This window comes from Ceratotherium simum, chromosome 31, assembly GCF_057802395.1.
Source record: "Ceratotherium simum simum isolate JZ-2026a chromosome 31, ASM5780239v1, whole genome shotgun sequence".
Lineage (NCBI taxonomy): Eukaryota > Metazoa > Chordata > Mammalia > Perissodactyla > Rhinocerotidae > Ceratotherium > Ceratotherium simum.
Window position 1 is genome coordinate 11701461 of NC_141930.1, and position 72089 is coordinate 11773549.

Genomic DNA, 72089 nt, shown 5'->3' on the forward strand with positions numbered 1-72089 from the left:
GATTAATCTGTAATTCTTTTTGCCCAACACACGGCTACAGAGCTCAGAATCAGCTGCTCTGAATTTGAATGGGTTTACTTTCATTTAATTTCATAGATTCAACATTAAGAACAACAAGAGCTCCTTTTCATTATTCAGTCCCCGCTGCAATTTGTGACATTAATGTTTTAATACTGTCCCCTCCCAGAGAGCTAGATTTTACATCTGGTATACTAGTAATATTTATCCTGTGGTAGCAGGTTATTGCTAGGGTAATAGTATTAATATTATCACATAAGTAAAGTTCAAGCCATAATAAATCTGTGAAAGATAAGGATGACTGACAATGTGTCACTTATTTCAAAGTCTAGACTTGAGAGAGAATGATTTCTTAATTTCTTTCAATAACGTGCGAATCTCAATACTGTTTCATAATATTATAGTGTAATGGACTACCAAAAAAATTCGGTATTCTCATAAGAGCCATAGAAAGAACCTGATGCCAGTGAGGCTAACATTAAAATTTCAGAATAACCTAACCAGCTAACTTTTTCAAATCTCCATAAAAAAATACTTTGAAGCCTATAGTTTAGTAAAATATTTGTAGAAACTGAGGGAAGATATCTGGGGCACACTCACTTAGAAATATTTTTGAGTCTCATACTATTGATTTCTCTTGCCTTGTTTTATGGAATTAAAAACAAAACAAAAACAAAACATGAACCAGGACAGTTTCTGCCCTCTTTTGAGGGGCTGAGACAGTTGAATATAACTTAAAATTATAACACATTAACTGAAAAATTACTCTGATAATAACGATAATAATAAGAAAAACATATTTACCGTGAGCTACCTGCATTAAATATCTTAAGCACTGTGGAGGAAGAGGGATAATCCCCCTCTGCCCCTTTCCTTAAAGTTCTTACGGCTGGCCAAATAATTAACAAGACAGGTTAGCAGGAGAAAATAATACCAAGTTTAATAACATGTATACATGGGAGAAACCAGGGACACTGCGTTTCTCAACACAATAGCAGAAATTCTCGTCTTAATACCATGTTCAGCTAAAGACAAAGGAGGATGTTGGGGGTGGGGGGAGTCAGTTACAGGAGATTACCACTAAAGCACAGTAAACAAGAGTAAGGTTATTATGCAGATTTAAGGCCTCACTTTCCACAATGATAAGTTTCTAGAAATGAGGTCATCCCCCCTCTTCCCAATACAGAGAGGGAGATACTTTTACAAATGGAGGTTTCCCTTATAAATGTAAATATTTGTCTGGCAACTCCTCCTAGGGCCGCGCAGAGAATGTGGCCAGAGAGACAGAACTTCCCAGGAGATGGGCTTGTTGGTGCCTTTCCTATTGTAACATCTATTTTACATTATATTACAGCCATCAGATAGAAGATCTGTTCCAGGAAGGAGTTACTATGTCAAATTCTTTAGGCAGTTGGTGGGGAGGTCAGATGTCCGTCAGAGAAAACAATTGAGGTAAAGAGATATATTTCAGGGTGGCCAAATCTTGATCTCCCACAGCACCTTTCTAAATGTTTTACACCCCTTCCTTCATTGCTACCAGAATAGCAATAATAAGATGATGTTGTTACTGCCATCATTTTACAGACAAAAAAACTGTGCCATGGAAAACTTAATAAAATATCCAGCATCATTATTTAAGTGGTGAACTAGGATTTGAACCCTGGTTGTCCAACTCCAAAGTTTTTACTCTTAATTATCCTTGAGAAATTAATAAGTATTTAACATACATAATATAGTATAATTGTAGGATATTAAGTTCAGATACACAAATGCACATCATTTGTTGAAAAAAACTACTGAGTTAAATTTTCAGTTTTAATTCAGAGAACCTACTGGGAAAAAATGTCATCCTTATATTTTCCCTAACATCTCTCCAGATTTGTTTTTCAAAATCAGATTTCCAAAAACTAGAAGTTCTTCAAAAATTGTATCTTGGCAAAAGAAATTCCTAAGAAAAAATATCTGTATAAACGCTTATTCTCAGCATACTTTTGAATCTTTCTGACCACCGTCTTTTAGACATCCATTGTCAGCAATTTTCCTCAAACTGTTGCAAATTTTCACACCTCCCTACAAATTGTCTACTGTAGCAATTGTATAGAAAAAAATGATAAGAATAGGAACACTGTTTTCCATTTACTTGAATCACTAAGTAATTATTTCATTCTGTTATACCAAATCTACTCAGTAAGTTACAATAGGCTCAACTTGATGAAGTATGTAATTTGAAATTCTTAAGTTTGTAATTTGAATGATTACTTTCTCTCATAAGCTGCTTAAGGATTTTTTTCATTTGTAAAGCTCAAACATTTGACTACTCAAACACAGCATCAACAGAACTTGTTATGCAATCCATTGTTTATTAATCATCTTCTACTGATAATCTAAATGATGCTTAGTCTTGTCTCGCTGAATTCTTTACTCTTATAATAACATTTAGTATAATCCCTGTTACATATTCTGGTTTGTCATAATTTGAGAAGTGGAATTGAGGAACAGTGATTTCAAAACCTTAAGTTAGGCAAAAGAAAATATTTTAAATGTAAGAGAAATTGCAAAACTAATATTTTTAGCAAGGCCGGATGTCATACATAATAGAGAAAATGCCTGTGTATTTTACAGTCTGTAATCCAAAAAAAAACCCCATAATTTGAAAGTATAATTCAAGTGGAAGATATTCTTTTAATTTTGATATACAACTTGTTCATGTTCTTACTAAGTATGAAACATTTATAAATTATAGTAAATAGTAAAAAATTACCTAATTTGTAGTGGAAGCTATTTTTCAGGCAAATGAAATTTTAGAAAAGATTAAACAAAATGTCCTAGAAATATATTTTATTAAATGCTTTTCAAAAAGTCACGATTGTTGTTTGTTAAAAGGGCATAATAGGCAGAGCTGGACAACCCTCAGACAGATACAAATTCAGTTTGGCAAACCATCGTTTTCGTTTTGGAGTAAACCAGCCTTGTATGTATCGCTAAATCAGTTCTCAGCTTCTTAGCTCTCAATACTCCTTTTATCTATGTGGACTCATTTGTTATATGTTTCACCTCTCAAGCCCAACTTTGTATTGCTTTCTATTTTTCTAGTCATGCTGGTAACAATTCATCTTCCTCTCTTCTACATCTGGTCTATTTTTACATTCACATGAAAAAAAGTTCCTTCACAAAATCAAATTTTCTATGACTCTTGTCAGAGGCAAGGCCTAACCTTTTTTTTTTGATTCTGAAAAGACTGAAATATGAGAAACAAAAGTATAGAATGACAAAAAATAGACAAATTTTTAAAAAATGTTTACAAAAATACTTTATTTTAGAGTTAACTGCCTGCTTGGCTAATATAATTGTCCTTGCTTGTTTAGTTTAATCTATGAGCCTCTGGGACAAGGACCAAATCCTTCAATGTGGTTTATAAAGTATTGGGCTCACCGGGCACTCAACAAACAGGCATAATGAAGACCTCGACCTTTTGAAGTCTTTTCATCTCTAACCTTTACCAGAATTCACTCCATTGCTATTATTTGTTTGAACGATTTCACTGAGTTTGGAAAGAATGTATAGAAAGCATTATGTTTTCCATACTCTGACTGCCATCTCCTACCATGTATTAATATGCTCTAGAGAGTAAATAGCCATGTGTGGTGGTCTAGTGGTTAAGATTCAGTACTTTCACCACTGCGGATCGAGTTTGCTTCCAGGTCAGTGAACCACAGCACCGTGTGTTGGTTGTTGCTTCTACTTAGCTTTAGCCAAGTACCGCCATTTAGTCATGAACAACCTACAAACTAATCTGATTTCTAAGATATTCTGGAAATCCAGAGTTTTATATGAAATCTCAGAATATTAAAGTTTGGAAACAGCTAAAAATATTTGAAAGTCTCTATCAGGGCCGAATAAAGCACATCTTCTGGTTGGAGCTAGCCCCCAAGCCATAACTTTATGATCTTTTGTGAACTGCAAAGAAAATAGAGTAAGAGTTATGAAGATCTGAGTCTTAAATATAACCTGAATACCTCATGTTTCAATTTTCTGATGTAAAATAAAGATTGAATTACATTATTTGTAAGGTTTCTTTCTTCTGTAACAACTTGTCTCTTTATTACATGCAGAAAGATGTATGAGATATAGAGCTAGGCCCCAAAATATGGATATTTATCTATATAGCCTTTGGAATATTCCAGAAATACACTGTGTAGCCTATTATAGAAAGAGGCAGGAGGAAGTTATGGAGGAAAAAGGAAAGAAGAGTAAATTGGACACCATTCTACAAAGAGGTTCTGTGGCATTTACAAAACGTGACTGAAGTCAGTGGAAGGAGTAAATTTATACAGTCAGTGACAGAAAAGATAAGATTATGTGGAGGGCTGGTGAGGAGTCTGTTTTGGTCATTAGACTTGAGAAAAAGAAGGTCAGAGGATTTATTCTGAAGAAGAGGTTTACGGAATTGGCAATGAGGCTCAATAGCAAGAGATATATTGTCAACAAAAGAAGTAGGAGAGAGAAGTTAAGAACAGGATTGTTGGAAATGCTAGAGCCAAAGGAGGTGTTTTAGTTATGGGATAAGAAAAGTCATACTTCGAAGCAATTTCTACAGATAAATCAGAGGTAGAGCAATAACAAGAGGAGCTAGCTAAGTGATTTTCACAGACTCACTCAAAACTGGCAGGCCTTTAAAAATAGTCTATTTTGGCAGTTCCTTAACTTAAACATTTTTTTGACAAATCTACGATATTATTTATTTCCAAACATGATCATTCCTTACGTAGACTTGAAATAGGTTGGATTTTTCTTATAAATTAAGAATAATATTAAGAACAATTAAGAATTAACGAAGAATAGCTGAAAACAAACAACAGATTCCCTTCCTACTCACCAGCTTTTATTCTATATCGTTCTGTCTACTTTTGAATTACAAATGTGAAAAAAGAGTTAATTGCAAAGATAAACACACAAAAACATGCTGGGTTAGTGAGCAGCACACTTCCACACTGCAGAGGAAGAGAGGAAAGAGAAGAGGCTAAGGTAAGCTTCATTTATTAACTGCCTACCTATATGCTTGGCACTCTGCTAAAAGTTTTATCACTATTATATCTTCTGCCGCTGACAAAAATTCTCTGATATATATATTACTACATTTTTGAGACGAGAAGGTTGAGGGTCAGAGTATTTAAATAATCTGCCTAAAGTCCTGTGAGGGGCTGACCAGAATTTGAATTTAGATTAGATGGACACCAGATTCTATACTCATAATCGCTCCACCGTGTTATCTGCCTCCAAGTGGAGAAGAGAAGTCATTATTGCAATTCTCAAAATGTTTCGTGGTAAAATGCCTTCAGGCTTTTGTGCCTGCTATTCTCTCTTCCTAAAATGCCAGCCCTCGAAATCTTTACTTAGCTGATTTCTTTTCATCATCCAAGTGACAGTTCATTTGTCCTCTTCTCTAGGGACCTTCTCTATCTGAGCTATGCAAAGTGGCTCCCCACCCCAGTCTCGCTCTATCCCATAGCACTGCTTTTTCCCCCACAACACTTTCACTATCTTACATTAACTTAACCATTTTTTCTTCTCTGTAGTCTATCTCCTTCTTCTAGAACGTAAGCTGCATGAGAGCAGTCTTCTCTTCTATATTGTTGATCCCTATAAATCCAGCACTTAAAGCCATGCCTCGCATATAGTAGGCATTTAATAAATTTATGCTGAATTCATGAATAAAGAATATGTAATTGTCTAACCTTGATCTTTTTTTTTTTTTTACCATTTTTGGGTAATAGCTAAACTGGTAGTTTTGCGATGTTTTTTTTAAAAAAAGAACTACATTCCATCATGTCAGATCCTCAGTTACCACAGAACTAAGTAAAAATGATTAAACACGGTGCACCAAATCTTTGATGAGCTTCATTTCATCCATTGTCATGACCCCTCCCACCAAATATAACATCACAGTTATGAACTGTGAACTCCAATCCCCCTGGGTCTACTCGTTTCCTCAATTACCCTCATGGCCTTTCATTCTTAGTGCCTTGCATGTCACTCTTCCCAAAAATACCCTACCCTCCTTTGGCAAGAAAACAGCCACCAGTTTACACCATCAGGCTCAGGTTTTCCTCTCCCCTTCCCCAGCACTTTGCTTTCATTTCAAGTACAGAACCTACTTTATAACTGTAACGGTTATTTTCATCTCTCTCTCCCACCAGATTTTGAGATCTCAAAGGCTGGGACCATAAAATAATTAACTTGAAGTGACTGATTTTGCTGTGTCATGCCATTCTTAGTGACTGGTTCATTTCTTTTACATTTTAGACTGAACTGATCACCAAAAATGGCACACCAATGTTGATATTCATAATAAAATTTCAATTTTTATGTCTAACATGAATTTAAACATTTTTCTGACTACTATTTGCCCATAATAAACAAAAAGCATGAAGATGGCTACAATTAAGGTGAAATAAAAAGAATCAATAGCAATGTGCAAATAACGCTCATCAAGCGGGTTAGTCGTAGAATTTCTTGAAGCCCTCGATATGTGGCAAATCACAACTCAGGAATTAAAACCACTGTAGCCCTAAAATATTAACAAAGCCTAATGCAGGGCAATGATAATCTTCATTTTAAATTCTGTTTAACTGTATATGTAGGCGCGTGCATGTGTGTGTGTGTGTGTGCCTATGTGTAGTATGGATATAAAATTTGTAGCTGCAATAATTGGTCTTTCTATTTAGAAAGGACTTTCTCTGCTCCCCTAACAGAGCTTTAAGAACAGTCTTGTCTGTGGCTAATAATCTTCCTATCACTTTAGCAGTAAAGAATTAGAGCGACCCCTACCGTCCAAGTTAAATAGATATATCCTTTGTTTTCCCTAAGGAATTATCAAATACAAATTTTAACTTATTGCTTACAATTTCGAATCAAAGTCAGAATCCCTTGCTTCACCTTAAACCCATTATTAAAACAAGATGAAAAGAGACACTTGAGGAAAGTTTTCCTCCAATAAAATGTGTGCACCTACTTTAGCCTCACTGCGTATTCTGCTATTACCCGTGTGGCAAGCATTTTTTTTTTGTAAATTATAATAAGCAAAGAAAAGAGGAGCTGAGGTGAAATGTCAGCTTAGCAGTAAAATAGGCATTTGAACAATTGCAATTGATTTTGAATGTAAAAGACATGTAGAAAGATCTGAATACAGCATTGTCTAAAATCAAGATTTCAGTAATTCTCTATTTTTAAAAGCTAAATTAGAAGTACGGGCTTTCTTTCACAATTTTTTGGTTTTAATGGACGTTAAAAGTTAATAGATGGCTTGGCTGTAGATAATAAAGATTTCTGTCATTTGTTGAAGTAGTACAAATCAATATAAAAGCTAGAGACTGCAGTCACAACAAAGACCTCAGTATGGGGCTACCAAGAAAGATGACATCTCAAATTTTCACAGAAAAAAGAATTATAAAAGAAGCTGTTCTTTGAATTGCTAGAAATCCCTTCTACCTTTTTAGATAATGTGCCTTAATTGAATTTTTTTTTTAAAAGCCACCTTTGGAGACCTTAAGAATTTTTTGGAACTCACTTAGGTTTTAGTATTGAATATATCTTTTTACAAAAGGTAATGTAGCCCATTGACTTGCATTAAAAATGAAAATATGTTGAAAACTTTTTTTAACCATTTCAGCCAAAATGCGTTTCAAACGAAAACAGAGAAGCTACAAAATATTGCTCTAGAAATCACGTCTGCATCCATGGGATCAATAAAGGGTTGATTAATCTTCAAATAAAGTTAATTTTGCCAGATCAAAAATGATTTCCTCAATTATAGATGTAACTGTAGCTTGGATATGATTTTTTTAATAGTGATTTGCATCAGAAGATAGCTGCACCCCAAACTTGGTGATTGGTATAGGCAAATCCTCAACACACGATATAACATCTCAAGCTAACTTTGTAATGAGTAGTGTTGGTTTCTGCATAGGTCCTCCCTAAATAAGCAATTGATTTGATCCATTCTGTCCATTAATTTCTTACCTTGATGTTTAGAGGTCAGTGTTGCTTCAGAGGACAGTTCTGAAAAATTTATGCCACAATGAATGGGTCTAAAATAGGATTTGGAGTATTGGGAATACATAGCTTTAAGGGAAAAAAGGGTGACAGAGGTAGTGAGATGCTGAAGGATAGCGATATTAATGTATTCTACACTACTGTTACTAAATGCATTTGTTCAGCGTGGTTTATTTGGTTTCTGCTAAATTATATTGATTGTTATAAAAATGATATTGTACAATTCTTTTTCTTCTTACCATCACTAAATAATTTAAGAGGTGCCATAAAGAAAAATGCCAACTCTTCAAATTTAAGACAGTTTTGATTTTATACCAACACATAAAATTAAAATAATTTTCCTGTTTAACAATATATATGTTAGGTAGAAGAATACTATCAGCAAATATTACATTATTTCATAAAAGTTATCAAATTGTTACATAAAATTTCATATGTATAAAAGGAGGCTCAAGAACAGAAAATTCACACACTTGCTCTCAGCATAAACTTGAGCAAAAAAAAAAAAAAAAAATCCATAGACAATATACCATCTGTCTCCTAAGCCATGTGAAAAGAAAAGCTTTGAAAATCCAGCCGCTGCTAATGTGACATGTTGAAACATTAATCACCCCCTTAGGCCAATATAATTGTAGCTCCATGTTAATTACCTAACAATTAACAGCAGTAATTTCCAAGGGGCAATCAATGAATTAGCTTGTGATTTTCCCACAGATTTCAGTCCCACACTGCCAATCTGAATGCATTTCAAATTCCTCACCGTGGTTCGTCAATGACACTTCTGGTGTATGAAATAAAAATTCATTTGCACCCTTACTAATTAGGCTCGAATATATCCCTATGTGTATTGCAAACTCTATTCACTAGCTCAAAATCTCTGCCACAGGCATTTTTCCCCATTTAAAAATTCATTTTCTATTAAATTAGAAGGTCACCTAGCAGGAAAATGTACTAATCAAGATTTTATCACTAACGAATTAAAGGTTTTTAATAAGCAAGTTTAATTAAGTTATCCTAACAAGTGATAACAGCTATTTACAACTTAGGGGGATGTGTGCCTGTGCACTAGAGCGTGGAGAGTTTGAAATGATATTCCTTAAATTCAGTAGATGCTACATATTCCGTAAACAGATGGAAGTTGACTAGGTGCATATGCGTAGGATTGCTATAGTTTCAAACATAACAATTGCTTTTGGGGGAGGAGAGGCGTGTACTTGAAAAAAAAGTTAATTAGTTGTCTATATTTTATATGATAAAAGACATATAATATTCAATTTAATAGATTATCTTCTTCCCTTGACCCTGTACTTGTCCTGGTGTCAATTACATCAATGTGGTGATAATTACCTTATATCCTAAATACAGAAATATTATAGTTAATTATTATCTCTTGAGATAATGATAAAAATTGTGCTTCCTGGAAGTCATATATAATTTCACCAGACAAAAATATTATCTTAAGGGAAATAGATTTTTTCTGAAAAGTTTGCTACTTTCCAAAAAGTAAAAATGAAACATGTATATGGTATGTAACCATCTATTGGTTTAGAATTCTTATTGAATTTACTATCACTTTGTTTTTGCCTTTATTATTGCTAGGTACATAGAGCACAAAGATTTTGCTCCTTGAAGAATATCACCTTTTAAAAGTAGCAATGAAAAAAGAGAACAGACAAATGATTAACAGTATAACAACAGTGAAGTTCCAACAAGACACCCACAGGCAGTTCTGCAATTCCACAATTGGATTTTTCTTCCCTTAAAAGAGTGATCTGTGAGATTTATCAATCTATAACTCATTTCATTCATTCATGAAGCACACACCAGACTAAACATTATATCTAATATAAATCAGAAATAAATATTTCATGTTATTTACTGGTGTCTTAAAATCTGCGTAAGGCATACACAAAAGTGTAATGTTAACTGTTTTAGAGGTGGCAGAGAAAAGGAAATAAAGTCATAGAATTATCAGGAGAAAGAGCACATCCACTTTCCTGTACCCTATTCTCAATGATTGCTAATGAGCAAACACATTAGGGTATAGATAGTTTAGAAAGACTCAGGCAACGCATTCCTGGATATTGTGAAATGCAAACCCTTTGACTCTCAAGTTCTCTTTCTTTGAGCAAGGTTTAACACAGAAGATGACTAAATCTTGTTACAAGGTACCCATTATAAAAATCATAGAATTTTTTGACTCAGAAGGACCTTAAATGGTTAATTTAAAAATGAAAGAACTGAAGCTAAGTGATGTAAAGTGACCTACTTATGGTCACACAACCAGTTAATGGCAGACATAGATTTACTGACCTGTTAGGCCTATGCCCTTTATACCACATTATGCTGCTACACTGTTAGTAATGTCATTATTTTTGTCGTTAATGTCATATTTAGCAATAATTAATACATTTTCTAAAGAATTTTGGGAGTTAGCCTCCTGCCTTTCTGACCCATTCATTATTTTCCACCATTAACTGTTAAGTGGTTATATAAAGAACACAATAATCCCTCTTTAGTCCTACATAATAATAAATGTCCAAGAAAGCCTCATTTACTGGCTTTGAAGGCACCCATTAAACTGGCTCCAGTTCCCTATTATCCATCTCTATTTCCCACCACTCCCTAAAAACCTTATATATAGACAAGGATTAGACCTTTCAAGTGAAAAAAAAAAAAAAAGCACTATATCCCTTTGTTACGTTTTACTTTCTGCAAAACAAACACACAAAATAACAGTTCTGGGGATTGTAAAATCTACAGTGACAATTCTTCTATTTAGCTTTTTCTTTGTTTTTTTGCCAAAGTAGTCATGATGTAATATTCATAGACATGGCATAGATGTCATTCCTACATCTATGCTTTAACTCCATTATCTCAAACACTTTGCTTTCTTGCTATTCAAATACAACACATTCTCAAGACTCACATGTCCCATGAGGTCTAGCTTCACTATCTAGTCTTCTTGTACCTTCTTTTCTAAAATACTTACATTTTTAATGAATGTATGTCACAGGTTAGCTTTAACGACTATCTTTCAGTGGTTTCTCTTTTACATTAGTCATGCAACGCTTAATGTTGAGGATATATTCCGAGAAATACATTGTTAGGATATTTTGTCATTGTGCAAATATCATAGAGTGTACTTACACAAATCTAGATGGTACAGCCTACTATACACCTAGGTTATATGCTAGTAATCTTATGGGACCACTGTCATGTATGCAGCTTGTCATTGACCAAAACATTCTTATGTGGTCAATGACAGTAATGTATGGTGATTGATTTACACATCTCAGCTCAAATATCACTTCCTCAAAGAGATCTTATCTGATCTGATCAAAGAGTCTAAAATAATACCCCCAGCCAAAATCCCTATTACTGCCGTGATACTTTTTATTATTTTAACTGCATTTAAAACTCTCTGAAATCATCTCAATTATTTGCTTGTTTATTTAGTGCCTTCCCCTTGTATAATGTAAATTTCATGAAAAAAATGATTTTGTCAGTCTTTTTTACTACTATTCCCCTGGATGTAGAACAGAGTCAGCTTCAAATCCTGATTCTGCCATACAGTCACACTCAACAGTGAAAAGCTAGAATTTTTTTCTTTAAGGTGGGAGGAAAAAAACATGGATACTACTTTTTTCACTTCTATGAAACATAGTGCTGGAAGTCGTAGCCAGAGCAATTAGTCAAGAAAAAGAAATAAAAGGCATCCAAATCAGAAAAGAAGTAAAATTGTCTGTGTTTGGAAATGACACAATCTTAACCATAGAAAACCCTAAAGCATTAAAAAAACTGCTAGAATTAATAAATGAATTCAGTAAAGTTTCAGGATACAAAATCAATACAAAAATCATTTACATTTCTATATAATAAAAAGAAGCTACAACCATACCTCGTTTTATTGTGCTCCACAGATATTGTGGTTTTTACAAAACCCTCCACCAGCAAAAAATGATTACCACTTGCTGAAGGCTCAGATGATGGTTAGCATCTTTTAGCAATAAAGTATTTTTTAATTAATCTGTACATTGTTTTTTTACACATGATGCTATTGTACACTTAATAGAGTACAGTATAGTGTAAACGTAAATTTATATGCACTAGGAAACCAAAACATTAACGTGACTTGCTTTATTGTGATATTTGCTTTATTGCAGTGGTCTGGAACCAAACTTGCAATATCTCCAAGGTATGCATCTGTATCTGAAAAGGAACTTAAGAACATAATACCATTTATAATTGCATCAAAAAGAATAAATTATCTAGGAATAAATTTAACCAAGAAGGTGAAAGAGCTGTACTTTGAAAACTGTAGGACATTGATGAAAGAAATTAGGAAGACAGTGGGCAAGGAGACTGTCTAGTTACCTAGCCTCCTGGTCATTCAGTTCACTCCCCAAAGGCTGAATTTCAACCTTGCCTCATACTGAGTGTTGAAAGACCAGTAGAACCCAGGCACCTGGGACAACTAGGAACAAAAGAGAAGGAGTGAGCATCCTCCTACAGCTGTCACTGTTCTGTGAGATTAGAAAAAGGCACAGAACCAAGGTTATTTCCCCAGGAGAGAATTAAGTCTTGTTTCCAGCCTTTCTGTGTGATTCCTAAGAGGCCGTTTCGCATTTTGTATCATACCAAGTATGAAAGACGTGCAGAACCCAGATACTTGGGACGGCTAGGAACAAAGGAAAAGGAGAGGGCATCCCTCTATAGCCAACACTGCTCAGCAAGATTGGGAAAAGGAGCTGTTTCATAAAATGCAGAGACACCAATGCAAACATACAAGCAACATGAAGAATAAAGAAAACATGACACATTCAAAGTAAAAAAAGAAATTTCCAGCAACCGACCCAAAAGAAATGGAGATTTATGAATTAGCTGACAAAGAACTCAAATTAATCATCTTAAAGAAGATCAGTAAGTTATAAGAGAACACTGACGGACTACTAAGTGAAATCAGAAAAATGATAAGGACAAAGTGAAACTATCAACAAGAATATAAAAACAATAAAGCATACAATACTTGAACTGAATAATTCACTAGAGGGGTTCAACATCAGACTTGAAAAAGAAGAAGACAGATTTGGTGAAATTAAAGACAGGTCATTTGAAATTATCTAGTTAGGGGAGCATAAAGAAAACAGAATGAAAAGCAGTGAAGAAAGCATAAGAATTATGGGATTCATCAAGGAAATCCAAATGCACACTACGGGAATCTCAGAAGGAGAAGAGAGAGAAAGGGGCAGAAAGTCTAAGTAAAGAAATAACGGCTGAAAACTTCCCAAATCTGGAGATAGATATGGACAACCAGATTCATGAAGCCTAAAGAATACCATTAAAATAAATCCAAGGAGATCTAAATTGACATACATTATAATCAAAACATCAAAAGTCAAAGACAGGGGTTGGCCCTGTGGCCTAGTAGTTAAGTTTGGTGCGCTCTGTTTCAGTGGCTCAGGATCGATTCTTGGGCACAGGCCTATACCACTCGTCAGTGGCCACGCTATGGTGGCAACCCACATACAAAATGGAAGACTGGCACAGATGTTAACTCAGGGCAATTCTTCCTCAAGCAGAAAGAGGAAGATTGGCAATGGATGTTAGCTCGGGGTGAATTTTCCTCACCAAAAAAAAAAAAAAAAAAAAAAAATCAAAGACAAAGAGAGAATTTGAAATCAGCAAGAAAAAAGTCACTTTTCATATACAAAGGAGTCCTCATGAAACTATCAGAAGATTTCTCAGCAGAAACTTTGCAGGCCAAAAGAGTGGGTTAATATATTCAAAGCTCTGAAAGTAAAACTTTCAACCAAGAATACTATACATAGCAAAGCTGTCCTTCAGAATTGGAGAGAAAAACAAAAAAAAATAAAAACAAAAGCTGAGGGAGATCATCACCACTAGACCTGCCTTAAAAGACTTATTGGACACCCAGAAGAAGAGAGAGAGAAGATGGCAGAAAGCTCATTTAAAGAAATAATGGCTGAGAACTTCCCAAATCTGAGGCGAGATTTGGATATCCAAGTTCGTGAGGCTCATAGGTCGCTAAACAAATTCAACCTAAAGAGATCCTCTCAAAGATGCATTACATAAAACTGTCAAAAATCAAATACAAAGAGAGCATCTTAAAAATGGAAAGAGAAAAGATGTGTGTAACTTACAAGGGAACCTCCATAAGACTAACAGCAGATTTCTCAGCAAACAGCTTATAGGCCAGGAGAAAGTGGGATGATAAATTCAAAGTGCTGAGGGAAGAGAACTGCCAACCAAGAATGCTCTAACTGGCAAAACTGTCCTTCAGAAATGAGGGAGAGATAAAGATTTTCCCAGACAAACAAAAGCTGAGGGAGTTAATCACTACTAGAACTGCCTTACAAGAAATGTGGAAAGGAGTTCTTCAAGCTGAAATGAAAAGACACTAATTCTTAACATGAAAACATGTGAAAATACACAACACACTGATAAAGGTGAGTATATTGTCAAATTCGGAATATTCTAATACTGCAATATGGTAGTATGTTAACCTCTTAACTCTAGTATAAATATTAAGAACAAAATTATTAAAATGAACTATAGCAACAGTAATTTGTTAATGAATACACAATATAAAAAGATGTAAATTGTGACATCAATAACATAAACTGGAGGGAGAGAGTAAATGTGTACTTTTTGTATGTGAGTGAGGTTAAGTTGTCATCATGTTAAAATAGACTATTATAAGTATAAGATGATTTACATAAGCCCTAAGGTAATCACAAACAAAAAACTTACAGTTGATACACAAAAGCCTGAACAGGCCAATAACAAGTAAGGAGATTAAATCAGTAATCAAAAACCTCCCAGGGACTGGCCCCAGGGTGTAGTGGTTAAGTGCACACGCTCCACTGCTGGTGGCCTCCGTTCAGATCCCAGGTGCGCACTGACGCACTGCTTGTCAGGCCATGCTATGGCGCCATCCCGCATAAAGTGGAGGAAGTTGGGCACAGATGTTAGCTCAGGGCCAGTCTTCCTCAGCAAAAAGAGGAGGATTGGCATGGATGTTAGCTCAGGGCTGATCTTCCTCACACACACACAAAAAACCTCCCAAAATGAAAAGCCCAGGACCAGATGGCTTCACTGATGAATTCTACCAAACACTTAAAGAAGAATTAATGTCAATCCTTCTCAAACTCATTAAAAAAGTAAAAATGGAAAGAACACTCCCAAATTTATTTTATAATGCCAGCATTACCCTGAAACTAAAGCCACACAGGGACACTACAAGAAAAGGAAACTATAGGTTAATATCCCTGATGAACATAAAGGCAAAAATCCTCAAAAAATTTCTAGCAAACCATATTCAATAGCACACTAAAAGGATCACGCTTCATGATAAAGTGAGATTCAAGTATGATTCAACATATGCAAGTAATAAATAGAATATAACATATTAACAAAATGAAGGATAAAAATCATATGATTATCTCAATGGACGCAGAAAAGGCATTTGAAAAGGTTCAACATCTTTTCATGATAAAAATATTCGACAAATTAAATATAGAAGGAATGTACCTCAATATAATAAAGACTATATTGAGAAGCCAACAGTAAATTTCATATTCAATAGTGAAAAACTGAAAACTTTTGCTTTAAGATCAGGAATAAGACAAGGATGCCCACTCTCGCCACTTCTATTGAACAAAGTACTGGAAGTCCTAGCCAGAGCAATCAGGCAAGAAAAGGAAATATAAGGCATCCAGATCAGAAAAGAAGACGTAAAATTGCTCTGTTTGCATATGACATGATTTTATACATAGAAAACCTTAAAGATTCCACAAAAAAACTGTTATAACTGATAAATAAATTCATCAAAATTTCAGGATGCAAAATCAACGTGTAAAAATCAGTTGTGTTTCTACACACTAACAGCAAAGTATCTGAAAAAGGTATCAAGTAAACAATCCCATTTATAGTAGCACCAAAGAGAATAAAACACTTAGGAATAAACCTAACCAAGGATGTGAAACACTTGTATACTGAAAAACTATAAAACATTAATATAAAAAATTAAAGCAGTTACAAATAAATGGAAAGATATTCAGTGTTCATGGATTAGAAGATTAATATTGTTAAAATGCCCAGACTACCCAAAGAGATCTACAGATTTAATGCAATCCCTATCAAAATTCCAGTCATAATTTTTACAGAAATAGAAAAAAATTCCTAAAATTCATCTGGATCCAGAAAAGACCCCAAATAGCCAAAGAAATCTTGAAAAAGAACAAAGCTGGAAGCATCGCACTTCCTAATTTCAAAAATCACTAAACTCACAATAATGAAAACAGTATGATACTGGCATAACGACAGAAATATACACCAATGGAACAGAACACAGAGTATAGAAATAAATCCATGTATATATGGTCAGCTAATATTTGACAAGGGTGCCGAGAATAAACAATGGGGAAAGAATAGTCTCTTCAACAAATGGTGCTGGAAAAACTGTATATTCACATGCAAAAGAATGAAATTGGACTCAAATCTTGCATCATATGTGAAAATTAACTTGAAATGGATTAAAGACTTAAATACAACATCTAAAACTGTAAAACTCCTTGAGAAAACATAGGAGAAAAACTTCTTGACGGTGGTCTTAGCAATGATTTCTTGGATTTGACACCAAAAGCACAGGCAACAAAGTAAAAATTAGATAATTGGGAATACATCACACTAAAAGGCTGCACAGCAAAAGAAATAATCAAGAGAGTGAAAAGGCAACATACAGACTGGGAGAAAATATTTGTAAGCCATTTATTCTGATAATGGATTAATACCCAAAATATATAAGAATCTCCTACAACTTAATAGCAAAGGAAATAACCCAATTTAAAAATGGACAAAGGACTCAAGTAGACATTTCACCAAAGAAGACATACAATTGGCCACCAGACATATAAAAAGGTGCTCAAAATGCCTAATTACTAGGGAAATTCAGATCAAAACCAAAATCAGATGTCACCTCACATCCATTAGGATAGCTATTATGAAAAAAACAAAAGAGCACAAGTGTTGGCGAGGAGGTGGAGAAGAGACTTGGTATTGGTGGGAATGTAGAATGGTGCAGCCTCTATTAAAAACAGTGTGAAGATTCCTCAAAAAGTTAAAAATAGAATTACCATATGATCCAGAAATCCCACTCTGGATGTATATACAAAAGATAGTTGAGGAGAGGCTCAGACCAAGATGGCAGAGTAGGAAGGTCCTTAGCTCACCTCATCTCACAGACATGACAAAAGTACAGCTACATATAGGACAACTACCACTGAGAAAAACCTAAAGACTAATAGAACAGATTTTCCACAACTAAGGATATAAAGAAAAAGCCACATTAAGACCAGTAGGAGGAGTGAGACGTGGTCTAGCCAGAATCCACACCCCACCATAGTGAACCATAAGTGGGAGGGGTATCACAACTGTGGAGGACCTCTGGGATGAATGAGGGGTCCATGCCCCACATTGGACTCTCCAGCCTGGGGGACCTGCTTCTGGAAAATGAGCCCCCATAATATCTGGCTTTGAAAACCAGTGGCACTTACATCCAGGAGAGCTGAAGGGCTACAGGAAATTGAAACTGCACTTTTAAGGGCACATGCACAAACTCACCTGCTCCAAGTCCCAGCACAGAGAGAGTAGTTTGAATAGTGCCTGGGTTATATATGAAGGAGATTCATTGACTAATTTTAAGGAATGTTCTAGAGAGGCAGGGATCTGTTGGAACTTTCTCTAGGGACTAAAGTGCTGGCAGGGACTACTGTTTTTTTTAATCTCCTTCTACCTAGCTGGCCCAGCCCTGGGAGGTGCCATTTCTAACACTCTCCATCTACCTTGCTAGCACCAGTTGCCCTACCCAGGCACTTGCCTGTGGACCAGCCCTGGTAGATGCCCCTCCAAAGCAGCTCCTGCCCTGCCCCACATGGTGGGTGGTTGTGGATGGCATCAGAGCCCCTCCAAAGCAGCTACACCCCATGGAGCCAGCCCCACTCACCAGTATGCCTACAGCAATTATGGCCTAGGCACAACAGAAGGGTGCATACAGCCTACACAGGGGACACACCTGGAGAACCTGGCTCTGGTGACCAGGGGGGATTGTGCTACTAAGTCCCACAGGACTCCTTCTACATAAGACCACCCCTTCAAGAATGGGAAACATAGCTGATCTACCTTATACATAGAAACAAACACAGATAATTAGGCAAAATGAGGACACAAAGGAATATGTTCCAAAAAAGAAAAAAAAAAGCCAAGTAAAAACCTCAGAAAAAGAACTAAACGAAACAGAAACAATCAATCTGCCAAATAAAGAGTTCAAAGTAATGGTCATAAAGAAGATCACTGAAATGAGAAGAATGGATGAACACAGTGAGAGCTTTGACAAAGAGACAGAAAATATATAAAAAGAACCAATCAGAGCTGAAGAATACAATAACTGAAATGAAAATACGCTAGAGGGAATCAATAGCAGATTAGATTATGCAGAACAACAAGTCAGAAATCTGGAAGACAGGGTAGCGGAAATCACCCAATTAGAACAGCAAAAAGAAAAAAGAACTTAAAAAATAAAGAGAGCTTAAGAGACCTCTAGGATAAGATCAAGTATACATTCACATTATAGGGATCCTAGAGGGAGAAGAGAGAGAGAAAGAGACAGAAAACCTATTTGAAGAAATAATGTGTGAAAACTTCCTCAATCTGGCAAAGGAAACAGAGCTTCAAGTCCAGGAAGCACAGAAAGTCCCAAATAAGAAAACTTGGAGAGACCCACATCAAGACACGTTATAATTAAAATATCAAAAGTCAAAGATAAAGAGCAAATCTTAAAAGCAGCAAAAGAAAAACAACTAGTTATGTACAAGGGAACTCCCATAAGATTATCAGCTGATTTTTCAGTAAAAGCTTAACAGACCAAAGGCAGTGACACAGTATATTCAAAGTACTGAAAGAAAAAAACTTACAACCAAAAATACCCAGCAAGATTATCATTCAGAATTGAAGAAGAGATAAAGAGTTTCCCAGACAAGCAAAAGTTAAAGGAGTTCCTCACCACTAAACCAGCATTACAAGAAATATTAAAAGGACTTCTTTAAATGGAAAAGAAAAAGCCATAACTAGAAATAAGAAAATTATGAAAGAAAAAATCTCACTGGTAATGACAAGCATATAGTAAATGTAGCAGATCATCCTTCTATATAGCTAGTTTGAAGGTTAAAAGACAAAAGTAGTGAGAGCATCTATAGCTACAATAACTAGTTAAGGGAAACACAAAATAAAAAGATGTAAAATATGACATCAAAAATGTAAATGTGTGGGGGGGAATAAAAATGTAGTTCTTTTAGAATGTGCTCAAACTTAATTGACTATCAACTTAAAATAGACTGCTACATACATAAACTGCTGTATATGAACCCCATGGTAACCACAAACAGAAAACCTGTAACAGATGCCCAAAATATAAAGAGAAAGTAATACAAACAAAACACTAAAGAAAGTCATCAAATCACAAGGGAAAAAAGCAAGAAAAGAAGAAAGGAAAAGAGAAGAACTACAAAAACAACCAGAAAACAATCAACAAAATAATAATAAGTACATACCTATCAATAATTATTTTAAATGTAAATAGACTAACTGCTCTGAACAAAAGACATGGGGTGGCTGAATGGACGGATAAACAAAACCCATATATATGCTGCCTACAAGAGACTCATTTGAGATTTAAAGACACACACAGGCTGAAAGTGAAGCAATGGAAAAAGCTGTTCCATGCAAATAGAGATAAAAATAAAGCTGGAGTAGCAATCTTATGTATCTGACAAAATAGACTTAAAACAAAGACCATTACAAGAGACAAAGAAGGGCATTACATAATAACAGAGGGATCAATCCAACAAGAGGTTGTAACACTTGTAAAGATCTATGCACCCAATATAGGAACACCTGAATATATAAAGAAAATATTAGCAGATATAAAAGGAAAAATTGACAGTAATACAATAATAGTGGGGAACTTTAAGACCCCACTAACGTCAATGTATAGATCATCAGATAGAAAATCAAAAAGGAAGCATTGGCCTTAAATAACATATTAGAACAAATAGACTTAATAGATATATACAGAACATTCCATTTGAAAACAACAGAATACACATTCTTTTCAAGTGCCCATGTAACCTTCTCCAGGATAGATCATATACTAGGCCACAAAACAAGTCTCAATAAATTTAAGATAATTGAAATCAAATCAAGCATCTTTTCTGACCACAATGATGTGAAACTAGAAATCAATTACAAGACAAAAACTGGAAAAAACACAAACATGTGGAGGCTAAACAGCAAACTACTAAACAACCAATGGGTCAAAGAGGAAATCAAAAAATACCTTGAGACAAATGAAAATGGAAACGCAATGTTCCAAAATCTATGGGACACAACAAAAGTAGCTTTAAAAGAGTTTATAGCAATACAGGCCTATCTCAGCAAACAAGAAAAATCTCAAATACATGATTTAACCTTACACCTAAATGTACTAGAAAAAGAAGAACAAACAAAGGTAAAAGTTAGTTGAAGGAAGAAAATAACAAAGATCAGAGTGGAAATAAATGAAAGAGAGGCTAAAAACAAAAATAGAAAAAATCAATGAAACTCAGAGCTGGTTCTTTGAAAAAATAAAATTAATAAACTTTTAGCCAGACTCATCAAGAAAAAAAGAGAGAGGGCACAAATAAATAAAATCAGAAATGAAAGAGAGGATGTTACAACTGACACCACTGAAATACAGACAATCATAACAGATTACTATGAACAATTATACACAAACAAATTGGATAATCTGGAAGAAATGGATAAATTCTTAGAATCATACAACCTTCCAAAATTGAATCAAGAAGAAATAGAGAATCTGAATAGACTGATCACTGGTAAGGAGATAAAAGCAGTAATCAAAACCTCCCCAAAAGCAAAAGTCCAGCACCAGATGGCTCCACAGGTGAATTCTACCAAACATTTAAAGAAGAGTTAATACCCATCCTTCTCAAACTTCCAAAAACTGAAGAGGAAGGAACATGTCCAAACTCATTCTATGAGGCCAGCATTACCTTAATACCAAAACCAGAACAAGATACTATAAGAAAAGAAAATTATAGGCCAGTATCCCTGGTGAACATAGATGCAAAAATCCTCAATCAACAAAATATTAGCAAACTGAATTCAACAATACATTAAAAGGATCATACACTGTGATCAAGTGATATTTACCCCAAGGATGCAAGGATGGATCAATAGCCACAAATCAATCAAAGTGTTACACAACATTAACAAGATGAAGGGTAAAAACCATATGATCATCCTAACAGATGCATAGCAAGCATTTGACAAAATTCGGCATCCATTTATGGTAAAAACTCTCAACAAAAGTGTATAGACGGAGCACACTTCAACATAATAAAGGCCATATATGACAAACCCACAGCTAACATCATACTCAATGTTAAAAAGCTAAAAACATTTCCTGTAAAATCAGGAACAAGACAAGGATACCCATTCTTGCCACTTTTATCAGCATAGTATTGGCAGTCCTAGCCACAGCAATCAGTCAAGAAAAAGAAATAAAAGGCATCCAAATTGGAAAGGAAAAAGTAAAATTGTCAATATTCACAGATAACATGATAGTATATATAGGAAAACCTAAAGACTCCACCAAAAAATATTAGAACTAATAAATGAATTCCGTAAAGTTTCAGGATACGGTATCAATATAGAGAAATCTGCTGAGCTTCTATAGACTAAAAACAGAAAATCAAAAAGAGAAATTAAGAAAAAAATTCCATTTACAATCACAACAAAAAGAATAAAATATCTAGCAATAAATTTAACCAAGGAGATGAAAAACTTGTACTCTGAAAACTATATTGATGAAAGAAATTGAAGAGGACACAAATAAATGGAGAGATATACTGTGCTCATGGATTGGAAGAATTAATATTGTTAAAATGTCCACATTACCAAAAGTAATCTATAGATTCTATGCAATCCCTATCAAAATACCAATGGCATTTTTCACAGAACTAGAACAAATAATCCTAAAATTTATGTGGAACCACAAAAGACCTGAAAAGCCAAAGCAATCTTGAGAAAGCAGGACAAAGCTGGAGGTATCATGTTCTCTGATTTCAAACCATTCTACAAAGCTATAGTAATTAAAACTGTGTGATATTGAAAGAAAAACAGACACACAGATCAATGGAATAGAGATCCCAGAAATAAATCCACACATAGATGGTCAATTAATCTAGGCAAGAACATACAATGGGTAAAAGATAGTCTCTTCTATAAATGGTGTTGGGAAAACTGGACAGCTACATGCAAAAGAATGAAACTGGACCACTTTCTTATACCACATAAAAAATAAATTCAAAATGGATTAAAGACTTAAATGTAAGACCTGAAGCTGTAAAACTCCTAGAAGAAAACAGGGGCAGTCAGCTCTTTGATATTGGTCTTAGCAATATTTTTTTGGATCTATCTTTTCAGGCAAATGCAAAAAAGCAAAAATAAAGAAATGGAACTACATTAAACTAAAAAGCTTTAGCACAGTGAAGGAAACCATCAACAAAACAAAAAGGCAACCTACTGAATGGAAAAAGATGTTTGCAAATGATATATCCCATAAGGGGTTAATGTCCAAAATACATAAAGAACTCGTAAAACTCAACATCAAAAAATCAATCCAATTTAAAAATGGGCAGAGGACCTGAATAGGCATTTCCCAGAGAAAATGTGGCCAACAGACATGAAAAGATGCTCAACATCACTAATCATCAGGGAAATGCAAATCAAAACCACAGTGAGATATCCCCTCACACCTGTCAGAATGGCTATTATCAAAAAGACAAGAGATAACAAGCACTGTTGAGGATATGGAGAAAAAGGAATCCTTGTACACTGTTGGTAGGAAGGTAAATTGGTGCAGTCACTATGGAAAACAGTACAGAGGTTGCTCAATATATTAAAAATAGAACTTCCATATGATCCAGAAATTCTACTTCTGGGTATTTACCCAAAAAGAACACTAATTCAAAAAGATATATGCACCTCTATGTTCATTGCAGCATTATTTACACAAAGTTCCAGGATATGGAAGCAACCCAAGTGTCCATTGATAGATGAATGGATAAAGAAGATGTGCTAGATGTATACAGTGGGATATTACTTAGCCATAAAAAAGAATGAAATCTTGCCATTTGCAACAACATGGATGGACCTAGAAGATACTATGCTAAGTGAAATAAGTCCAACAAAGACAAATACTGTATAATTTTACTTATATGTGGAATCTAAAAAACAAATGAACAAAAAACAAAACAGAAACAAACTCATAGATAGAAAGAACAAACTAGTGGTCACTACAGGAGTGGGGGTAGGGGAATGGGCAAAATAAGTGAAGGACGTTAAGAGGTATAAACTTCCAGTTATAAAATAAATAAGTCATGGGGATGTAATGTACAGCATAGAGAATACAGTCAATAATATTGTAATAACTTTGTATGGTGACAGACGATTACCAGACTTACTGTGGTGATCATTTCATAATGTATAATGTCAAATCACTACGTTGTACACCTGAAACTAATACAATATTACATGTCAAGTATACTTCATTAAAAAAATGAAAAGAATTGAAATCCAAATCGTAATGAGATATCTGCACTTCCGTGTTCATTGCATTGTTACTCACAATAGCCAAGATATGGAAACAACTCCAATGTCCATTGAGAGATGAATGGATAAAAAAAAATGTGGGTAAATATAATCAATAGAATATTATTCAGCCTTATAAAGGAAGGAAACCTTGCCATTTGCAACAACATGGATGAACCTAGAGGACATTATGCAAAGTGAAATAAGCCAGTTACAGAAGGACAAACACTGCACTATTTCATTTATATGAGGTACCTAAAATAGTCAAAACCTAGAAACAGTGAATAGAATGGTGGTCACCAGGGGCTAGGGGCTGGGGTAAATGGGGGATTGTTTTTCAATGGGTATAAAGTTTCTGTTACACAAGACGAATAAGTTCTAGAGACCTGCTGTACAACATAGTACCTATAGTTAACCGTATGGTGTTATGCACTTTAAAATATGTTTGGAGGGCCGGCCCCGTGGCTTAGCGGTTAAGTGCGCGTGCTCCGCTGCTGGCGGCCCGGGTTCGGATCCCGGGTGCGCACCAACACACCGCTTCTCCGGCCATGCTGAGGCCGCGTCCCACATACAGCAACTAGAAGGATGTGCAGCTATGACATACAACTATCTACTGGGGCTTTGGGGAAAAAATAAATAAATAAAAATTGTAAAAAAAAAAAAAATATGTTTGGAGAATAGATTTCATGTTAAGTGTCCTTACCTCCCCCCAACCCCCCCAAAAAAACTCACAAAAGAGAACAAGGAAATTTTTGGAGGTGACGGATATGTTTGGTACCTTGGCTTTGGTGATGGTGTTACAGGTATATGCATATGTTCAAACTCGTCAAGATGTATACATTAAACGTGTGCAATATTTTGTATATCACTTGTATCTCAATAAAGATTTTTTTTAAAAAAAGGTTGACTGGAAGGTCTGGGGTGTTTAAGCCCTGCACATTTCAAAGAAAGGTCTGGCCCTTGACCTAGTCCTGAGAGGTAACTTCTAAGCCCTTGGGATACCCTACCTGATAATGGTATCCTTATTTACCTGGGGTCTTGGGACACATTAGACAGTTTATGTCAACAGTCTAATTTACAGTGGGGGCCTTAGGCTGTGCAGAATGAGTTTGACCTCTGGAGGGGCTGCAGATTGAGTAACTAATATCAGACATGTGGTACTCCTTGCCTATCACCAATAAAAACCCTGGACTCAAGGCTTGGATGAACTTCCCTGGTTGGCAATACCCAGTATGTGTTGTCACACATTGCTGCTTGAATCGTTAAGTGCTATCCATATGACTCCACTGGCAGAGGACACCTGGAAACTTGTGCCTGGTCTCCCCTGGGCTCTGCTCTATGCACCTTTTTCTTTTGCTGACATTGATCTGTATCATCTTACTGCAATAAACCATAGCCAAAAGTATAACAGCTTTTCTGGGCTCTGTGAATCCTTCCAGTGAGCAATCGAACCTGAGGGTGGTCTTGGGAGCCCTGGACATACTATGGCATTCGTAGACTAACACTGCTTCCTGAGTTTTAGGAGTGTTATAGTGTATTGCAAACTTTTGAATCTTCGTTTTCTTTCCCCTGTTGCCTCAACATCCCCACAAACAGGCTGCGTGCACCCTGCCCAGGTGACCAGGTGTACCAGTGTGATAAAGATGGCCCTTCTCTACCCTTTTCATGCCCTCCCCTGTCCATGACCCAGTAACATTCAAACACATCAATAAACTCCCCTCATGGCTTTTCTTGTGTATTTCTCCTTGACCTTCAATAAAAGCACTTGCCTATGAGTCCCCACTCTATTTGGTTGACCCTGCTCCCTTGTCATTCTCCCAACCCCACCCCATGTGGTCCCTTGGGCATGCAGTAACTCTGTATCTCTAGGGCTTGTGAGTATAATAAACTTTGTTTTCCTGCACCTTTCCTGTGTTCCTTCTTGTGACCACATCTGACTGACCATCCCATATAACAACACAGAACACATAGATACATATGGATAGGAGCTCAGAGATGTAATCTTAAGAATTTTTATTAGCGTTTTGTTGTTGTTGTTGGTGGTTTATTTGCTTGTCTATTTTTTTCCTGGAAATGGGTGTCTTAAACCCTCACTATAGCTTCTGTTTTCACAAGTAAGTAGAGGGGAATTGCTTTGAGACAGTTTATTGGCTCTGACTGCTTATCGCAATATGACTACTTGCAATTATTTCAAATCCTAGAGACGGTTCCTCAGCACTCGCCACCTAAAAATGTAACACAATCCAAGTGTACATATAGCTTTAGGGCAAAAAATGATAATTTAATGAGTGACATCTATACCAATGGATAATCCTAATTTTTGCTATTCTTTCAAAACGTAATGTGAACCTACCTAAAAGCACATAATGTATACATAAAATCTAGGCTCTTTGGACTTATAAATGTCAACAGAGATAATATCACATACTTCTTTCATATACAGATTGTCTTTCAGTTTAAAGAAATGACTGTATTAGTATTCAATTTTTAAGACATGCAAGCTTGTGAACATCGCGATGCTTAACAATATTTAAAACATATTTAATGGAACAAAGATATTATATATCTTTTGGCTGGGTTTCCATACACTCCATAGCAGCTTTTACTATTGTTATGGAGACTGTACTCCCTGGTTTTCAAAGAATTTATAAATCCAATTAATTTCATCATCAATTTTTAAAATTGTCACTCTTTTGAAATATGCCCCCAACATGGTCCCATCATTTTGGGGCCAGCATGCTAAATAATCCATATTTAGAAGTGTCAAAGAGGGATGAAATAAAAAAAGATACATATTTTATGTATTCAAATATATGTACACATTTTATATCACCTGCAGGGATTTTTCCATTACAATCTGATCAAAGATCACTCAATAAAGCAACACCAATCCCTAGAGAACTTTCAGGGTTGTCTTTGAAATATAACGTTTTAAGCCATGACAAAAAGTAGTAACTAGACAAAAAGAAAAAATGCAGCAACCAAAATAACTCCTTTTAAATGTAAAATGCAAGGAAATGGGAGATATATATATATTTAATGAAAAATGAATCCCCAAATAAACATTTTTTCCTCAATTTGATTTGAACTTGATGATTCACAGAATTGATGATTCACAGATGCACAGATGAATTCACAGAACTTGATGATTCACAGAATTCACAGAATTACCAATACAGGTAAGTATAACATACCTATCTCACTTGTAAAAATATTGCCAGTTCTGAAAAGTCAATTCAATTACCTGTCCTTTAATATTTTTTAATCACATAGAGATCAATGTCTAGTTGTGAAACTTGTTTTTGTAATTTACCTTTTTATTCAGCTTCTATTGTATATGCTATCAGGCTAAAAGTTCTAATTCCAATCTTTATCTAGGGACTAAATGCAAGGGGGAAACAAAAATATAACAATTTTTACGGGATGTAGCAATGTATATTTTTGTCAGAATCTAAGAGTTCCACAAAGATATATTTTAAAGTGATTTTTTCTCTGACAGATTCAGCAAAGCCAACTAAATTATCTAAAAGCTACCTAGGGAAGTATGCAGTTTAGGAGAGTTAAGAAGGATTAACAAATAAAATATAGCAAAAAAATAAAGCAAATAGAAAATTCACTAAAATGCAAATTGATGCCTAAGAATTATGTTATATGCCTAGTGAATAGATACAGAGGTCATCTGAGTAGTTGGGGAACGATAAAAGAAAAGGAAAGAAGTGGAAAAGAAGAGAAAGTCTGAAAAAGGAAAGAATTTCAAACGCTGAGTCTCTAAAAAATTGAAATTTTAGAAATAGTTATTTTAGTTGATACAATTTGAAACAATTTTGATAGGCTGTCAAAATTTTGCATTGTAATTTTCAGGGCATATTTGTAATAATTCTAACATTTTAATTCCAGCAATAAATCTTTTAAGGCATTTCAACATCTTTTTTTTCATGAAAACAAAATTGTATCCTTCTGCAAATATTGACTACTTAAAGGGAAATTCCTCTAAGTGACATTTTTTTCTAGTAAAACAAGTACATTTCATTAAAAATTTTTAATAACAAGTAAATTCATCCTAAAATGGCATCTGCCTAGCAATTTCCAATATTGTTTCACTTCTCACTAAAATTCATAGGAACAGACTGAGAAAAAAAGAAATCTCACCATTGGACTGCCTTATTCCATAATATTGGAAATTTCCATCTGCCTTAGAGTAAAATGGAGATTTCTTCCCTTGATGGAGAAAAATGTACTCAGGTTTTGCCTCATGGAACATCTACAGAATGATTTAGGTTAAAAAATTGGAAAATAACTTTTCCCTGTCTCTCAAGTCCCAGATATCCAGCAGTCTATGTCTGTAACAGAAACTGGACCATTCTGCTCTAATGCCACAGGTATAAGTCTCTGAGGCAACCAGAGGAAGTTTCCAAATGCTTTGGTGCCTCTTTCAACACCTAGGGAAAACATTTTCCTAAAAAGAACTAAGCACGTAGAATAGATGGCAATAGTGATCGGATGTGTGTCTCCCTAGGACAGTCTCCATAGACAGAAAAATCCCTGAAGCGTGGGTTGCTGGAATTGAAGTTTACTATAGACTTTAGAAGTTACGGTGATTGAATCGTCAGATGGTTAGGGCAGGAAAAGCAAGTCATCACAAGAGGGCAAAGGGGTGCTAATGCAGTCCACTCAAATCAGGAAAGTGTATACGACGTTGTGAGAATTGTTACCTTTCAACAGTAGACCCGAGAAAAACATCTGACCAAAAGATGAGAAAGACTCTGAATGCATTATTGTCTCTAGACCAGGCGACCAGTGCCCGATCCCTGGGCCTTGTGCCTTAGAGAGCTCTTCTCTCATCTTCCTTCAACTGTGGCACTAACAGTGCATAAAGTGGTGTAAAGGGCATAGGTCTAGCAGGTCAGTAAATGTGGGTTCTGCCATTAATTGGTTGGATGACCATCAGTAGATCACGTTACATTACAGTCATGTGCCACATAATGACATTTCGGTCAATGATGGACTGTATATATGATGATGGTCCCATAAGGTTAGTACTGTATAGCCTAAGCATGTAGTAGGCTATACCATCTATGTTTTGTAAATACACTCTATGATGTTTGCACAATGACGATGTTGCCTTTCTCAAAACGTATCCCTGTCGTTAAGCAATGCATAACTGTACTTACATTCAGTTCCTTTATTTTTAAATCAAGATTTTAAGATTAGCTGTCCATAAGTGTGTGGCTTTATTTCTGGGCTCTCAATTCTGTTGCATTGATCTGTGTGTCTGTTTTTTTTCTGCCAGTACCATGCTATTTTAATTACTATAGCTTTGTAGTATATTTTGAAATCAGGGAGTGTGATACTTCCAGATTTGTTCTTTTTTCTTAGGATAGCTTTGGCTATTCAGGGCCTTTTGCTGTTCAATATAAATTTTAGGATTCTTTGTTCTGTTTCAGTGAAGAATGTCATTGGGACTCTGATTGAGATTGCACTGAATCTGTAGATTGCTTTAGGTAGTATGGACATTTTAACTATGTTTATTCTTCCAATCCATGAGCATGGAATATCTTTCCATTTCTTTATGTCTTCTTCAATTTCTTTCAATAATGTCCTATAGTTTCCAGTGTATAGATCTTTCACCTTCTTGGTTTAACTTATTCCTAGGTGTTTTATTCTTTTCATTGCAATTGTAAATGGGATTGTATTCTTGATTCCTCTTCCTGCTGAAAACACTGATTTGAAAAGGTGTATGCACCCCTATGTTCATCGCACCATTATTCACAATAGCCCAGACTTGGAAGCAAACCAAGTGCCCATCAATAGGGGAATGGATAAAGAAGATGTGGTGTATATGCAATGGAATACTACTCAGCCATGAAAAAAAGAAAAAATCATGCCATTTGTGACAATATAGATGGACCTTGAGGGTATTATGCTAGGATAAATAAGTCAGACAAAGACAAATACTGTATTATTTCACTCATATGTGGAAGATAAACAAATAAACACATAGATAAGGAGAACAGATTGGTGGTTACCAGAGGGGAAGGGGGTGGGCGGAGGATAGAAGGGATAAAGGGGCACTTATGTATGGTGACAGTTGAAAACTAGACTTTTGGTGGTGAACAGGATGCGATCTATACAGACTGAAATATAATAACGTGCACCTGAAATTTACACAATGTTATAAACCAATGCGACCTCAATAAAATAATTTAAAAAAGAAGATTTTAAGGTTCCTCTGAGTTTAAAAATAATATATCTTTTAACATAAAATTGGCATAGCTGCTACAGTCTTCTAGAGCCAGTATGATAATTAGAGTTTCCTTCCATCACATGTTTCACTTGACCTCTGCCAACACCTTGATTCATCTGTGTTTTTTACCTGGTGGAGTGACCCAAATGTTTATTTCCAAAGGTTCTAGATCCTCACTCATTCATTCAATACTGTTAATGTTAATAAGCAAATAATCACATTAAATTACACTGACCAACTTAGTAACCTTCTTTTCTATTGATTTATAGGCATTAATGCCACAAATGGCCCGGGAGAAGCCTCAACTTCCAATTTAACGGAACTGTGGCTGTATTCCTTGATGGAAGCTTCCTCCTTTGGAAACAAAGGGTTCCATACCTACCAATCCCAAGGCTGAGGAATTAGGAAGAATCACTTAATGAGAAGGTTGTTAGATACAATAGTAAAAAGGCACTCCTACCATCATTCTTTGGTTTCAAGCCCTGTGTGTAATAGCCATGGTGGAAATAGACTATATTGGTTTCTAGTTTGAGGGATATACCACACCTTGTAGGAAAACCCCCACCTAGTATGTACTGTTCAAAATTCTGCCCACTGGAAACATTTACCTTCACAATTGTGTTTCAGGGTTACCCTGGACAAAGCTGTTGGACAGTTTAGACAGTAGACACCCAGTTCTGTCTAGTGTCAACACACCAGGCAGATTCATCTGTAAATGAGGCCTCCAAATAGTCCTCCTTTGTAAACTGATCATAGAAACTATCCAAAAGCCAAAGGAGAGGTCAGAGAAGGATATAACAAAGTATCAAGGGAAGGTACCATGAGTGTCTGAACCAACGACTTGTGCAATTTACTTGTGTCTTCTGGATCTAGATGGACTGAGTGTCTCTCTTAACATCCCAAATTAATGGTGGTGCATGCCCAACTTAATAATTTATCGGAATAGAAAACAATGAGTTTGTGATAGGCAACTTAGGTTTAATGCTTACCTAATGTCCTTCAGTCAGGTGTTCAGTCTTTAAAAGGGCCCATTAGCCAGGAGCTACTTCTCAAATGGAGAACCATTGTTGACGAAGGATAACAAGACATTGCAACAAATTATGGATCTGTCCATTGTTTCTCCTATTGGGGCACAGCAGAGACTCCATAAAGCATCCCTAAGTGCAAAAGACACTTGAAGTATCCTTGGTCATAAGACTCAAGTCGAGGTTGCTGCATAAGCTTATATATTACTCAAAAAAGAGGTCAGAGCAGTATACCCAAATGTGCTACACATTGCCTTGAAAATACAAAAGGCCCATGTCTCTTTCTTTGTGGTGGGCTGTACAAAGTACAGCAACTTGCCTTTGACATTTGGAAGGTTTATTGCAGCAAACCCCAGAAAACTAAACCTCACTTCACTGATGTGGCAGGAGTCAGGAGTTTCTCCTGCCTTAATGTATCACCCTCTAGCATGCTTGTACATTTACAAGGTGTTTAGGATATCTACTAGTTCTTGCTTCTCAAGTCCAATTAGCATATCTTCATTTAAAAAAATGAACCAGCATGGAGTTCTGTGGAATATCAAGGTTGTCAAGATTTCTACCGATTATATTATAACCAAACACAGAGTTGTTTATGTTTTAAATGTAATTTAAAACAGTGAAGACATACTCCTCTCCCACCCTGGTGAAAGTGGTCTCTTGATTGTCCTTATTAATATGGTTAGAGAAAACTCTTTCTAAGTCAATAGCTGCAAACACGTGCCAGAAGCTATGTTGTTTGCTCAGCAATGAGAACATAGATACCGTATCTGAAATGGTAACTTCAATTGAAATCACTACCTTCTTAAGGTTTATGATAACCTCCAATCATTCCTAAGACCCATTTGGTTCTTGCACTGACCCACAGGAGTGTAAAATGGACTTTTGCTAAGTACCATCACCTTTGGCATCTTTGGTTTGTGATGCGGGTACTAATCCCAATAATTCTCTGAGAAATGACTCTTGGTTTAGTATTATGTAGCGTAGGAGGAGAGGAAAGCTAATGGGGATGGTGGTGGAGGTGGCATTTCAAGGGGCTTCTGCTTTAGTTCTTCCTACTATAACTGCCCTTACTCCATAAGTCAAGGAACCACTGTGGACCATTATATCTTTTCCAATTGCACATTCAGGAACTATGAACATAACCAAAATATGGCTCTGCATACCTTTTGAACCATAGTGACAGGAGATTCAGCCAAGGCTCACAAGCCCTCATGCTGTCCAGTGGATCACAGTAGCTGTTTTAAGTCCCCAGATATCTTTGTTAACTTAGACGTATGATATTAATACCACAAGCCCACACCCAGAAGGAATGATTAATTCGTTTTCATACTATGCCAAATAATTAATATTTTAATGGGCTATTTAGGTATGGTTGGTTTTTGGTTATCTCTATATCTTACCTGTTTTCTGATACACATAATATTTTTAAATGATAAATTATACAGTCACAGTCACGCATCACTTAACGACAGGGATATATTCTGAGAAATGTGTCGTTGGATGATTTCATCGATGTGCAAACATCATAGAGTGTACTGAAGGGAAACAAAATTTGCCACCCCAAAATATGTGTCTTTTACATGAGGATTATTGTAGGATGATTATTTTTAAGAAACAAAAGACTCAGTTTTTCTTGTTACCTCTCTCTTAATTACCTAAAAGGACTCAGGAAGCAAGCTATTACCTTAGCATAACATGAACTAGGTGGTGGACACGGAGGAACCTAGAAAAGGCTGTTCGTTGGGTTCCACTCCATGTTCTTTTTTCTGCTTGGCCAAATAAACACATGTTTTCCAAATGTTTGCTCTCTTTCACCTATCTGTGAACTGCCTTCCTTCTCTTTGAAGTCTCTGACTCTCCCTACCTCTAGCATCTTCTTCTGTCTTTAGCTGAGGATGGTATTTAAGGTGAGGGCTTCAGCCATTTTGGCTAGTTACTCAGTTTTCCTGGATTTCTCCCATGTATACATGTTATTAAACTTTTGTTTGTTTTTTTCCTGTTAATTTGTCTCATCAGTTTAATTCTTAGACCAGCCAAAAGAACCTAGAAGTGTAGAGGAAAATTTTTTCCTCCTCTACGGTACTTACACAAATATAGATGGTATAGCCTACTATTCACCTAGGCTATATAGTACTACTCTTATGGGACCACCATCGTATATGCGGTCCATCATTGGCTGAAATGTCATTGTGCAGTGCATGGCTGTATATATAATTAACAGTTATTTTTAAATTGAGTGAATTAGTCTACTCACCAAATAGGCTCTTTTTTTCCTTTCTTTTTGCAAGTTTTAATCCTTTCCTTGATCTTAGCAATAGTCTACTAGAAGTAAGTTGCAAATGTAAATAGAAAGTTTTTAATATTCAAAATATAAAAAAAGATCATCAGATTCATTAAAACAATATTTAGACACTCATAGAACTAGTATTTGCCATATTTTAGGATGACAAATCAATTGCAAATGATGTAATAGAATAGTAATGAATGAATGGAGTATTGTTTGAGAACAATTCTGGAGATGTATTTGGCCTCAGCCGGAAATTTCTCTCTGATTATTTGGTGATACCCAGTCATGGACATTGGAGAGAGTACTGTTGACCAGTATCTGCATATGTGCCATCCAGGCCTTAATGAGTCTATCGTGAGAACTTTCTATTTTGTGACATGATCTTATATAAATATTGCATATGCTATTCTGTCTAAAAACAGAGGTGGATTTTTTTATTAGAAATATTTGCATGCCTAAAATGCATCAGAATATATCAAATAATCTGAAGACAGGAAAATGAGAGTTTGACATTTTTTTTTCTTTTTTTCCTGACTTTATCCAGTTCGAACTTTATGTAGCATCTGTATGATGTGGGAAGTTTGGGAAAACATTAGTGACACTAATGTTTTGGACAGAAGAGTAACGATCTGACATAGACCACTGCACAGGGCTTGAATTGAGCACTGTTTTCCTTTTGGGCCAATGACCACAATTCACATTCTGCAGTGCCTTGAAAATGTTATGTTTAGTAATATAGGTGAAACACTGGTTAGTTAGGCTGTCAAAATATCTTCTATCAGCCTATGATTTAGTTTCTCATATTGTCTCATGGGAAATGGAGACTTCTCGCACACTTTTATTTATTTATTTTTTTTATTTTTTTAATTTTTTGTTTATTGCAGTAACATTGGTTTATGACATTGTAAAAATTTCAGGTGTACATCATTGTACTTCTATTTCTGCATAGATTACATCTTGTTCACCACCAAAATACTAATTACAACCCATCACCACACACATGTACCGAATTATCCCTTTCACCCTCCTCCCTCCCCCCTTCCCCTCTGGTAACCACCAATCCAATCTCTGTCCCTATGTGTTTGTTTATTGTTGTTATTATCTACTACTTAATGAAGGAAATCATACGGTATTTGACCTTCTCCCTCTGACTTATTTCACTTTGTATTATACCCTCAATGTCCATCCATGTTGTCACAAATGGCTGGATTTCATCGTTTCTTATGGCTGAGTAGTATTAATGGATAAAGAAGCTGTGGTATATATACACAATGGAATACTACTCGCACACTTTTAAATGTCAAAATAAATTCAGAACTATCTGAATGCCTCAAACATATTTCCTCAAATTAAATAACTTGCTTCACATATCAACATCAGGTGCCATTTGGGCTGTATTTATGACTCCTGATTAAGAGAAGTCTTTTGATGTGAAAGTTTCAGACATTTTATTAAGATCATATTTTAATTTTCTTCTCTTTTCTATGTCTGTAGATGATGTTATTTAATATCCTTTCTTTAGAATACCCCGGGTGTTATCATAATTTCTTTGATTAAGATTTAACTTGAGTAGATCAGAGGTGATACTGTTAAGTGTAAGAATCTACAAGAATTAATCACGTATCTTTTATCACAGTCTTATCAAGGGCATTTAACAAAACCTCTTGTCCAATGAGATATCTAAGTTATTTTCAGGTTGAATTTATCAACTGATAATAGTATAAAACCCACTTGAGGGATTCAAACTGCTATTTCACAAAAATTCAGCATTAAAAAAATTCTATTTAGGTAACATTTTTATGCCAAAACTTTACTTTTTGTTTTGATGATCTAATACCTTGATAGCATACTATTAACAACAAGAAAATTCTGGGCCAGTTACTTGATAATAAAATAATCTCTCTGAAGATTGTCACATAACTTTTAAATCCAATGTTTACAAATAATCCCTTGAATCAGAATAAAGAGAGTTTTTGGAAAATATTTCTAGTACTTTAAAATATTTCTCCTCTTTATATTTTGGGGAGTGGATGTTTGTTTACCTTTTTGCACACCCATTCTCCGATACTCCTTTATCCATTTGGAGATTTTCCCACCTAATGTGAAAGAGCCTTACTTCACATCATATTCTTAAATTCTATGCTTTATTGCCTGCCATTGTAGAAAATTTTTTCAATGGAAGGAGGAAGCAGAAAATACTGATTGTAAGCTAATTATGGAAGTAGCAGATCTATCTCCTTAGAGCAATTCCTGATCCTCCACCAGGACTTAAACTTCTCTTTCCTTGGCTTCCCTATCTGTTTCTCTCTTCAGAGCCATATACTTTCTACTTTATTTTTGAACATGTCTCACCTCCTTCAGGAGATTTTAATGTTCTTAAAGAAGGGACACAATGATTTGATTCATCTTTATGTCTTTCAAAACGCTTATTCCAGTGCTGGATATATGGCAAATGGTAGATAAACGTTTATGCATGAAGTAATGAATGAATGAGTCAATGAAAGGGAGATACAGCTCATGCCTTACCCAAAATGTTAATTCTGATGGAACCCAACAATGGCTATCATGGACCAGAGAAATCCACTGGCTAATATTCTAATTACTCCTAATTCACTCCCCATCCAAAGAATCAAAACTACTGGATTCATAGGCTTTAAGGAGGTTTAAGAAATTTCATGTTTCAGTATCATGCATCTGGGGTTTAGTTGCAAACATGTTGTCTAATGCTGTTTCACCTTTCCTATTGGGAGGGGGACTCAACTGATTATCCCATTTCTTTTCCAAGAGTAGTTCAACACTCAAGGCCTCTCTTGCCAACGGTGGAAAATTTGTTTTTCTGTTTTTGCAGTTATTAATCTTTTTGCTGAGGAAGATTGGCCCTGAGTTAACATCCATGCTCATCCTCCTCTATTTTTTGTATGTGGGACACTGCCACAGCATGGCTTGATGAGTGGTGTGTATGTCCACGCCCAGGATTCAAACCTGTGAAACCTGGCCTGTTGAAGCAGAGCATGCACACCTAACCACTATGCCACTGGTCCAGCCCCCATAAAATTTGTTTTTCTGTGTAACAGTAGGATCAAACATCAGTACAACTGATGGTATGACTATAAATTTTTAAGAAGGTGAGAATATGGCAGACAAAATAAGAAGAATATGAAAGCCAGTGTTAAGAGTTTTAAAAAACTACAAAACATAAGTCCAAGTAATTTATATGTCTTTTTATAAGTAATCTAAAATTATTTGGAACTATTTTTCTCATGCTTCAAATAACATTCAAATAATCATATAAAATATTAGGCACCATATTATTTCCCTTTATCTTTTGGAAGATAGATGGAATTTTACCTGTATTTCTTCAGATATTTCAGAGAATTTTCTTTCAGCTTTTAGTTTATGAATGTAAAATCTAAATTGCACTACTGCAACTATAGATAATTTTCCAATATACTGCATATTACCTATGTGTGTGTTCAGTTTAATGAAAGACAAACCCTATTGCAGACGTTGTGGTTGACTATTTCAAATCAATCCTCCTTCTTCCTAGCCCTGATTTGGTTCAGGAATCTTCCCCATACACAGAGTCATGTACCTCCAGGGAATGTCCTCATCCTAAATCTATGTTAATCATTATTGGGTCTCTAAGCTAATTGCGATTATCCCATTCACCTTACAAGAGATTAGCGAAGTTATAGGAACTTGATGAAATTTTGATCAATGAGACAAGAGGGAAGATAATCTAGAGGACTTCTGGGAAAGATTTCCTTGCTCTTAAAAAGAGATGTGAAGAAAGAAATGGTGAACATTTTTGCGTCCAAATGTGAGCACCAGCACCGTCTTGCAATCATTAACATAAACTGACACACTGAAGAAGGCAAAGTGAAAAGATTAAAAACAGCAAAAAAAGACATAAAACCATCTGTGGTTGAATCACTGAATTAACTAAACCTGGAGGTACCCGAATTTGTTACATTTTTTTTAATGGTTTATGAGATTTTTTGTTATGATTTTCTCTAATTGCAGACAAAAGCTGCCCCCCCATTTTACTTTAAATTTTATTTTCTCTAATGTTATCACTTACCAAGAAATATGATATTTGGGGTGAAGTGAATGTGAAAAGAAAAGATATGATGACCTGAATTTATTTAACTGTAGATTATCAGTTCTGTTATCAAATTTTCAAAACCAGTTTCCTCTTTGACATTATGATTAAGGTAAATTTTAATATATTCACTTAAGGAATCTTAAAATTTCATTTTAAAAAGTTTGATGTGTTCCATAGAACTGTAAAACAGATTTATTTTATTCTTGTACACAAAAAAATATAATTTGATCACTTTTTCAGTAGTCTTTGTAATATATTTTTATGTAGTCATGACTCATAACGTTCTGATATGTAATGTTATTATCAGAGTTTCTTTCTCTATTTTTATTACAAAAATCTTCTGGTTCTGTGAAAAGTTTAATCTATTAAAACATAATAAATGTACCTCTAACTTTAACCCCAATATATGCAAATTTATCAAAATTAGATATGCCATTTGACATTCACATTATCAGGCTCTGCAAGTTTCACAATTAAAACATGAAAATACACATACTTACCAAAATTTCATTTATCATCTTCTATCTAATGTATATGCTATACTTCAAAGAGATAGGTATGTAATTTTCATGTCAACTTCAGAATCACCAAAAAGTACCCTGGCAATCAGTGGAAAGGTTTAATAGGTTTTCTGTCTTGTTCTTAATTTGCTGAAATTACAAAATCAATACTTTCAGTTGTAGCTGCAGTTACCCGTTTTACTGCTTTAAGATAAAGTCTACAAGAAAGTAACCTTCACTTTCAATTTGTAGCTCAGAACATCAGGTTGCTCTCGGCCACTAGTTAAATAGCCTGCTCTCTGCCATCCTATATAAGATATTCCAAATGTGTTGTGGTTCCATGATCAGGGAGTTACGTACTAAAAGGAACTGTGATTAATACAGAACAAGCAGAAATACAGAATTTTACACTTTCTTTCCTCCCCTTTCTCTTCACAACACATGGATGTCCCTTTACTTCTTTAGCTTAAGCTCATCTGAATTCTTCCTATAATTTTCAACTCTGGGTCTTAGATTGGCATCAAATGTCCACATACACTCTTTACCCAAATAAGAAATAGTCTTATTCTGTCTGAACACCATCTTACCTCTAAGATTCTTGTTACAAGGGCACATTCCTGCCACTTTTAAGATAAGGACATTCTCCCAGTTAGAGTCAGGTTAATACAAAGTAGACAAGTAAATACATCTCTAAGATTTTAGTTTGGAAAAAATGTGATAGATCAGTCACTTTAAAATGTCATAGATATTGGAAGTGACAAAGGGATTTTGAGTATTAATGCTATAAATGTTTTTCTGTTGTAGCAAGTCTCAATAAACATGAGCAAACTCCCTACTGAAACTTCAGTTTTCTAATGTTATCACATAGTTTTCCGTGTACACACTGTCATACTAAGACTTACACTCTGAGTACGAGAAAAAGAGTGAGAATTTGGGCTTCTTAACTCAAATGATTTTTTTTTCAGTCCCCAAATTCAGAAGTGTTTTGCTCCAGCCTGTTTAGTAGAAAAGAAAAAAATTCCAGACAGAAGTGAAGTTTCCTTCACCTTTGCTTCTGTGATACCTCAGATGTTTTACTATCAATATTTTCTTTGGCTATAAACACACGAGGTTATGCTGTTTTATCATCCCATGACCACTATGTCTGAGCTATGATAGTAATAATTACATTCTATTTTGATTTATCTGTTTACATGCCTGTCTGTTTCAATAAACTACAGCTGTTTAAGGGAAATAATTTCTTATTCATCTAGCACAAAACCTATTCACGTAAAGCACTCAGGATATTCTCTAGAATACCAGGAAAAAGTAAACAAAATTTGAATTGGGATTGAAATCACGATAAGCTGCTGATAAACTTAACATATAAGAACTAATGATAATTTTAAGGTTGCCACTTCTAAAAGATTCCTCGGATTCTATTTAAGTGTGTGTGGTGGGGAGCTCTATCACAGAACATATCACACAAGCAAGTTATTTTTATCCCATTGTATTAGTTTGGACAGTGTTTCTTAGGCTATATGTTGTGACCCGTTACTGAGTCATAAAGATAATTTAGTTGGTAGTGTCCAGCATTATTTATCTTAATAGAATGGAATAGAACAGAATAGAAGCAATGCAATACAATACAATAAAATATAGAAGAGTAGAATAGAATAGAAAATATCAGAATGTACATACTAAAGATAATTATAGTTTTGTAAAAACTCTTGATTAGCTGTATATTTGTGTATGTACTAGTTGCAATTTCAAATGCATTTTAAACTGAGGGCAGTGTTCAAAAAGTTTAAAAAAACGCAGAGTTATAATATGAATTGGCTATTTTGTCAGACACCAAAAATACTTTTGGTTTAAATAAAAAAGGAGAGGATGTAACTACCACCTAAATGTGCCGAGGGAGACAATCCAGGACCTCCAGTATCTCCACAGGATCAGTTCCTGTGTTCCTCCTACCTTGTTGCCTTGGCTCTCCTTAGAGGATTTCGCTCATCCATGTGATCCAAGATGGCTCACCTCCATGTGTGCCTTTCAATCTTAGGAGAGAAAAAAGGGAAATAAGAGGGCATGACTCAGACGTTGCCCACAGTTCTTGGTCCACATCAGATGCTGTACTTCGTTCCAAGAGAGATTGGGAAATATCATCTTTTTTTTCTGGGCAGCCATCTAAAAACCCAGAGTTCAATTACTTTGAAAGATGGGAAGACATGGAAACTTGGGGACATGTAGCCTTCTTGCCACACTTGTGTCTGGTAGACCTAAAGGAAGGACGTAATACAAATTAGATTTTACTATATGTAACCAACTTAATCAGCCTAGAAATTCGTGTCTGCCTGGGCTAGCCTTCCTTTCCTCTCCTTTGATCTCCTGGTTAGTTTTTATGAAGAATACCATGTTTTGGTAAGCAGCATCCAAGATGGCCCTCGATGATCCCCACTTCCTGGTATTTATGCCCTTGTGTAATCCCCCCCATTGGAGGCTGGACATAGTGACTCACTTATGACCCATAAGATATGGCAGCAGTGATAGTACATCACTTCCAGGATTAGTTAATAAAAGAGACATAGAGGCTTCTGTTTTGATTGCATGCTGTCTCTCTCTCTCTTTTTTGGATCACTCACTCTTGAAAAGCCCTATCATGAGCAGCACTATGGAGAGGCAGCATGGTGAAGAACTGATGCCTCCTGCCAACAGCCATTGAACCTGGAGGCAGATTCTCCAGCCCCAGTCTAGTCTCCAGAGACTGCAGCCCCGGCTGACAGTTCCACTGCAGGCCCAGGAGATACCAGGAGCCAGAACTGCCCGCTAAGCCACACCCAGATTCCTAAACTTCAGAAACTGAGAAAATAAAAGCTTCACATTTTTTAGGGAATCCACAAAACAAGTCCTAGTTTTGCAAATGTAAACCAGAAATCACAATAAAAAAAGAAAGACAGACAGAGAGAAAAAAAGAGAGAAATATTGAAGAGCCACCACTCTAAGGAATTTATCTCTTCTGTTGAAAATACAAAAGGTGATCATGTAAAATGTATAGACTTGTTTATTTTCTAAATATTCCGACTGTATGCAAACCATTATTTATCTTGAATGCACATGGGCATATTTTGATCAGACCTTTAGACATCAAAAAAAATTTGGAAAATTTCTCATCCTATTTGCATTGGAGGAGGGAGTGGATCAGGTTGGATAACACTGAACCTAGATAGCACTATTGATGTCTTACAAATGGCGTTATTTTTAACATGCAGAACGCACTGATTGTGGGTTATTATGTGCTGTTGAGGCAACTGGACATAACCATACATTTATCTTCAATAACCAAGATTTCCTTTGTAATAACTAGACACTATATATGCAGGATATTGTCTATTGTTACTTGATCCGCATTCCTTCCCTTTTTATGTATTTTCCAATGCCACAAGGGCTAGAGAGCCGAGAAGTACACAGTCCAGACTCCTTTACAACTCGTGTTCCTCCAATTAGATGCATTTGTGCATATTGGTAAAGAACAAGTGAGTTGAGAGCCATTGTATTAGTTTTTATTGCTATATAACAAATTACCACAAGCCAAGCAGCTTAAAACAACACAAATTTGTTATCTCACGGTTTCCATGGGTAAAGATTCCGGGTACAAGTTAGCTCAATCCTCTCTCAGTATCTCACAGGGTCAAAGTGGGATACAATCAAGGTGTCCAAGGGCAATACTATCTTATCTGAAGCTCATTGTATGTTGGCAGAGTTCAATTCCTTGTGGTGGTCAGACTGAGATCCTTACTTTCTTGCTGGCTGTCAGCTGAGTGCTGTTGTTAGCTCCTAGAGGCTGTCTCCTATCCCCTGCCATGTCACCCTCACTGCAACAGTTCATAACCTGGCTGTTTTCTCCTTCAAGGCCAGCAGGATAGCCATTTTGTGAATCTCTCTGACTTTTTTTTTTTTTTTTGGTGAGGAAGATTGGCCCTGAGCTAATATCTGTTGCCAATCTTCCTCTTTTTGCTTGAGGAAGATGGTCCCTGAGCTAACATCTGTGCCCATCTTCCCCTACTTTGTATATGAGATGCTGCCACAGCATGGCTTGATGAGCAGTGTCTATGTCCATGTCTGGGATCCGAACCTGAGAACGCTGGGCAGCCAAAGTAGAGCATGTGAACTTAACCACTATGCCATCTGGCCAGTTCCTCTGACTTTTTCAAGGGCTCATCTGATTCGGGTAGGCCCACTCAGGATAACCTTCCTTTGATTAGCTCAAAGTCAACTGATTGAGGGCCTTAATTACATCTGCAAATTGCCTTTGGCCATATAACATAACATAATCATGGGAGTGATATCCCATCATATTCAAAAGTCTCACTTACACTCAAGAAGTGGGGACTATAGAGGGCTTGCACACCAAGGGGCTGGAATCTTGGGGGCCATGGTGGAATTGTGCCTAATACAACCAACTTCCTATTGTTTTTTCTTCTGGCAAGGAAGGTCGTAAAGACATGAATGTTTAGAGGAAGTTGTGGGAGCCCAGATCAGCATTCCTGTCTAACCACGAGTTTTGTGAATTATGAAAGTCAGTTTTACCAGCAGCGGGGGTGGCAGCAGCGACAGTGTTCTAACTTGTGGAGTTTAGTGGATGTGGTACATTCTTAGACACATTAATCCAGTAGCTACACCCTGACTCCCACTATGCCAGTCCATCCAGAGATGATGTAAGACCTAAATTTCCATATTAAATCTTTATTTAAAATATGGCAACATTTCTGAATCCTCCACCAAAACCCGACTGATCTGTTCCCGCTGCCAATTTTCCTGGAAAGATGCAGGTCATGGGGAAGGAAGTAAAATGGGAAAGGTGAAGCCTTAGACTGGAGAAAGAGCAAATAGCCCTTCCTTTCTCAGGCTTGCAGATGTTTAAAAAGCATTCCTGGTGCTTGAAGGAAGCTGGCATCTATTGGATAGAGGTAGTCCAGGAGTAGGAACCGTAAGGATGCATGACCGTGAACCTAAATCTGTGGGCTATGAGAACAGCCAGGACCAGAAGGTAGTCACACGTGGCTTAAAATTACTATTCCTTTTCCTGATTCTCACATGCTAAATAAAACCTTGCTATATGTCATACTCCAGTCGTAGACAAATGACAGAGAATTAAGACAAGAATTTGTTAACATTTTTAAAAGAAAGTAGTAAGAGGAAAGTAATATCTTATGTAGGGCCAATGAAGTGGTAATACAGCCACCTAGGTGATGCCACAGGCATGAGACTGCAGAAAGTTGATGAGCAGCAGTTCAAACAGAGGCCCACGGGGGCTGGCTCTGTGGCCTAGTGGTTGAGTTTGCCTCCTCTGCTTCAGTGGCTGAGGCTCGCATGTTTGGAGCCTGGGCGCGGACCTACACCATTTGTCAGCCATGCTGTGGAGGCGACCCACATACAAAGTGGAGGAAGGTTGGCACAAATGTTAGCTCAGGGTAAATCTTCCTCACCGGGGGAAAAAAAAAAGAGGCCCATGGTCCTAGGGAAGCCTAGAACCACAGAGAGAGGCATGTTATGGCACAGACTGATGGTGACCACACACAGTACTGTCTCTGGATAAATAAGGAGGTGAGGAAACCAGAAAAAGAGGACTGCAACCACCACAACTTGTTGAGGCTTATTGCATTTTGCTTATACTATGTGAACTCTGAAAAAAGTTTATTCCTTTGAATTGTAACTCAAAACATAATATTGTTGCTCATTTTGTTTTCATCTAGAATAACTCAGAGAATAAATTCTTCAAATATGTTGTGATCCATTTGGTCTTTCACTGTGTTATATTGCCTCCATTGACCCTAGAGAACTATAAATGCAAAGTATAGGGTCAAATATGGTTAAGGAGTCCTAGTACCCATTATATCCTGCCTCTATATTCATCTTGAGTGTGGGTATGACCAGTGGATGTGAAGGGATTCATTCTTATGATTATGTTACATTATATGGCAAAAGGGATTTTGGGAGATGTTATTAAGGCACCTAATCAATTGAGAAAATCAAATGGGAGTCTGTCATAGGTGGGCCTCATCTAATGAGATTAGCTCTTAAAAGGTAGTCTAGAGGTTGGAAGCAAGAGAAAACAGATAGTGATTCAGTGTGAGGAAGATTCTCTGTTGTTCGCTTCAGAGATGAAGAAGCCACATGGAAAGGAATGCAGGTGGCCTCTAGGAGCTAAAAGCAGAACCTAACTAGTGGGCAACAAGGAGACCAGAGCCTCAGTCCTACAACCACAAGAATTCAATTCTCTCAATAAAGTGAATAAGCTTTGAAGAGTACTCCGAGCCTCAGATGAGACTCCAGCCCCAGCCAACACCTCACGGGCGGTTTTGTGAGACCCTGAGCAGAGAACCCAGCAATGCCATGCCTGGACTTCTGACCTATAGAACTGTAAGATAATCAGTGGGTGTTGTTTTAAGCCACTACATTTTTGACAATTTGTTACACAGGAATAGAAAATGAATACAATTAGTGTTATAAGTTAATTAAAGAAATTGCATTCTTAATAAGCAGGCTTCAGTGGTCGTGTGGGAACATATGTTGAGTTGCATCCAGGAGCACCCTTTGAGCTATAGATAAAGTAACTACATAATTTTAAAAAATAAGCACTCGTTGTGCTTAGGACACTACCTAATGAGGGTGAGAGTTTGAGAAGAGAAGCAGAACAGAGCTTGCACTAACACTGGACGGCCGCAACTCCCATGGAAAAAGAAGAAAGAGAAATATAACACCTACAAGAGAAATGTCCTAAAGTTCTTTGCAAGATCTGCCTGCATATCTCATGTCTATACACTCTAAAGTAAAGCCAACCAATAATGCGAACACAACCAGATACTTAGGTCTCAGAATCAGTCCTTATATTTTGGCAGTGACCTTTTGGAAAGTAAACCATACGGCTGTAAGAGACCCATGCCTGCTAACTATATTCAACACCCAAGGATGTGAATGACACACAGATATCTCTAGATAATTGAGGAAAATATGCCTCACGAAAGATAAGTGTTAACTGAACACGTAAAATACTTGACCCCAGAGAAAACAGATTATTCAGGGAACAGAGATGAATTCTAATCTACGTCTTCAGAGAAATTCAAGAAGATACTTTATCTATAAAACAATAATGATGAACTCCTTAAAAGATTAAGTAGAGGATAAGAAATAACCTTTGCAGGGGCCAGCCCAGTGGCGTAGATGGTTAGTGCCTGCGCTCCGCTTCAGTGGCCCGATATTCCCAGGTTTGGATCCCGGATGCGCACCGACGCACCACTTGTCTAAGCCATGCTGTGGCAGCATCCCATCTAAAGTAGAGGAGGATTGGCATCGGATGTTAGCTCAGGGCTAATCTTCCTCACAAAAAACAAATAAATAAATAAATAAATGAGAAATAGTCTTTGCAAATTAAAAATGATTGTCAAAATTATAAAATTAAAAAAAACAAATATATAGGCTTAATTATAAAATGGTATCTAAGAACAAAATTAACAATTTATAAGATAGTTAAGGAATTCCTCAGAACATAGAAAACTAAAAAGAAAGAGAGGAAAAATATTTGGAAAAAAAGTAAAAGAGTATGAACTAACAATTCAGGAGGGTGACCATCTTTTAATGAGAGTCTCAGAATTTAAGAACCTCAAAAATAGGGAAAAAGAATCAACTACAATAGAAAAAAATTCCTAAGACAAAAATAATCTTCAAAATGTATAAAAAATAAATGTTACAAAGACATATAGTAGGTGATATTTATTAACCATAGTTGGAGGCGTTAGCCCACCTCTTTCAGAAATGAGTATATTTGGAGGACAAAATAAGTATTTGAATTGACAAAATTTTAGGGGAAAACGTTTACATAATCTGAAGCCGTAGATAAAGCCTTCTTAAGTAACACATAAAAGACAGAAACTATAAAAAGAAATAGTGATAAATTTTATTTTATGATATTTTAAATTTTCGTATGCTAAAAGATATTTAAAGTTTATGACATATAAATGTATTAGATATGGCAAAACTATTACTCTTCAGAATTTGTAATGAATTTCTATAAATGAGTAGAAACAACAATAAAAAATAGAAAATTTATTGAGATAAATATAATGGTCATTAAATATTTTAAAATTTCTCTATTAATTAGCAAGACGGTTATTTAAGTAATAGGGCTTTTTGTTTTGTTTTTTTCCCATTACATTAGCAAAAACTAAAAATATACATATATTTATAATATCCAGTGCTTAACACGAGTATGAGGAAACAAATATTTTCATAAAGAGTCGGTAGAAACTCAACTAGTAGAGCCTCTGGAAAGGCCATTGGCCCACAGATATCACAATGTCAAACGCACAGATCAGCCTGTAGATGGTCCTTCATTTAGCAGCTATTTACGGGACACCTGCTTACCGGGTGTTGGACACTGTTCTAGGCGCTGAGGATGTTGCAGTTAATAAAACATGAAGGCGTCTGCCTTCATGGAGCTTATTCTTATATATACTATATTACACATTTTTACAACTTCCTATTTTCTTGATGCTTCAACATCTCCACAAACAGGCTGCGAGCACCGCACTCAGGCAACTATGTGCAGCAGTGTGATAAGGAGGCCCTGCCATGTTCCCCTTGTTGCCCTCCCCTGACTGTAACCAAGAGACAACATACACACCAATGAAACCCCCTGATGCCTTTTGCTGTGTACTCCACCCTGACCTCCAATACGGGCACTTGTCCATGAGTCATTCTCTCTCTCGGCTCCCCGTCTGCTTGGCTGAGCCCACTTCCTTGGAACACCTCCTATATGGCCCCCTGAGTGCAAGCTGTGCCTCCCTCTGCTAGGATCTGTGAGTATAATAAATCTGTTTTACTTTCATATGGCATTCCATGGTGTTATTCCAGACTGTTCTGTTCATGCCAGACTAATCATCAAAAAACCTCATTTTTAAGTAACATAATTATTCCTTACAATGCATATACCTTAGCAAAATCATCACAAATGCTCATAAACAAGGATTTATGAGGATGTTCTTTGCAGCTTTATTTATAATAGTGATAAACTGGAATGCACTGAAATGTCCATCAATAAGGGAAGAGCTAATGTAATTACAATTCGTCTATATTACAAATAGTAAGCTTCTGTTAGAAAGAGCTATGAATACTGGCAGGGAAAAATCTCCAAATTATGCTATCAAGTGAAAAAGGTAAGTTGCAGAATAATAAATGTGAGTGACTGCATTTAGTTTTCAACAAATATTCTTATGCATTTTTCTTGCAATCTCTATTTCCTGTCCCTATACTTTTATTATATTTGTGTATTCCGCCTCCTAGGAAAAGTCTGAATGTATACACCCACACACTAATTACTTAATAAGTTAATAGTGGTTACTCCTGGGGCAATGAGGGGGATCTGAAAGGTTGGCAAAAGAACTTTATATTTTTATTATATAAATTTTACAAGAAAAGTGTCTACAAATTTTCCTCCAAATAATCAAGAAACACATACTCCCCACCTGCTAGAGCAGCATTCAATGGAGAAAACTGCCAAGACCAGATGTAGCAGGTAAGCAGGTCCCCAATTCCCATTTATTCTTACACAGCACATAGACCTCCACTAAGGCCATCCATCAGACTCCAAGCGAGGCACCCTGATACTTGGGCTGTGTGACTTTTTAGTTGCAGGGTTAGGAAAACCCCAGCCCCACACCTGGTCACTCAGGGGCTGGGATATAACAGAAATATAATCTGGCAGAATCTTCATTCCAGCACTAGCCTGGAAGCTAATTAATTGATTGCAATTTGGGTGCCACTGGCCCCTCCTTGGTCTGATTAAGGGCTGGGTCCAAGACTAGCTGTTGCAGCTAAGTGATATAGCAAGACGACTGCAGAATTCACCACATCAGCATTCTTGCTTAGGGAAGCAACAGCTCCTTCCCTGGCATGATTAAGAAGCTGAGGTACAAAAAACAAACTTGAGGTTGGTCAAGTTTAATTCTGTTAAACACTGAGATGTAACTCGCTTCTACAGAGTTTTATAAAAGGTCGTATTCTTTTCTGGAAGTTAACCTGCAGGAAATCAGTCTTGGACAATTGCCTCACTTTTCGCATATATTACTTGAGGAATTAATATATTATACAAAGTTGATTTAGAGGTAAGACAATAATATTATCTATTGAATTTATAAATAGTAAGGCCATTGGCAATCTTGGAGAAGGTGGTAGTGTTTGAAGTAAAAGATTGAGGTCGTAGGAGGAAAAATATGGATAGTGAGTGAGTAAAACTATTTGAGAAATATGACTTTGAAGGAGTGGTAAGAAGCAGACAACTAACTGCAAGGTGTAAGAGTGGATGAGAATAGATCCAGAAAGACAATTTAAATTGTGTGTGATGAGGGTGTGGGGGAGGCTGAAGGGTACTTGAGTAAGAGTAAGTGAGAAGGTACGAGATTCATGGAAGAGAGGGCATGACGGATGAATGGTGAAGGTCCACAGGCACTGGGGTGTAGCTGGAATGACTGTCCCTGGATGAGAGAATGAATTCCTTTTCCATTACTTATAGCAGAAGGGAAGGGAGAAAGGATGGTGAAAGGCCAGAATTTTGTAGACGTTTATGATGAAAAGTTGAGGGAGGTCCTATCTGATAGCTTCCATTTTATCTTAAAAGTTGAAAGGAATTCAATTTTTTCTGAGAATCAAAGGGAGAATCCTCAGTTTGAAAAAAGAAGATATTTGAAACAGTTGCCATGGAGGATAAGAGTTAGATTTTTTCAGCAGTGTGCCATAGGAGTACAAGTGACAACAACTTGCACTATTGTGTTATTTCCCCAACAGCGCTCAACAGGCTGGGTGCAGATGTGGAAAAGACAGATATTTGGATTGATTCAGGATTGAGAAATTTCCAGGTTAATGCAAAGGGAAAACCATGAACTATCCGTAGGGACCACTATATGCAAAACACTCAATAAATCTTTGCTGTTGTAGCAATCAACAAATTAGCATTCTCCAAAACGATCTAAAACCCGGTGTGGTGGGAGTACAAGATAGAGGTTAGAAAGTGGAAGATGTGGAATTTGATTTCAAGAGTAGAGTGGTTTCAAGTAAGGGCAAAGTAGAGTTGGTCATCAGCTATGTAGGAAAAGTATAGTAGGGCAGAAAGTCATTGAAGATGAGGTGGATACTCAGTGCTCTTAGAATGTAACTGTGGCACACACCAGTGGCTTTGCTGTGACTAACTACTCTCTATTGTTCTGTCTTGAGAATTGGCAACAGAAGATACCAATTGCTGAGGCAATGAAGAGATCCTCATAGTCTTGGTATTCTAGGATTACTTATTGTTTGGGGACACTGGATATGGAGAAGCAGGGTTCCATCTTGCATGCTCATATTTTTTATGATCTCTACTCTAGATTTGGTTTCTTTTCAGAACATTTGATCAAGGAGTGCCGTGCCATTTTGAATTGTCTCACACCAGAATATCGCTATTTTTTAATACTCAATAGCAGCTATTAAACTCTTACTATGGACAAGAAGTAGTGCATTGTCCCTGAAGAGGTACAAGTACCTGGCCTTTGCCCTCAAAGAAATTTCAGTCTAGCTAGTTACCTTATATAATGTCCTTACAAGTAAAACAACTTTATTAGTGTCAAAAAATAATGTTAATAATCTATTTCTTCTGAGTTCTCAAGGCATTTTTATTTGTACTTCCCTTACTAAATTCATGCATGGTATCACAGTTTTATGAGGCAGACTTCTTAACTTCTCTATTGTAAAACAACATAATCATAGATGGGACCATGTCTCTTCATATTTATCTATTTAAATTTAAAGAAGTACTAGATAAAAGTATGGCTCTCTCAAGTATCAATCTATTTTGACAAAGGAAGGCTATAAGGAAGAAAAATCCTTTAAATTTAAAAGAGTGTTGAGACACTGGGCTGGATTATTCTGCCAAAAATTTATAGTTGTGTAGAGGTGATAAAATTCAGTGTGTCTTGAGGTGTATAAGACTAGAGTTTCTAAACACATAGTCCAGGCAAACCATAAAGTTTGGATGGACATATTTAAAGACTGAAAGTAGTGGTATGGACAGACAAAATTTGTTTTGGATTTGGAGATGACAACACTAAAAATAGACTGAGAGTACAGCTTAGTTCGTTGTGCTACAAAATTCCAGAGGAAAAGCAAGTAGTAATGACAAAATTTATTTTTTAACGTCACTTTTATTGTGACTTTAATGGAACCCAAGAATTGACTTGCTTAAAGTGTAAACTCTGACTAAATCAACTAATCTTGACAGTACTAAAGTCGTTTGTTTCAGTCTTGGCTGAGAAAAAGTCAAATTGTTTGTCTCCAAAATAAACAAGCGCCCACCAATTCCATGACCATCACTCCAGTTTGCTGAGATCAGCCCATTCATGTTGTCAGCACACTCATCTCAGCAGGCTCATAACCCCAAATACATATTTAATTTAAACTTCGCACCATCACACAGAAAGCTTTCAATAACCTCACTGCCATTTAAAGGGAAATGGCATAAGCTACTGTTTTCCAGAAGCACTTCATTGTCTCAAAAGAAATAGAAATAATCCCAAACACATAATTTTTATAATTCAAGGAAAATAATTTTTTTAAAAATCCTAATCCCTTTCCATCCATTCTTCATCTTAACCAAGTGAGGAGAAGTTTGCATTTTAACTTAATTTTGATTTTAACTTCTTGCAAAAAAATGCAAGAAGAAAAATGGCACATGATTTGAGAACCAAAAATGGACTTAGTTGAATTTGGATTTTAAACCTGAATCAAAAAGACTTCCCAATTTTGTCATGGTCATTTTATCTATTATTCATTTTTGTTTCCTGGTAAGGAAAGGAATACAACTCAGATGTTTGAAGAAACGTTAAAGGAGGATCTAGTAACAGAGGCGTAATTGGGTTTAAGAGAACAAAGAAGAGCTGAGGCCAGTCTGGTCCTGAAAAGGCAGAGTCCCTGGAGCCCAGTGGGAGCTGGAGGTGTGGAGGAGGAGCTGTTCAAAGGCACTGTGGCCCTATAGTTATGGAGGGACACAGTAACTGCCAGTAACTGCAGCCCAGGGCAGGAGGGAGCAGAGAAAAAATATGCACACTTCTCCCCATCTCCTCTCCCACTTGCCCATCTTCTACTGGCACTGCCCATAAGCTGAAGACAACCCAAAATCAGTAAGTAAGGGAGATTGGGTGATGCAAAACAGGTATCATTCCCAGGGAACAAAGTAGAGTTTGAAAGGTTGAAGATGGGATCTAGAGGTTCAAGGAGGGAAGACAGAGAATGACCAGGACTATATCACCCAATGATGAATGGGAATTTCGATGTACCATGAAACAGATGATAGCTGTTCAAATGCTGACTCTGTCACTTAGTAGTTTTATGGATTTGTGCAATCCACTTCCCTTCTCTGACCCCCAGTTTTCTCTCATCAAGATATCTGCAGAATGATCGCATCCTTGAACAAGGGATTTTTAAATTCTCCTAATGTTAGGTTTTAGGGGTAGGTGAGTTAGCATAAAAAAGGAAACTGAGGGTTGGCATGGTGGTGTAGTGGTTAAGCTTGTGCACTCCACTTAGGTGGCCCAGAGTTTGCAGGTTCAGATCCCAGCATGGATCCACACACCGCTCATGAAGCCATGCTGTTGTGGCATCTAATATACAAAGTGGAGGAAGATTGGCACAGATGTTAGCTGAGTGACCATCTTAGGCAAAAAAAAGGAAGATTGGCAACAGATGTTAGCTCAGGGCCAGTCTTCCTCACCAAAAAAAAAAAAAAGGAAACTACTGACCATCTGGGGTTGAAAACCGATACAAGAAAGAAAATAAGAAAGATAAAAATGGGATAGAGATGGCATTAGTTTAAGCAAGTACAACTTTGTCACCACTAGTCAGACAACAGGGCATCAATGACTTCATCAACATTGGTGAACACACTAATGTAACATCCCAGGACAGGACAAAAAAAAAAAACAAGCCTATGGAGTACCTATTATATACCAGAGGCATGACAAGGGTTCTAAATACTGTATTCATATTGTTTTCACCCTTCGTTTTGTTCATATTCTCTTTTTCAGTTTTCATCTGTGGTTTAAATCACTTGTCTATTTACAGGCCCTGTAATCAGCATCTACTTTGAAACAGATCCTGTACTATACCCTAGGATGCAAAGATGAAAAAGACATTATTTGTCACTTGAGAACTTCTTACAGATAGAGACTAACCTATAATTGCAAGGAAAAGTAGTCTGCATTTGTCAGTAAATTCTCTCCCACCTTAAGGGGAATGTTAACAGAACACTCTGATACTGTTATCCACATTTAAACATGTTCGGGTTTGTTTTTTTTTCCGACTTGCCTGACAAATTTCAATGTAAACTATCAAATTCATTTACAAAATGTGTTGAGACTTTAAGTGACAAGTGGTTTTTTTATTCTGTTATAGCATGGTCCTGCATCGAAGTTTCTGGGACAATTTTTTCATAACATTTGGGAAACCCAAGAGATCATTTGGAAGATCTCATAAATTCAGAAAAGAAAAGAAAAAAATTGCAAACAATCTAGATTTCTCAGCCTAACAAAAAATGAATTCAGAAATGTTGATATACTACCTTTAATTATAAACAGCATTTCCCAGAAAGCATCATGACTTTTTCCTGACTGTTAAGCTTTTAGAGTTGTATCTGACATATTCAAATCAAATCTACACATACAATCATCTGTGATTACTAAGTTGTGAATATGATAAAAATCTAAATAAATGATTGATTGTTGCTCTTTTGGGAAGACACCATGATTTTGTTTGTGTTTTGTTCGTTTTATTTGTTATTGATGTGTGTTTAGCTTTGTTTATTTCAGAAAATACAGACTTACACCCTTTGACACATTTGTAATGATAAATAATTCCATAAATTTTAATTTACTACAATTTGAATTCACAATAAACAATAAAACCATTTTACTGAAACCTAAAAATACAAACAAAATTTTTGTAAGCAATTTGATCTTGCTCAAATGAGAAGATAAACTAATATTTGAAATCTCCATTGGGTCAATAGCTATGTGTATGGATATACCAGGCCCAGCCAGGTCTATGGCACTGGGTAACTTCAGGGGACACCATATTGAACAAAATGATGCCCTGGGAGTATCTAGCACTATAGCCCAGAGCCAGCATTGACTAACATACGTCAGAAATCATATAGTATTTTCTTTATTTATTTATACCACACCTTATTACCCAGACGATTTTGGGCAGCAAGCTTCATTATTACACTGAAGGCTGTGAACCAAGTGTGCTTATTTGGTGCCTATAGAACAACAGTTCCTGCCTTGTACTGTTTGGCCGTTCTTAAAGAACTGGCATTCTACTTCGAATTCCTTAATTTACACTTTACTATTTAACATAACCCAGAGTCCAAAGACATCACCACCACCATCGCCTTGCTATTTTCATCATTTCAGCCATTACCACAACTAACGCTAGCACCAAATTTCAGCTTAGACCTGAGGCTTTCATGCCTTGCCCAGTTGATTTAGCTCCTGTGGGTGTTATGCCCTCTAATCCCATAGAAATAACTCATCAAATTGAGTTGTGTGCTCTTGGCTGCCAGTCGATGTAGTGGTTACATTGATGTCCCCAGCACAGCTTTCTATGTGGTTTTGACTTTCTCTGTGCCATAGTTCCTAACCAAACCTATTTCAAACTGTGAAAGCATTAAGCATTATATCAGATTTAATGGCATTTGTAAATGTAAAAAGAGTGAAAAATCAGACCCATGACGTATATAGGAACAGTCTTCAAATGAATTGGAAGTATGATTGTAAAACCAGACATTCACAAACTTTCATTTGAGTTCTCTGCTAAGCTCTTTTTTAATACTCATAACCATAACCCACCTCCCTCCCAGCGCTCTGCCGTTCACCTCTGCTGGCCTCGTATGCACACCTGCTCTCTGCTCTCACACCCTGCTTCCTTTGTTCAGATACATCCTTGGCTCCGTGCAGGCAGTTCTCCTTGCTATTTCTAAACATCAAAATTTTTCTGATTTTTTCCAAACCAAAATTGGGCAATTGTTTAATATTCTATACTATATAAAGTCGAAAAGTGTTTTTGGAACACATTTGGAATTATGGTAAGCACTAAGGTGCAATGAAAAGGTAAAGAATGTTAGATCATAATCTCCCTTCAAGAAGGTCATAGTCTAGTTGGGGAAAGAAAACATGAAAAGTAAATAAAAATTTATCATTTATAATTCAAGACAATAATGGAGAGATTATCAGAATGCTGTACAAAGTAATCTCTAATGAATTAGAAAATGACTGTTAGGATAGTTCAGATAAGCATAGCTGGGAGGTAGACAGGGAAGAGAAAATTCTAGGATGCAATATTACAAGTGCAAGTAATGAGACAGATGTGCAGAAGGACCACCATGAGTAAAATTTTTATGAAACAGAATAATTTAAGAAAGAGGTTGAAGTGAAGCTGGAAGGAATGCAGGGTTCCAATTATTCAGGACCATGAATAACAAGCCAAGGCATCTCACCTTCATCTGGTAGACAATTAGGAGCTATGAAATATTTTGGAAATGGATAGTAATATGCTCATTTATCTAGTGATGGTATAAAGGATGGCTTGGAGAGCGAAAAACTAGCAGGAAGACATACTGAGAGACTATTGAAGTAGGTCCTAGTGTGCAATGATAACTTCCAGAATCAACAGGGAAGCAGTGGGAAGAGAAAGATGAGCTATTTTGAAGAAATAATAGACACTAACTTAATTTATTAACTAGGAAAGAAGAGAGAAAAGGGGAAATCAAAGATGATCCTAAAGCTTTTGAGTTGGGAAGATGATGGTAGCGTTCTTTAGATGCCAGTTCTGGAGAGGCATTTTAGAGGTAAACATGAATTCAGTCTTAAATAAAGACTGATATTCAGTGATACATAAGCATAAATTTAGAAATGTTGGTTTGGAGTTTAAGAGAGAAGCAGTGTCTAAAAGTACATAGCGTGGACGGACAGCACAGACATGCTATTCGAAACTACAAGATGACAAGTTGGAAAGTCGAAGGGAGAAGGAGAGAAAGTATAGAGAGATAAGCAGACTAGTGTCACAATTAATGCACAACAGTACTTAATATGTGTTATTTGAGGATCAGGAAGCAACATACCAAAGAAAGTTCTAAATAGTTTACCATAGAAGTCTGACAAGATCCTGATCTCTGCTGGAACATAGACTCTACCTAAGAAGATAACTGATAATTTACTATAGCATCTACAATTTTGCAAAGTTAGTACAGTACATACGCATTCTAGCCATGGAATTTGGGGTTTCTAATGCAAACGTGATTATTTACCAGATTTAAATAGACAATATATGGTTTCATATGTGAGGCAGTAGAACTAATATTGTCACCATAGTTGTTAAATATGCAATTGAAATAAATATTATATCGATTTCTAAATAAAAGCTATATTTTTAAAATATATTATGGGATAGCCATGACATTATTATCCCTTGATATGTTAAGTTGAACCATGTGAAAATTTGAAGATCCCAAATAGCCAAACATTGGCAATTTTATAATTTCCACCTATAATTTATATTCATACCTTTGACAGATTTCTAAATTTTAAAATTCAAGTTAAAAATATTATAATAAGACAGTAAAAATTTCCTGGTTTTACTTTCTTTGACCTACAAATACTTTTTTAAACTGTATTTAAATCTCAAAAAAAAATTCCCTATAATAAATTATATTTGATTCATAAGCAAAAGAAAAAAATCATAAATGACTATTCTAATATATGACAAAAATTAAATGAAGATCTGATAATTATGTTACAATTTAGACAAAATACACAATTTAACAAGTGGTAAAACAAAGAGATACAACTTCATCTACTTAATATTGTGTCTATGTTGATTCTATTAACAAGATAATTGCCAAACTATATTTTACCTTGTACTCTGTGGACACGAAGCCAGTTTATTTAAATATATTGTATTACTAAACAAAAGATACTAAAATTACTTTGAAAACATTGATCTATTTTTAAAGTAGATCGGACAGTTCAGCGTCAGCACATCACAAAGCTCGGTACAAAACCGGTTTCTTCTTTTAGAGCAGACACTATCATAATGTACTTGCTAAATGCATGCATTTGATATAAGAAAATTATGGTAATGTGACATTCCTGCTACATGATGGAATATTCTTTTAGATAGTGAAACATATTAATAACACACATGATAGAGTTCTTTTTGGTTCTTGACATTTAGAACAAAATTTTTCAAAGGTTGTCCTCATTACTTATGTATACAGTAAGTATAAACCACATCACACATACAGACAAATGACTCTTAGCCTCTGCTTCAGTAGAGTTTTGCACCAGTCAACAGGTGACCACAATTTTCCAGTTCCTTTATACATGACGTCCTTAAAGAAAACTAAATGAAAACATTTCTTGAGAAATTATTCGCACTGATACAACCTTTTGAGATAAGCCCATCCTCCCTCGTGATAAAAGTATTTGAGCTGAAAGGAAGGTTAAAGAGCTACTCAAAATACAATACAATGTTGTCTCCTGCTAAAAACATGCAAAATAACATTTACAAGGAGTCCGTATGTATGTTTGTGTATATTCATAAATATTTATGTGCATTTATATACAGACCTAGCTATTATATATACACATGTATGTATGGGTATATATAAATATATAGCTTTGTGACTAAAGTCAAATGACGTACTAACAAAGTCATTGTAAAAGTTTTTGTGTCACCAATCTGATCTCTTTGAGATTGTTACGAATTCTTTTAACCCACTCCCACAAATAAGGCCATACGTACATACACACAGCATTCTGCATGTCATTTTAGGGATTTGATATGGTTCTGGTGTCTAATCAGAACTCTGCAGCTGCTGCCTCCAACTGTATGACTTAGTAACCTTTGTAGATTTTGTAGATTGTTTTAAATGGCATTTTTATTTAAAAGAACGTAAAATTTCCTTATGTAAATAATTTTTGCGTATTCATCACTAACATTTATTTGAAATTACCAGAGGCAGTTATAGTACAATAACACAGAACCCTAGTTTGGAAATTAGACTGTCTGGATATTTGAATCTCGTCTCTCCCAATGCTGGGTTAATTGGTAAGTCACTTGATTTCTCTGTGACTCAGTTACTTCATCTTCCAACGATAAAAAAAAAATCATACAAGCCATTAAACATATAAAAGTACTCAGAAAACACTTAAAAATGTGGCTGGCACTTAAAAACATCAATTATGAAGAGCTATTATTATTTTCAAAGTTTATCTTTTAAGGTATTGATGTAGTTGCTGCTCTGTGTCTTCTTCGTCCATCTTCTGAACTATCATTTTTCATATTTTATCACATCCCATTGCTCTAATTTATAGACTATTACAATCTCCACTTGTAGTCATTGGGAAAAAATGAGGTTGGTTTATTTGTTTGCTTTGCCAAGTATTACGTCTCTGTAAAATGAACTTCATGAACTGAGTACAACCATGATAGTAATTGGCATTACCATAAACATATTCAACTGCAAAATGTGGCAAGTGAATTAGAGGTCACATGTCCACTATTATAGATCATTTTCCCTATCCAAAAAGATAGATACGTTTTATAATTAAAAAGATAAGAAATTCTCAGTCATAAAGCTGTGACACGAGTTTTCTTTTATTTGCTTCTTGAATTTAACAAATTATTAGAAATTTTAATAATGTCTTATGCCAACATTTGGTGGAAGCTTGAAACTGGCTACTGGCTTTTGATAATTGGCTTACTATTACAAGAAATTAGAAAAATGCTACTTTAATAAATCCAGTAACTTGAATTTTTTCGTAGATTCCACATGAATAATCAGCACAATACAGAATACAATGATTCTGAAGCCAAACAGTCTGGCTTAAACAGTATACATCTAGGAGCATAGTGCATCTATAAACTGGTTCTCTTTTTCATTAAAAAAGAATTTTGGCAATGCAGTGGTCTAATAGCACAGCAGCACAAATACTTGCCCAAAGAGTAAATAACAAAGGAACTTGACGGGAAGATCAAGACACCATAACCAGTCACGTTCTTTTTCTAGGCAAGGGTTTTCATTTTTCTAAGTTTCAGTTTAGCACCTTCTGTTATGAAGTGATGTAATATGACTAGATTTGGATGGCAAATAGGGTCCAATGTCAACTTTAATCACTTGATGATAACTCCCTGGAGTCCTTTGCTGAGACTTGTTTTTAGAATCCACGTCCATCTGGCCATAGGGAGAAGGATGCCATGGATGAAGGTAGACGCAGTGGTAGCCCTCATGTCATGTTTTTACTACTGCAGAATTATATTAATAAGATCCTTTGTAGCTCTAAAAGAAAAAGTATTAATTGTTTATGGTCACCATTAAAGTAATTTATAATAATACTTTCTGGTGTATCTCTTTTTGAAAATAATTTTAATAAATAACTATGGCATTCAACTGAAATGTATTTGATCTGATAAAGGAATAAGTACAATACAATTCAGTTTTTTAAATAGAAATCTTTCTTCTTACACACAAAAAACCAAATTACCCAATATGACTTGGTTTATACCATATGAAAAAGAGTTTGTTTGGAAAATTGTTTGTTCCTCACAATTGACATCTGATTTTCCATAAATAACAGAGCACAAATGAAGATGGGTTGTGAACAGACTGGAAATGCTGCTGATCCAGTAGCTTCTTGAGAGCAGAAGCCATGTCTTAGTCAACTTTGTTTCCCTCCCTGGGGCCTTGACACATAAATTATATGCAATAAACACGGAAAAAATTATTCTGTTAAGCTGTTTATCCAGTCAGTATAACATTGACTTCAAACATTTATTGAGTATTCATTTATTCTAGTATTAAGCAGAGTTAGGCTCTGGTATGAAAGTTTTGATTTTTTTTCTTCAATCAGTTATTCACACTTTGAGGTCATTTTTATGGTCAAAAACTCATTTATGAAATGTCTTACCAATGTTGTGATCCACTTTCTGGCTGTAGAGCACAGCAGAGAAAACTTTATATTACAAGGCCCTCTGGCTTCTGGTTCAATTTGCATCCTATTTTAGTGCAGGGCACAGATTGGATTCCTCAGGAAGTAGGCTTGGAGATGGAGATTAGTGTGCAAGAGGGTTATCAGTGAGTGCCCGAGGGATCAACTCCCGAGAAAGGGAAAGTAAGAAAGCAGCACTGGGGAGAGGGAGAAGCTGAGCTGATACAGTCTCAACCAATGCTATGGGAAGTTCTGGAGTACTCTTAAGAGTTGTCTGCTTTATGGAGATTCCTCAAAAAATTAAGGATAGAACTACCATACGATCCAGCTATTCCACTGCTGGGTATTTATCCAAAGAACATGAAAACACCAATGCGTACAGACACATGCAACCCTGTGTTTATTGCAGCATTATTCACAATAGCCAAGACTTGGAAGCAACCTAAGTGCCCATCAAGGGACGAATGGATAAAGAAGATGTGGTATATATACACAATGGAATACTACTCAGCCATAAGAAACGATGAAATCCAGCCATTTGTGACAACATGGATGGACATTGAGGGTATTATGCAACGTGAAATAAGTCAGAGGGAGAAGGTCAAATACCATATGATCTCACTCATTAAGTAGTAGATAATAACAACGACACACAAACGCCTAGAGACAGAGATTGCATTTGTGGTTACCAGAGGGGAAGGGGGAGGGAGGAGGGTGAAAGGGATAATTAGGCTCATGTGTGTGGTGATGGGTTGTAATTAGCATTTGGGTGGTGAACATGAGAAGATGATGTAATCCATGCAGAAATAGAAGTATAATGATGTACACCTGAAATTTATACACTGTTATAAACCAGTGTGACTGCAATAAAATTAAAAAAAAGAAAACAAGAGTGTCTGAAGTTGAGGAGAAGATTCCTGTGCTTTTCTTTAGGTATGGGTCTCCCCAGAAAAGGAATGACCTTGGGCCAGAAGCTTCTCTTCAGCAGAAGCAATCTCTTTAGAGGGCTGGCAGCTGAAGCCTGTCTCAGGCAGTATTAGCAGCAGGTAAGGAAGTCAGTCTTTCATTGCTGAAGCGGGTTTGCAACATGCACCACGTTGCCTACCATAATGCTATGATTCTCTTTTAAGATGATAGAAACCCTCTAAGCACAAGACAGCATAGTCATGAAGACCATCAAATCGTATGTTTGGCCATCATTTCTGAAAATTCTAGGAGAAGCAACATCGCCGTTAATCAATTTGCAAGGCTTGGCGCAGACTGTGGCTTGCAGTGGGCCACATTGCCAAGGTGGCAGGAGGCATCGGGGCTGAATCGTGCCTACATCCAACTTTGTAAGCCTTGTCCTGGTGACAGGCTGTGTCTGCCCAGAGGAAGAAACTGTCTTATTGCAATCTGCCTGCCATAGGATCAACATATCCAGCTTTTACAGAAGTGTGTGTTTTAGTAAGGACTCAGTCTTGATTGCTATTCTCACTTACATATAAACACAGTGAACGCTAACATAGCTTGTTTTATTCCTTTTATTTTCTCTTTCAGATGTTAACAATGACTATGTTGGCAGTGGTGAAAGAATCCCATTTCTGCACCATCAGCCTAATGGGTTGCATATTGTCAAGAATCGCTCTGTTTAACATACATACACATCACATGATAACCTCCTTATTTATGCCACTACACAAAGCAATGCCAGAAGAAACGTGACAGTATAAAATGAATTTTATTAATCAACTTAAGCATTCTGATTTATTGCTTGGTTTTTAGAACATCTGGGAATTTCCAATATTAAATTCCATATGATTAGGGATTTATAAAGTAAAATTTTGCAGAAAAAATGTTAAGTGGTTTATTTTTATTTGTATTACAAAGTCAAAATTTTCATGAATTATACTAAATATGTACCTATTTAATCATATCTATTGTCATAAATTTTAATATGCATTTCTACTATTTGACATATTGCTGGCTGCATAAATAAAAATAATACTGACCAATGATGATAACAAAATGTCCCCAGAATTTTTAAAGTTTACGTCTGTGTTCTCATTTGTTTACATATATGAAATTATATAGAGACAACCCATTTCCACTGTTCTTCAATTCAAATCAAAGAGTATTTGGGTAACAGTGCCACCTATTGCTATAAAGCTAAAGTAACCCTATTTGTTATTATTCTCTTAGTATTTGATACTACAATTCTTATTTTTCTGACTGCTTCTGTCTGTTAGCCTAAGTTGTCATTTTCATTTTAAAGTAATTCAAGATAATTTCAAGTAATTTAAATACATGAATGCTTTCTGGAAAACTACATTTAAAAAGAGAAATTTATTTGAAGGTTTAAATACACAATGGGTCAATAACCAATATAAAAATAAAACAATTTAGGCTACATTTTTTTCTGTCTTTGAAAACCACCATTATAGCAAAGTGTGGCAGAAATTTGTATTTTTAATTAAATTTTATATCATTATCAAGCACAAATAGTGGTCTTTGGTTTCGTCTGTGACAAAATAGACTAAAATATACGTAAAATAGATCATTGGAAAAAGGAAATTAAATTGCCTTTGCCGTGAGAAAAATTGTGAATTTCTTTTTCAAAAAATTGTTCATAGCATTCATTTGGATTTACATAAGAATATATAAATTGCAACAGTTTGCACATTTTATTTGATTATTTCTATTTAATAATAGAGTTCAAAATTCACTACAAATATACATTCATCTAATTAATATCTATCACCTATTCTCAATAACATGTATATGAATATCTTTTTGAATATAACTAAAGTTTTAATATGTGTAAAAATAAAATGTTTATTTGCTTACTTAATTCTGAAATAGTGTGAGCTCATTTAGATATACTGTAATATTTTCTGTTTATTCTTTATTGTATAATAAAATAACCGCATTGGGCATTGTAAATGATGAGGCTGTCTGAAAATGTAAAAGTAATCTCTTGAATTTTCCAGCAGCAAAGTCATCAATGAAATTAAATAAAAGAAAAGCAGAATTTTCTTTATCTCCCCAAATGGATTGTGGTATAAAGCGGTACTTATATAGAGACTGGAATTTAAAGATACTTTAGATGAGCAAAAGAATGGTTGATTTTTAATACATGCTTCTCAGTCCGTAGGGAAGATATCATAAATCACATATTCCAAAAACCTAATTATATAGATTACATGGTTTTCGAAATTACAATTACCATAGTTTGTGTATAATCTTTGCAACTTAAACATAAAAATTATTTCAATCTTTCAATTATATCTTTTAATTTTTACATTCAATTGCATTGAACTGTTTTGTTGATTGTATATTTTTATATGAAGAACAGTAATATTCTTGAATCATCTCAAATTGTGCTATTTAAATTCAAAGTAAACTGTATGAATGTCATATAAAGTCTGAATATGCTGAAATATTGAATTAGTTTAATATCACTGAGCAACTGATTGCTTGTATAGCTGTGTGTATGTTCAGAAGATGCTCAAATTTAGTGAAAACATGGCCAATTACATATCTAGGAGAGCAGGGAATATATCTTTTTTTTCAAGGGGGGATTCTTAAATAATTTATGCTATGGGTAAATACGTAATAAAATATCTTATAGACCAGGAATTTTGCTCACAATGGCTAGCACAGTTCTTGGCACATAGTAGATGTTAAAGAACCATCTATTCTAGGTGAAAAGAATAAATATAATTAGCATTTGATCTTAGATGGATAAAAACATGTTTTTTCTCAATTTCAGCTAGTTGTATATAATTGCTCTTCTTATTCAATGCAATTGATTATTTTAAACACAAGTCCATACAAGTAGAGATTGTCTTAAGAAATATTTTAACCTTACAAGCAACGTACTTTGAGGTCAAGAAAAAAAATTTGAAAGAGACTTGACTATTGTTTCAAAAATAATTGTTTTACACAATATTAAAAAAAAGACTTTAAAAATTATTGTCAAATAATGTCTTCACAAACTTTTTAAAATTCCTCATCTTTGGAATAATTACTTATTATATTTTAACTGGAAAAATAGAAACAAATAACATAAAATAGAAAAGATGGACTTGGGGAACAGTGAAAATGTCCCAAACAACTATTTTGAAATATCCTAATCCAACTCTGTATAAAGCAGTGTATAATAGACATGCCTTATGTAAAACATGTATTATTGTCCATAAAAGCAAACAACACTGATAATATATACTAAAAACAAAAATAATATACTTGCCCTAGAAAAATAAACTTACATTACTGTATATAGACTGAACTCGATAATTCCTAGAGTCTAAGTAGTTTGGCTTATTTTATGCTGTTGGAATTAAGACAAGTGTTTGTATAATGATCTTCAAGGTATTGACTTTAAATTTTGGGGTCATGGTCCTTCATATAAAGTATCATTAGGTTATAATTCAATCTGGGATAAGAAGGGGTAATTAGATCTAATGTTTAATTATTTGTCTTAGCTTCCCCAAATAATTTTCTAAGAATGCAGACTAGGAACGCAAAGATAAGATGGTTACACCTCAGCAGCTAACATCATCATTGCTTTTATGTCTCAGCTTTACTAGATCATTGCTTTAAATGAGCATCACAAAACCAGTGGAGTTTTATTTAGCCTCTGCATTACCGTCTCCTCATAATCATTTTCAATTTATTTTTTTTCTTGCATGTCATCATTTTAATGTAAATCTTTCTTTTTCTTTTCAATAAAATGAAATGATTAAGTAATTCTGCCTTTTGCATGATTAAAGATGACGGATAAGCTTGGGTGGATAAATATCAAGGCTCCTAACAGAATCTGTGCACCTCACATGTCAGAATCCTTCTAGCTTGCTCACTGTTAATGACAGGAAAAATTAGCATGTCTGTGGATAGCCTAAGAAGAAGCAGAAGATAAGAAAACTATATCAGTTTTTCTTACTAAAATTTAAATCGCTTTCATTTTTTTGCTGTGATTAACCCATAGCATGAAGAGTAGAAATTAAATTACATGTAAGTCCTAACCACAATACAGGTTCATATAAAACTAAAAATTCAGTCATTATTTAATAATGGTTTAGTAAGTACGCAGATATAAGCAAATCTAGAATAGAGAGAAAATATTAGTACAAGGACATTTACAGAATCATTGATGATATAAAACATTGATTGCTATGATAGCACTATTTTGGTCATTTTGTGGTAATGATTTAAGAAATAAACACAAATGAAATTAATTATATTTACCACTTTATTTTTCATAACTCCTTTATCTTTCATCTTTTCATAGTTTACTCAGACATATATATCAAAAAGAAACTATTACAAGAGAGCACATCTTATATTGTCATTGCTTCTAGATGCAAAAACTGAAATGATGCTAAGAATTAGATTTTTGGCCTAGCGCTAACTAGCCTCTTGTGATTAATTTGGATTTTTAAAAATTTAATACTGAAGATCATGATTACTTTTAATTTTAACGTTTTTAAGGACACACTATATTTGTCTTAGTTTTATAAAATAAAACCACTGGTTTCCAAGCAGAGGCCTGTGATAACAGCAAAGCACCCCCTGCATTAGCTTTGTCAACCATGACCACACAACCATGTTTCCTGACCAAGTTTTGTAGACGTCTGTATTATGGTAGCCCTGTGTTCCTTTTTTGACAGAAGAAATTACTATTCCCTGCATTGTCTTTTTTTTTTTCTGAGTGTGTTCTGGATGGCAAAATTTGGGCTACAAAATGCTAATTTCTAACCTAACACCGTGACAGCAATCACAGCCTTCACAAGGATGGAATAAAGAGCAATCTAACATCCAGCGGTATGAGTTTCTCATCAGTGGCTGGCAGACTGCCGTGAAGGCTTACAGTAATCCCATTGGACAGCCCTGGTTGATGAAGCCTGGGAACAGGCAGCCACAACGTAGGGAGTTCACAATTGCAAGCATTTGTCCATAATTTAAAGCTATACAAGAAGTGGAGAGTATTCATCTGAACAACAAGCTGTAATTTCACTGGAGTAACATTTACACTGTTTTTAACCCATTAACTTCTTTCCATATGCACCACTGACTTCCTTGTTTTAGAAAATACCTCTCTAAAAAGCAACGTGCAAACACCTAACACAGGCTTATCTGCTAAGCTGTGAAAACCTGACATAAGAATAAAAGCTTTTTGTTTGGAAACAACATCAGTGAGTGACATTTCTAAATCTCAAACTTGGCAGTTTTTTGATAGTTTCCTCTTATGTGGTGCTTTTAGTACTTGAAATTCATTTTTAGCATATCACAGGCATATCTAGGCTGGTATTTAGCTTTTCTTTTTGTGTTTTCATTTTCATGTGTGCTGGGTCTGACTATCTGTTACTCCAGCTTGAAGTGTTAGCAAATGTAATAATTCAAGTACCTCCAATTTTACCATTCACGCAGAACTGTGTGTGTGACTGTGTGTATGTGCATGTGTATGTGTGTGTGTGTGTGTTTTCCCCTGCTCTTGTGAGGAAATATTGTAGACCCGTGCAACTTAGACCTTATTTGCTTCTCTTATTACTTTAGAAATTGACATCAAATCAAGAAAAAGAAACACTGCATGTTGTTATATCAAAAACACCGCATGATAGTTATGAAATGTACAAAGTGCTTCTCCTTTTAAGAATGTTAGTGGTTGGATTATCTCATAGATCGTTTTGAATAGAAGAGCTTGCTATCATCTAAAGCTCAGAATTGGAAAGTTCGTGCTTTCTCTTCTTCAGACAAAATCTTTTTTTCCCTCCTTCCTTCCCTTCATACTTTCTCTGCAATATCTTTACATGTATAAATATTACCATCAAACTACATTTTTCTTGTCCTTTTAGATTAAAAAACCCCTAAAAGTGTTATATATCATGATATTATCTCAAATATCCACCTTCTACTCAGTGTTTAAAGAAAATCTTTTTTTTTTTTTTTTGGTAAGGAAGATTGGCCCTCAGCTAAGGTTTGTTGCCAATCTTCCTCTTTTTGCTGAGGAAGATTGGCCCTGAGCTAACATCCATGCCCATCCTCCTCTATTTTGTATGTGGGAGGCCACCACAGCATGGCTTGATGTGTGGTGCCCGGGATTCAAACCTGCAAACCCAGGACCGCCAATGTGGAGCATGCAAACTTAACCACTACACCACCGGGCTGGCCCTAAAGAAAATCTATTTTTGTCTCTATGGCAAGGGGTACTTCACCCACCATTGTTCCTTACCCCATTTTACTCTTTCCATTTAAAACCCGAGGGAAATCCTGTGATAACTAGTCTTCTGGTCCCGATTACTTTCTGTCTCAATAAATTCTTCGAAAGCTACAGTAATTTTGCTTGCTTACTAATCCAGTCATTTTAAGGACAACAAACCTCTCATTTTAAATCAAGGTCATTACCTATTGTGTCGAAGTAGCAATAAACAGAAAGAAGATCAGTAATTCTTTAAAAAATTAGACATATTCTTGGGGCAAAGATCACATTCTCTACTGTCTGTATACTGTTGTAATATACAAGTACAAGAAGTGGAAAGGTACAGTGACATTGAACCACAGCATGCCTGGCATGAATAGGTCCTCCCTCTTTCCCGAGCCAGCTTGCTCTTCCTGTGAAGCTGTCACAGATACATTGTGGTTATTACAGCACAATGCCTGTGATGTCTGAAGGAAGAGTTTCTTATTCAAATCTGATCTAGAATTCTCAAGAATAGCCAAGAATTATTGCCAGATGGCTCTAAAAGTGGCTTTTCTATTCACTCAGCTGTTCTCAAATTACTCTTTGGGATTCAGACTTAAACCTATATATCTCCAAAATCTGTTCATTATAGTAAAGACAATCAAAAAATAATTGCACATTATTAAATTAAATTCAGGCTCCTTATCTTCACACTCAAGGCCCCAACTTGTCTTTCTAACCTTGTTCAACTTTTTATTGTAAAATAAAACACAGATCTGGAAAACCACACACACATAAATAATGTTGCTTAGTAAAATAGTGTAAGGCAAACACTTTTGTGACCCCACTCAGGTCAAAAAATAGAACTTTGTCTGTCACTCAACCCCATGAGAGCCCACTGTCTTTGCATTTGTTGATGGTTCCAAGTGTGTGTGCAGCCCTAGTCACTATAACACAGTCTTGCCAAAATTTTAATTTGATACATTCTAAGTTTTAAAAAAAATCTTCAGATTTACCTCCTCTATCCCTTCTTTTTCATATAATTTTTCAGGTGAAGAACACACAACTGATAGTACTTTAAAGAACCTACTACATGTCATCGGAGTGTGTCAGTCTAGATTTAATGATGGCGTACGCATGGTGTAGTTCAACATGTTCCTCTGTCCTTCATATTTCCTGAAAATTGGCAATTGTATCCAAAGACTCGAACAATCTGAGGACTGATTCCCTTGATGATGTCTACTTTCATTAGGAGGCACAAAATATCTTTTCTTTTTTTGTGATGTTTGCAGGTGGAATGCAAAATGCCTAGATCCATCAATTCATTGGGGATTGTAAAATAATGATATTCTAATTCTATTATTTTGTTTTCACTTATTAGGTGGAATAATTTCATAGGGAGGCTCTGTAGGATAGAGCTAATCTACAGTTGCCCTTGGAAAGCTCTCTCTTTGTCGCCAGGGATGCTTGGATGGAATTCAGGCTCTTGACCAAGATAAGTGCAGTGGAATTTATGATGTTTTGTTTAAAATACAAAACTCTCCTGTTGACCCCCAAGCCCCAGGGCCAGTTTGTTTATCGATAGTTTTCAACTGGCATAGCTGGTTAGACAGCCTGGGTAATTATGTAACCAGAGGGGCATAAAAGACCTCCTGGAAGCTTCTGCCTTGAGCCTATCTGAAGCCAAAATTCATGGATCTTCGTGCTTCAATTCAAAGATGAAGTGTATCTGTATGTGAATAAGAACGGTGGGGAGCTTACCCCTGAATGTTTCTTGGATCCCCAATGCCTGCCTGCAATCTCCCTGTTTTGATGCACCATCCCCTTTGACTTTAAATAATAGCCTTAAATGACATGATCTGTTGAGTCTTATGAGTCTTTTCAAACGTCCAAACTAAGAAATATTTTCAGGGACCACTACCCTCATCTACTAATTTTTTATCCAAAGAATTAGTTTTTTTTTTTTTTTTTGATGAGGAAGATCAGGTCTGAGCTAACATCCATGCTAATCCTCCTCTTTTTGCTGAGGAAGACCAGCTCTGAGCTAACATCTATTGCCCATCCTCCTCCTGTTTTTTTCCCCAAAGCCCCAGTAGATAGTTGTATGTCATAGTTGCACATTCTGCTAGTTGCTGTATGTGGGATGCGGCCTCAGCATGGCTGGAGAAGCGGTGCATCGGTGTGTGCCTGGGATCCTAACCCGTGCCACCAGTAGCGGATTGCGCGCACTTAACCGCTAAGCTACAGGGCCGGCCCCAAAGAATTAGTTTATTTCATATAAAAATAATTTTATTTCATATAGAAAGGCAAGATAAATGTTTATTTCTTTCCTCTGATTTACCCAGTTTTCAAGATAATGAATTGATTCCCTATGATCCTCAGCAGGTAACCAATTACGTTTTTTAATATGTTTTTTAAACGTGTTTGTTTAAACATATTTAACAAGTTTACATCAATTTTAATGTTTACCCTTTTTGAAGCTCAAATTGTCCCCTTTGTCCCCATAGTCTTTGATGGCTTTCATGCTCTCTGGTATGTCCAGATATTCCAGAGCCGTCTTTTCATCCCTTCACCCTCACCTTGGTATCATCTGTTATTCCAAAGCACCACCTGTATCCTGTGGATTCTCATTGCTACTGGATCAGCCATTGTCTCTACACCTTTTCAGAAATAGGCCTGAATAGAACTAATTAATAAATAAATATTAAAAATACTTTATGAGTTTATACTTATATTTTGAATTCAAAGTGAGAACTATAGGGTGTTTACCTCTTCTATATATCTTCCCCAGATTAAATACACAATGAACTCCAATGGATATTTGAGAAGATTTCTTTTAAAAGGAGGGAAGTTATAAATGTTTGGTTATAGAGGAACCACAGAGGTTAGGAAAATAACACAGAGCTTTTCACAGGTGAACTGATGCCAACCCCAAGGACAAATGAATGGGACTGGGGGTATCATCTCTGGAACCTAGAAGGATGGAGAGTTGTGTAGAGTCAGTTGTCATGTTAGGCAATATAACCATGGTCAATGGACACAGCCAGTTCAAGAAGAACTTGCAGAGAGGGAGCCAGAAATTATTACTCTGATCTTACTCTCTTCCCTCCTTCTGATCTCCTTTCGGCAAAATTCATGTTATACATATTGGTGTATAATCTGTTTTTTATACTTTTGTTTGTTAATAACTATTCATCAAAAGCAGTATTTCAATTACTGAAAGATATTCTATTACATGCATATGCCACAAATAATGCACTCAAGTCATAAACATTTCATCTCTCTTTTCTATTAATTTTCTGCTATTATAAAAAAAATTTTATGGAAATTTATGAGACTAATTGCACAGGTTTGTAGCTATATGTTGGGTAAATTTGTAGAAATAGAATTGATATTACAAACAGTATGTACATTTTTAGTGCTGTTGGGATATTTTGTAAAATTGCTGTCTAGAGATATGGTACCACTTTACACTTCCTTCAACAACATTTTTTTTTCACACTCTTGATTAAAAATGTGGGCTCTGCTGTTAGATCTCCTGACTATCTGGAAATCAGTATCAAAACCTGACTTCACTACTTATTTGCTATATAAGGCAAATTACTTGACCAATCTCAGCCTCATTGTTCCATAAATAGAGATAGTAGTTATGGTATCTACTTATTGGTTTGTTGAAAAAATTAAACAGCATGCTGAATGTTTAAAACTGTCTGACATATAGAAATTACTCAATAAATGTTAGCTAAATAAAAGTAGGCATTATAACTCTAAAAATACATCTTTGCCAATCTGATAAGTACAAAAATTATTTCTTATTTTTTTAACTTGAACTTCTTTAATAATCAGCTTGAATTTTTTTTCATTTCCTTCCAGATGATTTAGGTTTATTCTTTATGAATTGTTTGTTTATGCTTTTCACACATTATTTTTATTTTGGTGGTACTTATTTTAAATATTTAGGGAGGCATCTATATATTAGAGATAGTTTGTATATTATATATTTTTCAAATTATTCTCAGGTTGTCATTTGGATTTTAATTATACATTAAAGGTAATTGATTCTATAATTTTTTAAATGGTTTCTGACTTTGTCATTATGTTTGGAAAGACCTTTCACAACCCAAAATTACATAAATAGTCTTTATATTCTCCCAGTATTTTTATAATTTTGCTTTTTATACCTGTATTTCTAATACATTTGCAATTTATTTAGATGTAAGCTGTAAAATAGAGAATTTGAATATCATTTCTTCAAAATAACTAAGGTCTACGTTAACAATTTTTTTGCGTGAAATATATTATCTTATCACTGATTGGAATTACATCCTTAATTTATGTGAAATTATTCATGTAAATATAGTTATAATTCAGGATTTTCTATTGTTTCACTCATCTGCCTATCACTTTCCTACACATGTGAATATATGATAAGGTAAGGATTCTTATTTTTGACAATTTAATTGAATATGTTGTAAAACGGTCTATTTTAAATGTAAGTGGGTCATAATCAATGTAAGGTGCTGGGAATTAATTTATTGGAAGTCATCAACATTTAATAGAAGATAACATAGAAAATATCAGACTTCATTACATGTATTTAAGGTAAATATTACTTTTTGAAACTTTTATTGCTCTTGTGTTTGTGTGGGTGCGTGTATGTACACGTGGATTGAGTGACTGTTCTAAATATACTTCATACTGAGGGCTACAATCAGAAAAGATTGAAAATCACTGCTGTAATATAAATTCGTCCAGATAATATTAGAATAATTTTTTTACAAGTTTCAATCCCCCCCACCAAAATTTTTCCGTGGAGATATTTACTGGCATTATATTAAGAATCACCATCTTTACTTTCCATTTTGAAAGGTAATTTTGTCCTAAGTAGTCTGCAGGATTAATTCATTTCCATTGCATTTTAGTATTTTTCAACATGTTAAAGAAATCTAATTTGGAACTAATATGGTTTTGTCTTCTGTAATTTCTTCTCTGCATTTCTCTGAATTTTACTCACGACTTGGTAATGTAACATTTACTCATATTGAATTTACAGCTTCCCTTTGCATCAAGAAAACCTTATTCCATTGGCATGTGGGTGAGAGCTAGTTCCCATGCCAAATGAGTGAGTAGCATACCCCATTCTGGACCACTGGTATCCTAGAGTTTAAAGAGCAGTTTGACATATCACTGAGATGTACAGCTAGCAAACAAACATTTGTCTATAATGAGAAATTGAAGGAGTAAAGCTTTCACATGTTACCTGGTGTTATATAAACTTGTGAAGGGAAAACAGTGATCAGATCATAATCCTTTACAAGCTAAGTGAGCGTTCATAAATTAATTGCCTAGATGTCAGAGATAGATAGACAGATAGATAGACAGATGATAGAGATATGCACCTATCTGTATATATATATATACTTTATATATATAATGACATATATATATGTCATTCTTTATAATACCCTTACCAGCACGAAATCTTCATAGCAGCATGTAACACGTGCCCAGTATTGTGCTAAGAGCTCTACACACATTATCTTATTTACACCTGCCCTGTGAGGTTTAAACTTTCATTGTACAAATGAAGAAACTGACACATGAGTTTAAAAACTCACCCAAGGGGGAGCTGGTCTGGTGGGGGTAGCGGTTAAGTGTGCATGCTCTGCTGCGGCAGCCCAGGGTTCGCAGGTTCGGATCCGAGGCGCAGACCGACGCAATGCTTGTCAAGCCACGCTGCGGTGGTGACCTGTATAAAGTAGAGGAAGATGGGCATGGATGTTAGCCCAGGGCCAATCTTCCTCAGCAAAAAGAAGAGGATTGGCAACAGATGTTAGCTCAGGGCTAATCTTCCTCACACACACACACACAAAAAAAACACAACTCAGCCAAGGACGCAAAGCTGGTATGTGGCAGATCCAAG